This window comes from Lepidochelys kempii, chromosome 4, assembly GCF_965140265.1.
Source record: "Lepidochelys kempii isolate rLepKem1 chromosome 4, rLepKem1.hap2, whole genome shotgun sequence".
Lineage (NCBI taxonomy): Eukaryota > Metazoa > Chordata > Testudines > Cheloniidae > Lepidochelys > Lepidochelys kempii.
In genome coordinates, this window is record NC_133259.1 from 6,522,696 (window position 1) to 6,594,784 (window position 72,089).

Genomic DNA, 72,089 nt, shown 5'->3' on the forward strand with positions numbered 1-72,089 from the left:
ACATTAGCCTTTTTCTAGTCATCCGGGACTTCCCCGGTTCGCCACAAGTTTTCAAAGATAATGGCCAATGGCTCTGCAATCACAGCTGCCAATTCCTTCAGCACTCTCGGATGCAACTCGTCCGGCCCCATGGACTTGTGCACATCCAGCTTTTCTAAATAGTCCCTAACCACCTCTATCTCCACAGAGGGCTGGCCATCTATTCCCCATTTTGTGATGCCCAGCGCAGCAGTCTGGGAGCTGACCTTGTTAGTGAAAACAGAGGCAATTGAGCACATTAGCTTTTTCCACATCCTCTGTCACTAGGTTGCCTCCCTCATTCAGTAAGGGGCCCACACTTTCCTTGGCTTTCTTCTTGTTGCCAACATACCTGAAGAAACCCTTCTTGTTACTCTTAACATCTCTGGCTAGCTGCAGCTCCAGGTGCGATTTGGCCCTCCTGATATCATTCCTACATGCCCAAGCAATATTTTTATACTCTTCCCTGGTCATATGTCCAACCTTCCACTTCTTGTAAGCTTCTTTTTTATATTTAAGATCTGCTAGGATTTCACCATTAAGCCAAGCTGGTTGCCTGCCATATTTACTATTCTACTGATGAACAATATAGCATTGTTCATCAGTAGATCTCAAAGCACTTTCACAAGTGGGGCAGTATCTTTATCCCCATTCTACAGATGAGGGAAAATTACTTGCCCAAGGTCACCCAACAGCAGAACTAGGATAAGAATCTAGGTCTCCTGAATCCCAGTTCCACAACCTAAAACAAAAGGGCAAATACACAAGGATTAACTGGAGGTGTGGGGTAAAGCCAGGGGGTAAAACTGAAATCATTGCATGTCCACCTTCATTAGGAGTAGCCTCACTCCCACATGCAAATTGTAGTTGGGCAACCATTTTTACTGTGAGCAATTGTGTCTTCAGTCCCAATGTAAGTAAAGAGAGGAGGTAGCCATTGTTTAAAAGGGGCAAAAGGTCACAGGCAGCAGCAGATGAAGGGATGCTTGGGGGGAACCAAAAACAAAACAAAACAAAACAAAAAACAACAACCCACAAGTGCACTCAACCTGTGTGACTCATAATAGCAATGAGACACTTGGCAACTTTGCCTAAAACCTGCTTCCTCCTTGCAAATGACCAGCCACTGCCGTTCACTCAGTTTGGGAGTAGCACTAAGAAAAAGGAGAGAATGCAGCCAGTTAGCACAAAGACGGAGAAGCTTGCCTCACTGAGGGGGAAGCAGCTTCACCAGAGCAGGCCACAAAAATTAGGAAATTTTTGGATGAAAGAAAAACCACTGAATGCTGTTAGCTGAGCCTGGGGAGATTGTCATGAGTGCAAGGGCTGTTTGCTCCCCTTCCTGGCCGTGTATTGTGATAAGCATGAATGTGACTGTACAATGGGCCAAGTCCTCAAAACCTCACTTCTAGAGCAGGATGGGAATTTTTCACCAATGTTTTTGTTTGTTTGTTTGCTTGTTTTTTTTAATCAGAAAATGCTGATTTGTCAAAAACTAAATGTCACAGGAATAGGTTGGTTTTGAATTTCCCATTTTGAGAGAAAACAGAAAAATGTTTTTTCACAGTTTAAATATGGAACATTTTTATGTTTTCAAAAATGAAAAACAACCAGTTTTAGGCTAAAACAACTTTTGGTTTTGAATTTTAAGCTGATTTATAGTTTAAAAAAAAGTTTAAGATTATTTTTTAAATGTCAAAATCACAACTTCTTGAAATGATCAGAGTGAAATATTTATTTTATATTTGGCTTGTGCAAATTCCCAAGACTTTTCTCCCATTTCAGAATGGGAAATTTTTCTGAAATCTCGGGTTCTCACAGGATGAGAAAACCCTCTCCTGCCCAGCACTACTCAGCAATTCGGTGGCTCTTCTGAAAAATCCATCCATAAGTGTCAAAGGGTGAGCTGTTGGTTACTGAGTGCTTTTGAGAATCTGGCTCTCATTTGGAGCTGAGCTCTTTTCAAAATCCAGACCTAACTGTGGGTGCTGAAAATCTGGCCCAATGTGAATATTTAATGGTATTATCCATGACTCTATCTCTCAAAAACATTGTCAATACTGAATCACTTTAATTAAAAGAGTCTTTGCTTTCCTGGTGTAGGATTTTTTTAAGTGCACATGACCGAAATAGCATCTCCTCCAAGTAACATTAATCACCATATCTCTAAAATCTCTGGTGTAATTTTTTAATAGACAACTGCTTTATATGGCAGTAAAAGCTTCAGCATTAATTAGAAATTCAGTTCAGTAAATAAAGGTCAGAACTTTTAATGTATTACATGAGGCATAAGGAAAAGTTAATATCAGGGTCATAAACATTGTCTATATTTCACAGACAGGAAGCACTTCCAGCTGGAGTCTGTGAAATGCAAATTAGGTCATTTTATTCATTGATCCTCACAAATCTCTCACCATGTTGGCACTACAGAAAAGGGGAAAAAGAATTTGAGTGAACTGTTACCTCAAAAGATTGTGCGCTCATTGAGTTTGTGCTCAGTTGAAGAATCAACTGAGGTGCGGGCAAGATGTTTCGAGCAATTTGTGTCACCATAAATATCTATTGTAGCAAAATATAATGTATATATCATAAATCAGAGCACAAAGGGATGGTCATTGTTACTTTAATTAGGATCAATTTACCAAGTTGCAGCAACACAATCTCTAAATTCGCAGATGCATTTTGCACGGTTGGTGCCCCCCACATGGCAGAATCTGTTGATTCAAACAGCATTTGGATGTGCTCATCAGGTAGATATGAAAATAACTATGAGGTGATGCTATTGCAAATGTAGGGCCCAGCCCTGCTAGGTGCTGAGTACCCTCAAGTTCATTGAAATCAGTAAGACTTGAGACCTCTTAGCTCCTAACAGCATCATAGTATTGGAGTTAATGGCCACATGTTACTTTCAATTATACACATCAGCTATAATGTTATCAAATGGTGCAGAATTTGGGCCTTTGTATTAAATGGGGAAGAACAAACAAACAAAAAAAATCCCTAAGGTTATTTTTTTCTATATTTTAAATGGCTAAAGAAATACTGTGAAAACTCGGGGTGGAAGAATTGTAGGGAAAAGTGCACTGTACAGATGTGGCTATGCTTCCTAGGTTGGAAGAGCAAACCTAGAAGAAATGGTAGAATAATCAATGATGTTGCTCCTAAGGCCCATGCTAGTCTACCGAAGGTCTGTAGTTGATTGAAACTCAAAGAGGATTAGCTGGGGAAGTCAAGGAACAGCTATAGATGAAGGCAGCACTAGAACTTTCCTCCTTTCTCCAGTAGGAGCATCTTCTGAGGATTGCAGCAACGGGGACTCCTCACTCATGAACCTTTCATCTGATTCACGTCTAATGTGGTAGCTAGATCTGGGGCTGAGAGAGAATTTTAACCCCTACCAGCTTCCAGGTTAAATAAGATATTTGCTGGATTTTAGAATGGGGGCCAAAATAGGGTTGCAGATGGCAACTAAATTTCTTCCTTAACAATGGAGAAACACCCTGCTCCTTAATAGTAATAATTAGTTTGCACGATGGGGAATATTGATTGTACACTCATAGTTTGCCGTTCAACTTACACCTTTGGCTCATGCCTAAGGAAAGGGATAAGTGGCATAGCCCACTGTGCTCAGCATCATAAGGCTGAGGGAATTATTTCCAGTATTGCATGAGGCTCACCAATAGTTCCTGGAACTTCTCGAATAGGATCATGTCATAATAAATGTATTCAGGGCTTGCAGTTGAAAATATGCATTGTAAGCTTCTAACACAGATAAAAACCTCAAAGTCCAAATGCTTCTCCAAACCATCTCCAACTAATCTCAAATGCAAAACCAGCATAGAAATGTTGAGAGTCTGAAAAGCATCATTGTAAACACAGGGCTTAGTCTTGCAATGACTTTCCCCCTCACCCCAAATAGAGTTTATTGCAGGATTGAGGCCACAGGTTGCAAGCTGCTTGTATTGTACAGCAACTTGCTTATAAATTGCACTTCTCTCAATCTGTGCAGACACCAATAAAAAATAATGTCAGTAGTGTTGGAGATGGATCATGTTTTAAACTAATGGCTAAAGGATGTGTGCTATGCGGCACTCCCTTTAGAATTTCACTGGGGATGTGTGCCTCCTTAAACTGAAGGTGAAACTCAGGAGAAACACCAATTTAAATGTACCTTTTCTTGGGGAAAAGATACTTGATACACAACTATGCAAATGAGATGTAGCACAAAGGAACCCACATTCTTCCTACTAATCAATGCTGGGTTTTTGCACTGAAATCTGAACAATGCTTCTTCAGCGTTCTGATAATTCAGCAGATGCAACTTGGAATCATGCAGAATTACTCTACTTTAAACTCACTCACGATACCCATTGGCTTCTTGTGAATGGCCCAACATCATTCTGCCTGTTGCATTGGCCCAATTTTAATCAAATAGCAACATCTTGCCAGTAGTTCCACTGAGTTACTAGACTACTTTCATCAGTAAGGTGGGCAGAACTTGACACTGTAGAATGCTGATAATGCTAGGGACTGGTATATCAATTCAGTGCTTCTGGTACGAAACACCATGAATCCTTCTATGGGACTCTCTATCTTGAACTCAACACAAGGGAAATCACTGTAGTACTGGGGCGGCTCTTCCAACACTTTCCTGAGTGCCCTAGATAAGAAGGACAAAGATGTTCCCATACTGTGTCTCAACACCCACCAGCTCTCACTTAGGCTCCTAAATAAGAGATCAGAGTTTTGAGAGCTCAGTTCCTGTTTAGACAGAATGGCAGCTGCTGACTGGACACTGAGCCATTTTGAAAACCATATCTGACAGGATGTGGTTAGGAACTATAACTTGAGTCCTTTGAAAGCCAGCACCCTGATCACTTAGAATACCCAGGGCACAACGTATTGACTTAGGGACTTAGGTCGTTTGGGTTTGGAAGGGTAGAAGCATCACCTGTAGGGAGCTTGATGAGCTAATGAGGTAATTAGGTCTCCAGATAGCCAGCTCCAGACGAAGGCAAGCAGTAGAAAAGATTGAGCCAGAGAGCAGGAAGTGTGCTCCACATAACTCGCTGTGTTGTGATGTACCTGGAGCATTAACATCAGTACAGATCCTTGGTGGAGGTATATTGCTGGACTGTGTATTTTGCTTAATTTACAATGAGAGCTTCCCAGCTGGGGTTTCCATCAGCTGAAGGGAAAAGTTGTTCACACCGTATAGTCTTCCCACCATACCACTTAATAGGTGCTGAGAGCACATCTGAAAATCTGGCCCCACCTGTGGGATCTGAGCTCTTTTGAAAACCTGAGCCACACAGCAAAATAATGATTCATGTCCCCTGGTGCAAGCCAATCAATGGGGCTGTGCTGGCATAAAGGAGGGCAGGATCTGACCCAGAGTATTTGTTTTGCAGTATTTACAAAGCTAAAATCGTAGTGGTGAAACCGTAGAGGGCACACTCCAAACTAGGTAAAAGGCTTTGGCCATTCGGCAGTAGGCTGAGCTACAATGGAGGATGCTTGGCCGGGTATACTTCTTAAATCTCATTACACTGTCATTGGCCGGGAGATAAACTGAAAAGCAGGGGCTGGATGTTTGTCACACCTGCTTGGGAGAATCCCCATAAAAAGCTGCCTCAAAACCTCTCAGAAAGGATTGGGACATGGGTCCCTGTCCTGAAAGAGGTGAAGGCTAGGGGCCGGAGCAGGTAGGCAGGGTTGAAGGTGCAGCTACACTGAAACTCTGCCAGTGATGTCCTCAGGAATAGAGCTGGGTGGGGAATGGGTTTTCCTGTCCCGTGAAAAATGTCCCATTTTGCATCAGGGCAGAACCAAGACCTTTCAAAGATTTTAAACAAAAAACAGAGAGTCCCCCGCTACCCTCCGCCCAGTTCCCAAGAGCCTGGTAGTTTCTCCCTGGTTCAAACCATGGACTTGAACCTGGGATTCCCACACCCCATTGGCAGTGTTCTAGCTACTGGGTTATAGTAGCTGTCTTTGGCCCAATAAATATTTCATTATTTATTGCAAAGCAGAGAGAAACTGGTGCTATAGCCCTGTGGGTAGGGCACTCACCTGGATCTGTGAGACTCAGGTTCAGTTCCCTGCTCTGCCCGACTGGCACTCGTTTATTGGCAGTTCTGGGGTGTCTCACTTTCTTCTGATGTGTGATCAGAAATTCCCTCCTGGATCTGAGAAACCTTTCCCAAGAGAAGTTTTGTTGAAACTGGAATGTTCCCACAAAAAGTTTTGGTTTTGACAAACTGGCATTCTCTGAGAAAACTGTTTTGTCAAAACTTTCCTTCCCTGCTCTCCCCCAGAACAGATAGAATAGTTAGATTTCCTTTTCTCTACCCATTCCAAGATTTTATACTCTTCCCTCCCTTTTTTCAGCAATGGGCATCCTGGCTTAGGTTCCTGCTTTCTCTCTCATCCACCTGCTTTCAGGTTCACTTTTCCTGGGATGTTGTAATTTACTGCGTTGCAATAACTCTAGAACAAATAAAGTTCAAAGAAATAAATGTATGAATTAAAGACCACACTCTGCCCAGATATATGTCTTGTGCAACCCCTTAAACCTCAGTTTAGCTCTAATTCTTCCCAGGGCTGGGAAATGTACCAATAGGTTCAAGTATCTTGCAGCCCTTTTACATCACTGTTGTATCATGAAGGGCTCAACACTTGATCTTCCTAGCTGGGATTCCCCTGGTGCAGCAGGAGGTGGCAGATGGGTTCTTCAGGCCCAGTAGGGTCAGCACAATGACATTCTCTTGGCTCACCTCACAACCGCTGGCTTAAATGCCAGCCTAGAAGTGTGTGTGTGTGGCGGGGGGGGGGGGGGGGGGGGGCATGGCCAGAGTTCAGTGGACTTCAGCTCTTCTGGATAATCAAATTCTGGATAAGATAGCATAGCTGCTGGGACTGCTCTAGTTTGTGTTCTGGCATTCGGAAGCAATTTGCCCCTTAGGTGCAAAGGTGACATAGGCACTTCTGCCCTTAGCCCCCCAGGTCTTCAGGAGCGCACTGCTCAGAATTGATGCATCTGTGGTTTTACTCACTGCGTTTGATGAATACCTCTCTTCTCCCTATTTAGGAACTCAACCCTTAAAGAGACGGTAGCATTGAGCAGACTCTCTTCTTGCCAGTAAACAGACACTTTAAAAGCTCAGAATAAACATTCATAATAACTGTAAAACCATAATCCTACTGAATCCCCTTTCAAATAATTTAGTGTGTGAAGAAATCCCTGGTATATATCTAGGGCTCAATCCTAAACCCTTTCTAAGCTGAGGCAGCTGTATCATTTGTGACAAACACGGAACTTTTTGTGACAAGAGATAAAATCACCAGTAGGGGCTAGATAAAAACCATCAAACTCACTTTGAGTGTGATTCCAGTTAGATTGGAGACACTGAATTCTCCAGAGGCATGAATGTTGTTCCATTCACCTGACAGATTTATTTTCAGGGATGAAAACAAGAAGATTGTAATCCCCTAAACTTCTATTTTACTTTACTTTTAGTGGAAGAGACTTTTTGCCTCCAAATCTGCCTTTGCCTTCTCATGCCTAAAACTGATTAGAAGAAAAATCAGGATTTCAATTGGTTGTTTCTTTCTGAATCAGAAAGAGCCAACATTTTGAAATTTTTTAGAAAATTAAATTAAAAAAAAACCCTCATTTCAGGTATTTTACAAAGCCGAATCTTTTCAAATGGTTTTCAATTTAGCCTAATTTTTGTCTTGCCAGCCTGCTGTTGAAGAATGGCTTTTTAAACCATGCTTTGTTCATAGCAAAAGAGCATCTAATGTGAATAGAACATTTGGGCCTAGCAAATTGTACAGATCTTGGGAAGTGGTCCCTTCAGGACTTTTTACCTGACTTCTTAGTACTGTAGCTGGAACAAACACTTCAAAACACCTGGGTCTTGGGAACATAATATGTTAGACTTTGAAAGCCATCTTGTGAGGAGACCAAATTGATTCCCGATGCCAGTGGTCAGAAGTCAGGGCTTCTTTTCTTGCTCTGGTGTGTTTATGTGAGCTTTTTATGCATCTTTTGCTTTTCTTTTTTGAACTCTAGGCTTCCGATCTTGCTCTTGTTGGTGCCTTTTATTTATTTATTTACTTATTTATTTATTTTTGGAGACGGACTATAAAGAGGTTATGAAATGCAAAAAAGGTCTACTGGAAACCTGACTGCCTTCTTAATCAAGCCCAGCAACGGGAGAAATCTGAATTTTATCAGCGTTATTTACATCAGAAGGGATTCTATGAACACAGAATGTCCCTGGTCCATCACCCCAGGATGCTCTGTGAACCACTTACATATAACATTTTCATGTTCACATACTTTTTTGATGCTCACAACAAAATTTAATCCCTGCAACCCACCCATTTAAAGCTACTGGTCAATAAGGAGGGACAAAATTGGAGACCATTTCAATAAATATTCCTGGTCTATTATTTCTTGAGTATTCCACAAATCTGAAAGCCTATTGACAAGGTGGGGGAAAAAACCCCTCAAGATGAATTGGCAGTGACAGATGGATACCTGACACTGAGATAAATTGAAGTGGATGTGACAGTAGCTGACTTTACCTAAATTGCTCACACAGCAGTACGTGGACACACCAAATCAGAGAATGTTCGCCAAGGTTGAACTGCTTGACATACTTGGTTTGCTTCAGGTGACCTTACTGTGATAGTTGTTACACGAAAACATTTAAGAGCAAAACTGAAATTCCCATTACGTACCTTTTTCTCATGTCACCAGCTCCGATCAGAGGATGTTCTTGTTGTTTTTTTAAATTGCAGCAAGGGCTGTTTAGGTTGGACATTAGGAAAAACTTCCTAACTGTCAGAGTGGTTAAAATAAATGGAATAATTTGACTAGGGAGGTTGTGGAATCCCCATCATTGGGGATTTTTGAGAGCAGGTTGGACAAACACAAACAAAGGGATGGTCTAGAAAATACTTAGTCCTGCCTTGAGTGCAGGGGACTGGACTAGAATCATAGAATATCAGGGTTGGAAGGGACCTCAGGAGGTCATCTAGTCCAACCCCCTGCTCAAAGCAGGACCAATCCCCAACTAAATCAACCCAGCCAGGGTTTTGTCAAGCCTGACCTTAAAAACCTCAAAGGAAGGAGATTCCACCACCTCCCTAGGTAACGCATTCCAGTGCTTCACCTCCCTCCTAGTGAAAAAGTTTTTCCTAATATCCAACCTAAACCTCCCCCACTGCAACTTGAGACCATTACTCCTTGTTCTGTCATCTGCTACCACTGAGAACAGCCTAGATCCATCCTCTTTGGAACCCCCTTTCAGGTAGTTGAAAGCAGTTATCAAATCCCCCCCTCATTCTTCTCTTCTGCAGACTAAACAATCCCAGTTCCCTCAGCCTCTCCTCATAAGTCATGAGTCCCAGTCCCCTAATATTTTTTTTTAAAAAAGGAGTACTAGTGGCACCTTAGAGACTAAGCAATTTATTTGAGCATAAGCTTTCGTGAGCTACAGCTCACTTCATCGGATGCATTTGAAAGCTTTTGCTCAAATAAATTGCTTAGTCTCTAAGGTTCCACTAGTACTCCTTTTCTTTTTGCGAATACAGACTAACATGGCTGTTACTCTGAAACTAATCATTTTGTTGCCCTCTGCTGGACTCTCTCCAATTTTTCCACATCCTTCTTATAGTGTGGGGCTCAAAACTGGACACATTACTCCAGATGAGGCCTCACCAATGTGGAATAGAAGGGAACGATCACGTCCCTCGATCTGCTGGCAATGCCTTATACTTATACAGACCTGCATGAAAAACCTCCTAAGATTATCTTTACCAGCTTAGGTCAAAACTTCCCCAAGGTACAAAATATTCCACCCTTTGTCCTTGGATTGGCCGCTACCACCACCAAACAAATACTGGTTACTGGGGAAGAGCTGTTTGGACACGTCTTTCCCCCAAAAATACTTCCCAAAACCTTGTACCCCACTTCCTGGACAAGGTTTGGTAAAAATCCTCACCAATTTGCATAGGTGACCACAGACCCAAACCCTTGGATCTGAGAACAATGAAAAAGCATTTAGTTTTCTTACAAGAAGACTTTTAATAGAAATAGAAGTAAATAGAAATAAAGAAATCCCCCCTGTAAAATCAGGATGGTAGATACCTTACAGGGTAATTAGATTCAAAACATAGAGAACCCCTCTAGGCAAAACCTTAAGTTACAAAAAAGATACACAGACAGAAATAGTTATTCTATTCAGCACAATTCTTTTCTCAGCCATTTAAAGAAATCATAATCTAACAGGTACCTAGCTAGATTACTTACTAAAAGTTCTAAGACTCCATTCCTGGTCTATCCCTGGCAGAAACAGCATATAGAGAGACCCACAGACCCTTTGTTTCTCTCCCTCCTCCCAGCTTTTGAAAGTATCTTGTCTCCTCATTGGTCATTTTGGTCAGGTGCCAGCGAGGTTACCTTTAGCTTCTTAACCCTTTACAGGTGAGAGGAGCTTTCCCCTGGCCAGGAGGGATTTCAAAGGTGTTTACCCTTCCCTTTATATTTATGACAAGTGTCATCTGCAAACTTGCTGAGGGTGCAATCCACACCATCCTCCAGATCATTAATGAAGATATTGAACAAAACCGACCCCAGGACTGACCCTTGGGGCACTCTGCTTGATACCGGCTACCAACTAGACGTGGAGCCATTGATCACTACCTGTTGAGCCCAACGATCTAGCCAGCTTTCTATCCACCTTATAGTCCATTCATCCAGCCCATATGTCTTTAACTTGCTGGCAAGAATACTGTGGGATACTGTGTCAAAAGCTTTGATAAAGTTAAGGAATAACACGTCCACTGCTTTCCCCTCATCCACAGAGCCAGTTATCTCATCATAGAAGGCAATTAGATTAGTCAGGCATGACTTGCCCTTGATGAATCCAAGATGACCTCTCGAGGTCCCTTCCAGTTCTATGATTCTATGAAAGAAACCAAACATTCCTTATAATCTGTACATGGTAATTCAGAAAGGTAGCAGTCTTGTTTAGCTATCTGCTCCAAAAGTAACAGGGCATTATCGTATTATCAGTCTCAATGCCAATCAATATATTTATGTTCCAGTCCAATATCTGACACAGGGAGGGTCACATCATACTCTCGATTAAAACTAACATTGAGACTTCAGCTCTGATGCCAATTATAACTGCTTGTTCAAATTATTAGTAGTCAGATAATAGCCAATCTGATCCCCTTCCCAACATAGTATTCCATGAATATTTCCCATACAATTCAAGATGACACATCCTGCTACCTTTAAATATAAATGCCAAATTTAGGTGAAAATAATTGATTTTGCAGGACTAAACATGCAACTCTTAACCATTGGATTATATACAGAGACATCTTTTAGACAATAAGGTTATTTACTCTAGGGCTGTTTTATATACCTGAGGAGCTATTCTATAGGTACTATTCTGAGATAACTTTTGTAGGTTCTATCTACACACGTGCTCTTTAGCAGCCATCGGCTGGAGTTAAATGCAAGGGCAAGAATGCTGAGGTAGCATCATCTGCCTGCTAACAAAAATTAGGGGAATAAAACAAAAGCAGAATGGGTGATACATATGCAGGATGTTGCCACAATTCTTGTATTTTCAGTCACCTTCAGGAAGATGGTAAACGGCTGGAAAGATTAATGGGTGATCTTATCAGCTCTGGTGCTTAACATCGACTGATTTGTTGGCTGGCTAGAGGTTACTTCCTTGTAGATGCTTAGTCTTGGATATTGCATGTTCTTAGACTTCTACCCCTCAAAGATCAGCCAGGAGGGTGGAGGAATGACACGCCTCTGGCTTGTCTTCAGTGCAGAGTTAATTCGACTGTTGCCCTGAGCCAACTCCCATCCACATTCAAAACTTCCTAGCTCGAGTATAGTGGTGCTTTAATCTTGAGCTAGCTGACCCGTCAGAGGGCATAGGCTGAAGTGCTGCTGATGCTCAAGCTAGTAAGTGGAGTGAGGACACAGCCAGAGTCCACTTGAATCCTGACAGTCCCTCAGTGCCATCCCAAAATCCCCCCGGGAGCCCCTTATGCCTCTCTAACTACTCCCCGCTTCCATATGGGAAATTATCTCCAGTCAGTATAAAAAGCTTGCTTCAACATTTGGTCTCCAGCTTAGCACATGGCCCTGTGTACCTGTGGATGGGATTTCTAACACACTTGTTAGGCTCAGGTCTATGAGAAATCAAAGGCAGGTTTGCTGTCTGGTTTATCGCTTAGGTTATTGATTTAATATCCCTAATTAACACTCAGCACTTTGGTAGGTTCTCGTCCCAGGATCAGGCCCAGTATTATCAGAATTACTGGTTTGGGAGTCCTGCGGGGCACTGCCGCAGCACTCACACTAGGGGAAGACCTTCTGTCATCATAATTCTTTTACTATTAAAATAATTAATCTGATAAGCAAACCAACCCAGACAAGTAAAGTGACGTACTACAACAGTGGCAAGGTGGCCTGCACAATTACAGGTGCATACTCCATCCTTGGGGAGAGCTCTAGATGTTGAGACTCTGGCATGCTGTTGAAGAGCTCCCAACAGCTGTACCGGAGACCAGATGTTTTATAGCCCTTGATGGTACTCATGCATATATCTGCATAGCTCTTCCCTCCTTAACCGTAGTTAAATTTCCTCACCCTCATGATATGAGGTGCCCTTATTCTATAGGTTAGTATACTAATTAAGCAAAGCTCATTAACATACACATTAATTGAATTACTGTGGTTAAGCATCTGCATCCACAGCAAAAATACTCTAAAACTGGTACAAACGGCCTTCTTGTAACACTTGTGACCGCTACAAAACAATAAACAGAGTCTTATGCCACCTTGTGACTTAATGCCACTGTTAATTTACTTACTTATGCTAATTTATTTAGTAACTACCTCTACTTGGCTATAAGGCCTTATGCTTAAACTCTTCTTATGTGTCTAGGCCTATAGATCTCCTGCATTTCTGCTATCAATTCCTTATCCCTTTATCTTATGATTACTATTATAACTACTATATGGCTACTCTCCCAACAATAGGACAGAAAAAGAAAACTAAGGCAATTAGAGCCAAACTCAATTTGTGAAAATCATTAATTCCTCAGATTAAGAATTCCAGCCCTTTATATTTTAGCTGATCTGTATGAAAACACACACTCAGACTGGAAGAAACTGGGAACAACTGAATGAATTTATTGACAACTGTGTTATCAAAAAACGCTTTGACCTAGACATTTTCGGGTTTAGCTCTAATTGCTTTAGTTTCCTTTGTCTGTCTTCAGATCCCTTCTGCATCAAATGTTTAAAAACGAAAGGGGAAAAATCCCCACTCTTTCTTTGCCCAACTGAAATCTTCATTAAAAAGAAAAAAAATAGTTTTGGCTGGAGAGGAGGATGTTTGTTGATGTTTAAACATAAGTGTACTTAGAGAGTGTGGGGTTTGTCTTCCTCTAGAGGGGTTCTTTCCCTTGCCTGCAGGTGATGGGGGTTAAGCCCATTCCTACATAGCGTCTGAAGCAGACTAGTGGCCGATCTCTATGAGAGTTATGAGTCTGCTTCAGATGCCATGTAAGGAAGTGATGGGGCTTAACCTCATCATCGGCAAGGGAAAGAACTCCAATTAGTCATGCTCTGTACCTGGGAGGTAATTAACTAATTGTCTCCTGGATAGAGGAGGTGGAGTTAGGCTTTATAAGTAGATTATGGGAGACTGCAGAGGAGACAGGGCTGTCTGGCAAAAAGAAGCTCTGGGAATAGGGTTTAACAGACAGGAAAAAATGGAGGAAGAGCGCTACGGGAGCAGGTTGAGCACCTGTAGGGGAAGCCTTGAGGCAGAGCCACCAGGGGAACTACACTGAAGTTTGACAGGGGTGGAAGAGCTCTTAGGCTGAAGATTTGTTTGGGCTCCTATTTGGACTTGTTCGTGCTACCGCAGAAGGGGATTAGACTTTTGTGTGACTTGGCTGGAGGGCCAAGACACAGAACACCCAGAGGGGGAGATGGAGAAGATACAGGCTGAAAAAGGCCATTGAAAGTCCAAGGGAAGGGCCAGTAGGGGGTGCCAGAGACAAGGACCCAATGCTACGCTGTGGCCAGAGACAAGGGGGCACTCACAAGGCGAGAATCCATGCTTACAAGGGGAGCCAGTAGTAACAAAAGCTCATATCACTTGGGTGCATACTGTAACACTGCACCCCATATTCATCATAGTAATAGGTTGCGTTTTTGTTTATTTGCTAGGTAATCTGCTTTGATCTGTTTGCAATCACTTATCAGTTAAAATCTATCTTTTGTAGTTAATACATTTGTTTTATGTTTTAATCTAAACCAGTAAGTTTGGAGTGAAGCGCTTGGAGCTCAGAGAGGCTGTTGCATATTCCTCTCCACATTGAAGGGGAGGCAAACTGGATAATCAATTCATATTGGTTGGGGTACGGAGCAGGGCAGGACAGTATCATAGAATCATAGAATATCAGGGTTGGAAGGGACCTCAGGAGGTCATCTAGTCCAACCCCCTGCTCAAAAGAAAGACCCATACCCAATTAAATCATCCCAGCCAGGGTTTTGTCAAGCCTGACCTTAAAAACTTCTAAGGAAGGAGATTCCACCACCGCCCTAGGCAACGCATTCCAGTGTTTCACCACCCTACTAGTGAAAAAGTTTTTCCTAATATCCAACCTAAACCTCCCCCACTGCAACTTGAGACCATTACTCCTTGTCCTGTCCTCTTCCACCAATGAGAATAGTCTAGAACCATCCTCCCTAGAACTACCTCTCAGGTAGTTGAAAGCAGCCATCAAATCCCCCCTCATTCTTCTCTTCTGCAGACTAAACAATCCCAGTTCCCTCAGCCTCTCCTCATAACTCATGTGTTCCAGACCCCTAATCATTTGTGTTGCCCTTCGCTGGACTCTCTCCAATTTATCCACATCCTTCTTGTAGTGTGGGGCCCAAAACTGGACACATTACTCCAGATGAGGCCTAACCAATGTGGAATAGAGGGGGACGATCACGTCCCTCGATCTGCTCGCTATGCCCCTACTTATACATCCCAAAATGCCATTGGCCTTCTTGGCAACAAGGGCACACTGCTGGCTCATATCCAGCTTCTCGTCCACTGTCACCCCTAGGTCCTTTTCCGCAGAACTGCTGCCTAGCCATTCGGTCCCTAGTCTGTAGCTGTGCATTGGGTTCTTCCGTCCTAAGTGCAGGACCCTGCACTTATCCTTATTGAACCTCATCAGATTTCTTTTGGCCCAATCCTCCAATTTGTCTAGGTCCCTCTGTATCCTATCCCTGCCCTCCAGCGTATCTACCACTCCTCCCAGTTTAGTATCATCCGCAAATTTGCTGAGAGTGCAATCCACACCATCCTCCAGATCATTTATGAAGATATTGAACAAAACCGGCCCCAGGACCGACTCCTGGGGCACTCCACTTGACACCGGCTGCCAACTAGACATGGAGCCATTGATCACTACCTGTTGAGCCCGACAATCTAGCCAACTTTCTACCCACCTTATAGTGCATTCATCCAGCCCATACTTCTTTAACTTGCTGACAAGAATACTGTGGGAGACCGTGTCAAAAGCTTTGCTAAAGTCAAGAAACAATACATCCACTGCTTTCCCTTCATCCACAGAACCAGTAATCTCATCATAGAAGGTGATTAGATTAGTCAGGCATGACCTTCCCTTGGTGAATCCATGGTGACTGTTCCTGATCACTTTCCTTTCCTGTAAGTGCTTCAGGATTGATTCTTTGAGGACCTGCTCCATGATTTTTCTGGGGACTGAAGTGAGGCTGACTGGCCTGTAGTTCCCAGGATCCTCCTTCTTCCCTTTTTTAAAGATTGGCACTACATTAGCCTTTTTCCAGTCATCCGGGACTTCCCCCGTTCGCCACGAGTTTTCAAAGATAATGGCCAATGGCTCTGCAATCACAGCCGCCAGTTCCTTTAGCACTCTCGGATGCAACTCATCCGGCCCCATGGATTTGTGCACGTCCAGTTTTTCTAAATAGTCCCTAACCACCTCTTTCTCCGCAGAGGGCTGGCCATCTATTCCCCATGTTGTGATGCCCAGCGCAGCAGTCTGGGAGCTGACCTTGTTTGTGAAGACGGAGGCAAAAAAAGCATTGAGTACATTAGCTTTTTCCACATCCTCCATCACTAGGTTGCCTCCTTCATTCATTAAGGGGCCCACACTTTCCTTGGCTTTCTTCTTGTTGCCAACATACCTGAAGAAACCCTTCTTGTTACTCTTAACATCTCTCGCTAGCTGCAGCTCCAGGTGCGATTTGGCCCTCCTAATTTCATTCCTACATGCCCGAGCAATATTTTTATACTCTTCCCTGGTCATATGTCCAACCTTCCACTTCTTGTAAGCTTCTTTTTTATGTTTAAGATCTGCTAGGATTTCACCGTTAAGCCAAGCTGGTCGCCTGCCATACTTACTATTCTTTCGACACATCGGGATGGTTTGTCCCTGTAACCTCAACAGGGATTCCTTGAAATACAGCCGGCTCTCCTGGACTCCTTTCCCCTTCATGTTAGTCCCCCAGGGGATCCTACCCATCCGTTCCCTGGGGGAGTCGAAGTCTGCTTTCCTGAAGTCCAGGGTCCGTATCCTGCTGCTTACCTTTCTTCCCTGTGTCAGGACCCTGAACTCAACCAACTCATGGTCACTGCCTCCCAGATTCCCATCCACTTTTGCTTCCCCTACTAATTCTTCCCGGTTTGTGAGCAGCAGGTCAAGAAAAGCTCCCCCCCTAGTTGGCTCCTCTATCACTTGCACCAGGAAATTGTCCCCTACGCTTTCCAAAAACTTCCTGGATTGTCTATGCACCGCTTTACTGCTCTCCCAGCAGATATCAGGAAAATTAAAGTCACCCATGAGAACCAGGGCATGCGATCTAGTAGCTTCCGCGAGCTGCCGGAAGAAAGCCTCATCCACCTCATCCCCCTGGTCCGGTTGTCTATAGCAGACTCCCACCACTACATCACTCCTGTTGCTCACACTTCTAAACTTAATCCAGAGACACTCAGGTTTTTCTTCAGTATCGTACCGGAGCTCTGAGCAGTCATACTGCTCCCTTACATACAGTGGTACTCCCCCACCTTTTCTGCCCTGCCTGTCGTTCCTGAACAGTTTATAACCATCCATGACAGTACTCCAGTCATGTGAGTTATCCCACCAAGTCTCTGTTATTCCAATCACGTCATAATTCCTTGACATCACCAGGACCTCCAGTTCTCCCAGTACAGTTCTGGGGTCCTAGGCTGGAAAGCTGGGGGTTATTTTGGCTGTACCCTCTCTATTGTTGGTTCACATGCAGTGGCTGCTCAGAGATCCTGCATGTAACTACAGCTGAGTGTGTCCCTACCTGTGTGTATGCTGGTGGAAGTGTAGGACCAGGAGTGGGTCTGCAGCTTGTCACAGCAGCATGGTGTGAGAGGGAATGCAGGCTGATGGGTCAGAGGGGAAGGGCTCTCCTTGTTGTCAAGGGAAGCACATAGTGCACAAGCGAAGGCAGAATGCATCCCAAAATTTTGGGGAATGTACCCTTGTTAGTACTTGTTATTCAGTATCCTAATTTGGACCACATCAGTTGCTCCAGTGCACCCAAATCCCACAGGTATGGGTATAATAACCTAAGCAGAATAGAATGCTCTTCACTCCTGGTCACGTTGTGTTGTCCATCAGGTTCTGATGCACCTCAGTATAGTCATAAATTACCTTTTTCCTCAATATTTTTTAGAGACCAGTGCTATGGATATTGTCTCTTATTGGCTCCAAAATTAATTCAAAACTTTATAGGAAGCAAATCCAGTAGATGAAGAAAGAAGGAAATAGGATGGTGACAATTTTGCATTGGTGACTACCTGCTGAAAGATTTTGGACCAAGTGACATTTTCTGAAAGTGTTATCTGGGAGAGCTGCCAATATGGAATTACAACAGTCAGTCTGTGGACTGACAAGACAGTGTCATGGACAGGTGTTTGCAAGAGAGGGGCAAGATTTTGATGGTAGAGGGAAGCCTTTATCACCCAGTTCAGATGGGAGACAAAAGATAAAAGGCCTTTTCATGAAGACTTACAAGCTGCCTAGCACCTAGAGGAGGTACTATTACCATAAGTTTTACGAAAGAGATTACACCTCGAATCTTTCCGTTTTCTGGAAAGTGAGCCATTACCAGCAGCTCCTTTTGAGAATCAGATCTTGTAAGCATTGCAAATACAGATGCCATAGATGGAATCCACAACTTTAGTTCTGCAGGGAAAGAAAAAATCTCTCCATCATCTACATAGAAATAAGCACTTAGGTGACAGAGTCATAGGAGAACATAGAATGGTGGGAAATTTAAATTGAAAACTACAGAAAATTGAAAATTATAGAACTTCGGGGAGCATCACAGTGTCTCAGCAAGTCTGCACTCAACATAATTGAAGAGAAAATGGATACAGTCTGATGTGGTACAAGTGGTAAATGAGGAGCAATCAATGGGGAAAAACTGAGAATTAGTGGGAGAAAATTCTTGCACCTGCGATGTTGGTGGGAGTCCAATACTAGGTTCAGAATACCCTCTCGGGCTGCTACATGGCAGCATTGCAACTGACAATGAGAGCTCAAATAGCTGCCAAAAAAGCAGTACAAGGCTTCAGGCTAAGAATTGATTTTGTAGAGTTTGCTGCACCATTCTATATGTTGTAATACATAACAACAAGAAAATTATTTCAAATTATTTGCAGTTTTACACCAGGAATTATAATTATCCCCGTCAGTTTGTTGCCTCCTTACCAGTGTCTTGCTTGAATTCTGCAAGGGTAGGGGGATGCTATTCTGGTAATCCCTTCAACAGCTAGATTCACATAAGCTTAAACTCAGTGAAATGCAGGATTCAGGTGAGATTGCCCTAGCCTGCTGATGTGCACAGGTCCACAGGCAATAAGATGATCTCCTGGAGTCTGATCTAATGTCCATTTGAGGTCAGTGTGTTCCCCTCTATTGACTTTACTGGGCACTGAATTGGGCTGTTGGAGAGAATTTTCAGTAAAGGACCTCTGATGTTGCCAGTAGAAAGAGAAACTATGACAGGTAAAATGTAAGATGGAGATTTGGAAGGTTAAGAGGAAATCTGAGTAGAAAAAACTAAACACATGAGCTGGTCGAAAGATAAGGTTTTAATTCCCTGGAAACTTTTGACAAATAGTATTTGTTTCATTCTCGTCACATTTTCCAAGGAAAATTCTGACCTTTTCTTGAAATATTGAAAATGAGAGTGTTTCAGTTTTGGGGTATTCGTTTTTTTAAATTAAATATGGAAATTTTGCTTCAAAAAATATACTTTTGTGTAAAAAATGTGTTTAATTGAAAACTCAATTTTTCATCAAAACACAGTTTCAGTGGAAAATTTCCAACCAGCCCTAATAAACACAAATAACATTTTTTAAGTATATTAGAAGTAAGACGCCTGTAAGAAATCCAGTGGGTCAGCTAGACTTCAGAGTCATCAATCTTCACAGAGCTTAATGGGGACATATCTATCTCCAGAGCTGCTCTATGCAGCTAATAAAGTTGAGGTACTGTCAGATACTCAGGTGTCAAAAGAGGAAATGATAGAATGAATTGACAAATACGAGACTCATCCAAAGCCTATTGCAATCAGTGAAAACCTCTGAGGTATTTTCAATAATAAACTTTATTCCTAGCTGGCTTCAGAGTTTCTTGTCTAAAACAACTGACTGAAATACATTTTTGTGTCTGTGCAGGTTAATTTAATTGTCCCATGAACAGGACAGCATTATTCTACCTGCTTCCCAGTTACTGTCACTGACAGCACTCAGGCTTGTGGCAATGAGAATGCTATTAACCACATAGTGAAGTCTTAGTCCATGGAGAAGTTACTTCTTGGTTCAGCCTTGAATGTCAGTCAATCAGGATAGACTTTTGAAGGAGACCCAGGACAAAGTCACCTTAATGGAGCATTCCTTATTGTCTTGTTAGCCAAGGATTAAAAAAGGGCCCTTGTGACAAAGATTCCCAGCCCTTTTCTCCTTCAAAACCAACAGCTCATTGTGTGTGGGCTGGGGAGTTAAGTCAAACTCCAATTAGACTAGTAGGCTGATGAACCCCTCAGGGGACTGTGGGCAGTATATCTGGAATGCCTTTGTCTAATGACTGGGGGGAAGTGGGGAGAAACAAGAATATAGCCACTTGTCTCTTTCCTGCCAAAGTCCATTGAAGGTGATGGAAGTTTTTCCACTGACTTTAATGGGCACTGCATAAAGCTCTTTTAAGTACCCATGAATGTTGTTGAAACATTCAGCTACTGTACATCCTCTGCACTCGCTCTTGTAGAGATAGCAACATGGTCCTGCCATTTGTACCAGCATTGATTTACTCTTTAAACTACTATTACACCTTCTGACCTCCTGCAGTTTTCAAAGAGATTCAGGAAAACTTTATACTGAATATATCTTATCAACGTATGGCAGGTCTCATCTTACTTAGTTTGCTAACTTCTGCTAATACTATTTAATATAATCATGCCACAACAGATAAATAGGCATACAAAAAGCATATTTCCCTTAAACTTACCAGATACAAATTATGTTTTACAAGGCAAAGATGGGGGAAAGGCATTCTTATGGAATTATAGAAAAGTCCAGTTAAAGAAAGATTTTTGCAGACAGGCCATGTAGGTATTTTCTGTAAAATCTTATGAAGAACCCATTACAAATTCTATATATGTTTATTCCTCTAAAATCCTTTACTGACTATTTAGTTAGGGTCAGGATCTGGCTGCTGGTCTGTGATGTAAAGAGAGGTGACAGGAGGTCCTTCCCATAATGGACTTGTGAAGGAAGCATTTGGAATTCAGAAGCTTGGTGACCTTAGTTCAAGGGGCATGGGAGTTGTAGCAGTGCTGGAAGATCTAGGTATGATGAAATGGACGTGGCCGGGTGATGTGGGAGTAGCACCATGGTCCTTTGTCATTTCTCCAACCCTTTCAAACTGGCTGGTAGTCCCAGACTGGACTGGAGGGAACGCACACTACACTGTAGTCAAACATGTAGCTGTTGCCCCTCCTAAGTGCTCTCATCCAGCAGCTTTGAATGGTGAAAGGAGAAGTCAACTGTGCTAGCCGTATCTGTGGCCAAAAGTCTGCAGAGGACAGAAGGGGCCTGATTCTCCTCTCACTGACTTGGGTATAAATTGAAGTCAGAGAAGTTAACCCAGTGTAAATAGAAAGGAAAATCAAACCCTTTCTGTAAGCAGAATGCCTTTGGCTTCTGATACTGCAGCTCTTCCTGACTCCTACCCTTCTAATATGGCAGTGATTGGAAAGGCCAAACTTTAGCCTTTAGTTTCTTTGTAAGTACTTCTAACCCCCAACGGTGCAGGCGCTCCATTTTCCTAGTACCGGGAAAGTCATTTGCTTTCAAAAGAATTAAAAAAATAATGTAAGGAATAGTTAGGGTTCCAGCAAGAGGGCTCCTTTGAGTGGAAATAAAACCTCCTCCTAGCTTTGCAATTGAGACATGCAGAAGCAATATGAATGCTGAACTTTAAATATATTTAAAACATTCAATAGTTTAGGATTGCCAATTCCAGAGACAGGCAAAGCATGAACGATCTGTTGCCACAGCAACAAGGGTCTAATGCTTTTTGGGATTCAGCCAACCGTGTTTTGATACTATTTTCTGCTAAGTGCATGTAAAAAAACCACAATTTGTAAAAGTTATTATAACTACTTGAAATGCATTTATGCCCGAAGAGAATTTAAAAAAAAAAAAAACCTTAAATTGAGTTTTGGAGCTAAGAAAATTATTTTAAAATGCTTATTATTAACCTATCTGTACTACTTCCCTGGTTAAAGCATATTGAAATCAGTCTTTTAGTTCTGTGCAGTGCTTTTCGTGTATGTCCTAAACAAGTTCTTAAAAAGTAATTTTCATTCATTTTTAACTACTGATAAAAGATGGAAAAAAGCAGCTAAGTGTCACTCATGTTAAGTAATTTATAAAACTCACCTCAGTCATGTGTAAAAGAATAAATTATATATGTGTTATTTGCACAGTATAATTTGGGAACTGAGGACAGAAAACTAGATCAAGAACACCTGATCCTACATTTCTAATCCGACTGTTTATTCAAACACATTAATACACTGTCGAGCTGGTGAGCTCGCTTAAGATTTCCACAGCTACATTCTGTTACAAGTGGTGCAAATGCCTTTAAAGGGCTAGGTAAAAATGTCTCTTGAAGGGGAGGAAAAACATCTAATAATGTGATAGTAAAGAAACTGGGCTTTCTTCTTTGGCCTAAAAGGCTTGCTTCATTTCACATTTGCACTGAACCGAACAAAGGAGGAATTCAGCCCTTTGTAAAGGTCAGACCAAGATCTAGGCACCACTAATTTAGTGAAATCAAAAAGTATCAAATGTATGAAAATGATGATGGGTCAGATTATCCCTCCGGCACCTTACACAAAGGAGACTGAAACAGAAAGGATCTGGGTAGTGCAAGGGGATGGTGCTCCTTTGCTATCAGACACTGCCAATGCCTTGTCTCTGGAGCTCTCTGTGGTGGGTGTCCCTGTGCTGTTGGTGAGCAAGGGCAGGAAGGGAAGGCCTTCCAGCCCAATGCTTCCCTAGATAGTAGATATCTGGGCAGATACCTGCTCTAGATTTTGAAGTTCCCATAGAGATAGGAATTTAGCACAGCTATGGTGAGCCTGGTCTGCGGCAGGAGCTATGGTGCCAGAGTGTCGGGAGTAAAAAGAAGCAGTGACCTTCCGTGAAATCCTGGCTTCCCATCCCTAGTGATCTCAGGTTTGCACCCACCCCTGCCTCCCCAGCAACTTCCTAAATCCCTCCCCTCTGAGAAGATGTGATAGAAATTCCAGCCTCCATTTGTTGGGTCCCAAGAGTCCCCTCCTCAGGTGATTTGGCTCTTGGTTAACTCTGAAACAGAGGATGGTCCTATCTGTGGATGCAGAGACTTACTTCTAGCTGACCTGCTATTGGATGCTTAAGGTAGCTCTTGCTCTGGCAACATCCCCATTGCAAGGAACAGCGGATTCACTAGGCAAGAGGCCCTGGGTCCTTCGAGAGTGTCCCTTGATCTCAGGACGTTGTAATTTGTGATGGGCTGCCTGTAGTCCCTGGACATCGTTCGGACAGTTTGAGGTCAGTCAGAAATTGTGTCATTCCAGCCACTGCCTTCCCCCCGCACCCGTCACACCCTATGAAGAATTTATGGGTGGCATAGGAGCCACTATAGCAGTCTGACTCTAGAAGTGAAATATACCAACTTGTAGGAGAATCAGCCATTACCTGGATGTGCCAGAATAGTAGCAGCTTTGTGCTGGCAGACTGGACCAAGAGGGTTTATATCAGATGCAGGATTTAGCTATCATCTTTTATTGTTTCTGATACCATCTACACAAACCCATAGGACTTAATGAATTGATTGGCATTTTTGTGGCATCCAGTTCTCCAGCATCAAGGAGTTTAAGAGCGACAGTGTCCCTCTATCTGGGTCAACTATCGACAGCAAACAATCTTTTATTTCTGTTTGTAAATCGTTCATAGAAAAAAAATCTGATTTTTATAATTTATCATTTTTCAGAACGGTTTGATAAGTGGCTTATGCAAACGTGTTTCACGGGGGAGTGTTGCTTCAGGTAGCCACGAGGTGTAATTAACTAAGAGTGTGAGTGATCACTTAAGTCACATGATATTGTTTCTGCCTTTTGATTGGCTACCTCCCAAGCATGCCAAAGGCATCTACAAACACTTCTGAGGCAAATACACCCTTGCAAGAGCATCTACACCTACCAGGGTTCTGCACCTCTTTCCCCATTTCTGATCTCAGAGCACCCACATCAAGTGCTTAGTTTCTTGCCCGTGTCTGTCTTGAATGGCATCTCACAATTCTTCCAGTCTTGGAGCAGGCCTTGGGTACACTACCCCACGTGTACCACGCACCACAGATCACCCCGCACGTGTGACTAAGATTTAGGCGTCTCCTCCATTTGGGAACTTGGAACCACTGAGATAGTGACTGACAGCCTCTGTGACACACAGTATTCTTATTTTGTAGCTGGAACAAAGGGCTAGAGAAAAAAGTGATAGTAAAACAAGAGACTGAATATGCATATTTACTTGTGTTTCACTACAAACTAAGTTAGATAGGCTTTCCTCTTCCTGTACATGAACAGGAATGAACCAGCTAACATTCTGCTACGGAGCCCAGCTCCTCCTGTGTGTTTTGTGGGACCCGCAAAGCTGGCTCTCTCCCACTCCCTCAGGAAAGCTGAATTTAAAAAGTCCCCACCTTCCCTGTGGGTATCTGGGCCCAATTACCATATTGCTCAACAGTTTTCAGGCCCCAGGTGTGCAGCCTCCTGGTGCCGGAGACTAGGGGCTAGTCTACACTAAACGTGTTACAGTGGCAGAGCTGCACTGATGAAGGTGCACTCCCGTAGGTCAACTGGTGAAGACCAACTGGTGAAGTGCTCTACGCTGAGGGGAGAGCACTCTCCCATTGACATAAGAACGCCTCCTCTGTGAGCGGCGGTAGCTATGTCAGCAGGAGAAGCACTCCTGTCAACAGAGAGCTTGTAGCAGGGCAGTTACCCTGCACCTGTGAAAGGCTAGGCTGATTGGGGAAGCAGCCACAGCTGGGGCCATGCCCCAATCAGGCCACAGCTGGTCCTATAAAAGGGCTGTGAGCCAGGAGCTGAGTTAGTCTCTCTCTCGCTCTGGAGAGAGAAGGACTTGGCTGCCTAGGAGCAGGGCACCAGAGGTAGCCTAGTGCTGGGGAAAGGCAAGAGAAGCTGGGGAGCTCCAGCCTGGCAACTCCCCAGGCTGCAGGCCTTGTGCAAGGCCTAAAGATAGTACTGGGGCTGCAGAGGTACTGTCTGGGGTTAGGCAGAGGCAGCTGGTCCTAACCCCTTGCCAATGATGAGTGGACATTACAGACTGCAGTCTGCCCCAGTGAGCGGGGGTTAGATGATGACTGGCAGTAGCCACTGAAGGAAAGTGGGCTTAGAGGGTTGGGGGTTCCCCTGGGAGGGGAAACCCAGAGTAAGGGGGTACTGCTGGGCCACAACCCCAAAGTAAAGGGCACTGATCTGGAAGGGACACGGGGCCTGAGGCAGGTGAGACAATGGCCAGCAGAGGGTGCTCTGGGCAAGAGCTAATTCCCAGGTTAACCAGCAGGAGGCGCTACACTGGTGAGTCTTGCTTTGCTACAGAGCTGTCCACACCAGCGCTTAGGTCAGTATAACTTACGTTGCTCAGTGGGGTGACTTATTCACACTCCTGAGTGATATAAGTTATATTGACTTAAGTGGTAACGTGTACAAGCCCTAGGTTTATATAACTGGCCAAAGCATCCAGCAGGGTCTTCACAGGAGAATGCCTAAATGATGGCTGCTCCATTGTAAGGGCAGTTGGCCCATTCAGGCTCAGTGGCTTGATGGTTGTCTTCCCTGTGGACAAGGATGTTAAAACTGCCTGAATAGGTGGGCCCCTTTAACCCACTTTGTTAGGGCCTGTCTACATGCAAAAGTTAATCTGAAATAAGGTAGGGTGTGAACTATTCCCGATTAGCTCCATGTATGAATGCTATTACTCCAGGATAAGTGCCTTACTCTAGCTAAACTAATTTGGAATAAAGCACTCCTATTCTGGATTAATAGTGTGCACACATGAAGCTAATCAGGAATAACTCCCTTTGTAGACAAGCCCTCAGTCTAACAGTCTTAGAAGTCAAGCAGATAGCTCACAGTTTGAGATACAGATTGAAATGTGCAATTAGTACAGGTAATTATGGTCACATTTCATCACATCACTTTCTCTTCCTGTGGAAGATTTTGGCAAGCAAAATGTTACTGCCATGAATGTCTATGGAAAGGGAATACAAAATGGTGAAGATACCATCAAAGGGAATTCATGGTTTTCTTTTCTTTGGAATGAGGGCTTTTGAATATTTCTTCTGCAGTATTTTCCCAGTTCTAAAGCACAGTGTCTGCTGTGTGTCATGTTAGGATGTAGTCGTGTCTTCAGTGATGACCATGCTTGAGTTGCTCCTGAAGTGCAATATCTAAACAAATAGCCTTAGATGTGTCACACTGGACGAAGGAGGGCCATGTCTACATTTAAAACACTACCATGGCACAGCTGTAGCTCTTCAGTGTTGACACTCACTACAGCAGCAGTAGGAGTTCGCCCATCATGGTAGTTATTCCACCTCACTGAGAGGCGGTAACTAGGTTGATGTCTACAAGGGGAGTTAGACTGGCATAGCTATGTCTCTATGGGTTGTGGTTGTTTCACGCCCCGAGAGATGTAGCTATACCGATATAAGTTTTTGGTTTAGACCAGCCCTAAGATTAATTATAAAGCGTAATGCACTAAAGATTCTAACAGGTTTCAGAGTAGCAGCCGTGTTAGTTTGTATTCGCAAAAAGACGACTTGTGGCACCTTAGAGACTAATGAATTTATTTGAGCATAAGCTTTCGTGAGCTACAGCTCACTTCATCGGGTGCATAAAACTGGAAAATGCAGTGAGGATGTTTTTATAATCAATGACTTAGGCTTGAATAGAGACTGGAAGTGGCTAAGTCATTATGCAAGGTAACCTATTTCCCCTTGTTTTTTCCTACCCCCTTCTCCCCCGCCCCATTCCTCAGACGTTCTTGTTAAACCCTAGATTTGTGCTGGAAATGGCCCACCTTGATTATCATACACACTGTAAGGAGAGTGATCACTTTAGATAAGCTATTACCAGCAGGAAAGTGGGGTGGGGGGGAGAAAACCTTTTGAAGTGATAAACACCCATTTTTTCACGGTCTGTGTGTATAAAAACATCCTCACTGCATTTTCCACTTTTATGCACCCGATGAAGTGAGCTGTAGCTCACGAAAGCTTATGCTCAAATAAATTCGTTAGTCTCTAAGGTGCCACAAATACTCCTTTTCTTTTTAAAGATTCTAAATTGCTGTGGGGGCAATTCACCCCTGTGCAGAGGGCCAACTCAAAGACCCATGCATTATTTATGCCCCACTTAAATCCATCGTGGATAAGCTCCCACTTTAAGTTGCACATAGGGTTCAGGCTGGTGCTGTGAATTTTACCCTGTTTGAGTACCAAGAGATTGAGTCTCCTTTGCTTTGCTCCAGTTTTAGACAGATGTAGCTCTGCTGACAACTATGGATTGACACTGGCATCAAACTGGAGTGATGCAGAGGTGAACCAGGTCCTTGCAAGTATTCATTTATGCATACACCATCCCATGGCATCATTTATCACACCACAGAATTTTCGTTGTCCTTTGTCTCTATAGTTTAGTGACTAACATTTTTTTTAAAAATAAAAATAAAACAAAACAAAAAATCTTGAAGAAAGTTACTCTTCAAAAGGATGGAAACATTTTCTTCTGTTTTTTAGCATAGAAATGCCCAGTTGAAACATCAAAGGGATAATTCCACAGAATAGATCATTTTCTAATGCTTGCAAATACATCAAAGACTTTGAATTTAAAATCTTCATATTTTATTTATGAGCCCCTTAGAAGGCGATGCCTCATTAGCAGTAAATTTACAAACAAAGGAAGTGCTCGTTGAAAGGAACACACGTGGAAGACCCATATTTTTAACAAGGATTGGGGAAATCTGTCGCAAGACAACACAATGACAAGTATTGGGGGATAGTAGAATAGTGGATTTCCAATGAATTTAGCCTTTAACCACTGAATCATAGAAAGGTAGGGCTGGAAGAGAGGATGGGAGGGCATCTGTTCTAGTCCCCTGCAATGAGGGGGAAAGTAAACCTAAACCATCCTTGACGCGTGTTTATCTAACCTGTTCTTTAAAACTTACTATGACAGGGATTCCACAACACACCTTGGAAGCTTATTGCAAAACATAACTATCCTTATAGTTAGAAAGTTTTTCCTAATATCTAACTTAAAATCTCCCTTGTGCAGATTAAGCCCATTACTACTTTTGCTATTTCCGGTGCACACAGAGAAGAATTTATCACAGTCCTCCTTATAACAGCTCTTAGCATATTTGAAGATGGATATCAGGTTCCCCCCCTCAGTTTTCCTTTCTTGAGGCTAAACGTTCCCAGGTTTTTTTTAACTTCTCCTCATAGGTCAGGTTTTCTAAATCTTTTATCATTTTTGTTGCTCTCCTCTGGATTCTGTCCAATTTGTCCACAGCTTTCATGAAGAGTGGTGCCCAGAACTGGACACAGTAGTCCAGCTGAGGCTTTCCTAATGCTGAGTACAGAGAGATACGGGAGGTAATTGTCCTACATACGACAGTCCTGTTAATACACCCCGGAATATTAGCCTTTTTCACAACTTCATCACATTGTTAACTCCTATCAGTTTGTGATCCACTATAACCCCCAAGTCCTTTTTGGCAGTACTACCACTTGGCCAGTTATTTCTTATTTTGTAATTGCACATTCGATCTTAGCTTCCTAGCTGAAGTACTTTCTACTTGTCTTTAATTAATTTCCTCTTGTTAATTTCAGACCCATTCTCCAATTTGTCAAGGTCAATTTGAATTCCAATCCTGTCCTCCAAAGTGCATGTAACCCTTCCATCCCCAGCGTGGTGTCATCTTCAAAATTGATGAGCATACTCTTGACTCCATTATACAAGTCACTAATGAAAATATTGACTAGTAATGGATCCAGGACTGAGGCCTGTGGGACCCCATTAGATATGCCCTCCCAATCTGACAGAGAATCACTGATAACTACTCTGAGTACAGTCTTTCAAAAAGGTTTGCACCCAATTTACATAATTTCATCTAGGCCATGTTTCCCTAGTTTGCTTATGAGTGATGTGGGACTATGTCAAAAGCCTTATTAAAATCAAGATATATCATCTGTATGGCTTCCCCCATCCATTAGGCCAGTAACTCTGTCAAAGAAGGAAATTAGGTTTATTTGGCATGATTTGTTCTTGACAAATCCATATTGGCTATTCCTTATGCCATAAATTAAAAAAAAAAAAAAAAAAAAAAAAAAAGGAAAAGAATCACCTTTGTAAAATCACGATGGTAAATACCTTACAGGGTAACAGATTCAAAACTTAGAGAATCCCTCTAGGCAAACTTAAGTTACAAAAAGACACAAAAACAGGAATATACATTCCATTCAGCACAACTTATTTTATCAGCCTTTTAAACAAACCAGAATCTAACACATATCTAACTAGATTGCTTACTAACTCTTTACAGGAGTTCTGACCTGCATTCCTGCTCTGGTCCAGGTAAAAGCACCACACAAACAGAGAGGACACTTTGTTCCCCCACCCTCCGCTCCAGCTTTGAAAGTATCTTGTCTCTTCATTGGTCATTTTGGTCAGGTGCCAGTGAGGTTATCTTTAGCTTCTTAACCCTTTACAGGTGAAAGGGTTTTTCCTCTGGCCAGGAGGGATTTAAAGATGGTTAGCTTTCCTTTTATATTTATGACACCTTATAACTCTATTATTTTCTAGGTGCTTATGAACTGATCGTCTTAACAATAATTTGTTCCAGGATCTTTCCAGGCATTAAAGTTAATTCTCCGGGTCCTCTTTGTTCCCCTTTTTAAATATATGTACTATATTTATTCTTGTCCTGTCCTCTGGGATCTCACCTGTCCTTCATGTGTTCTTGAAGATAATCGCTAACTGTTATGAGATTCTTCGGCTAGTTCCCTAAGTACCCTAGGATGAATTTCATCAGTCATTATTTGTTGAGCAGTAATCGTGTCCATTTGATGGTTGGATGAATGTCATAGATTTAAGCAGTTTGTCACTGAAGGAAGGTTCAGATCACAAAAATGCTTCATTGTAGCTGGCACTGACTAGCACTGTTACCTGAAGCCCTAGTGGCACTCAAGTTCTGAATGAGCATGGCGGCTGAATTACTCTCTCAACCATCAGAGAGGTAGTCTTTCAACCAGCTCTCTGGCCAAACTTTACAAGTCGTTCTAGCCTTTCTGGTTTTGAAAGGAAAATTCATCTCATCTGACTGGCTAAGTGGCAGTTCTTCAGAAAAGGACCTGGGGATTACAGTGGATGAGAAGCTGGATATGAGTCAGCAGTTTGCCCTTGTTGCCAAGAAGGCTAACAGCATATTGGGCTGCGTTAGTATGCATTGGGAGCATTGCCAGCAGATTGAGGGAAGTGATTATTCCCCTCTGTTCAACACTGGTGAGACCATATCTGGAGTACTGCATCCAGTTTTGGGGCCCCCATTACAGAAGGGATGTGGAAAAATTGGAGAGAGTCCAGTGGAGGGCAACAAAAATGATCAAGGGGTTGGGACACATGACTTACGAAGAGCGGCTGAGAGAACTGTGTTTGTTTAGTCTGCCGAAGAGAAGAATGAGGGGGGATTTGATAGCAGCCTTCAACTACCTGAAGGGGGGTTCCAAAGAGGATGGAGCTCAGCTGTTCTCAGTGTTGGCAGATGACAGAACAAGGAGCAATGGTCTCAAATTGCAGTGGGAGAGGTCTAGGTTGGATATTAGGAAACACTATTTCACTAGGAGGGTGGCGAAGCAATGGAATGGGTTACTTAGGGAGGTGGTGGGATCTCCATCCTCAGAGGTTTTTAAAGCCCAGCTTGACAAAGCCCTGACTGGGATGATTTAGTTGGTGTTGGTCCTGCTTTGAGCAGGGGGTTGGACTAGATGACCTCCTGAGGTCCCTTCCAACTCTGGTATTCTATGATTCTATAATTCACATATATGCTAATATCCACTTTCTTGGATCTTGGGTGCTTGCAACACTGAGGGAGTCAACTTCTGAGTCTTTAAAGACCAGCGTTGTAATGTTTATAACATCAGTCAGTACCAGTGGCTGGAAAAAAGATGAAAAAAATTCTCTTTAATTCCCGTTATTCCCAAATTTTGACAACTGAAAATTTCATCAAAATTGGTGCTGGATTCCCAGGTAGCAGAGACTGCTGAGTGCTTTTCTATCTTCTGTGTTTAGCAAAAAGTGTGTGCTCTCTTCTTTAAGACATGGCTCTTGCCAGAGTATTCATGCCTTTCTCTGAGGGTTCATGAGTACAATGAGCCCACAGCTTCACACCATTTGATATTGCGCCTCGTGCAGAATAGACCTGTGCTTTGTTAAGTGATGTGACAATAAGCGCAGTAAATCATTTACTTTGTCTAAAACACGTATTTCTTTTGATCTGTTTTATCCACTCGGCTGACTGGGCTGCAAAACCTTTGCAAAGAAATTGCTCTCTTGCCTCAGGAGGACATTCACATCATGCCTTTTTGGATGAGTAGCTTGCAAAGTGTCTCCTGTTAACTCTTCCTTCCAACAGTCCTCATTTAAACTAACCAGTTGTAACTAATTGCTCTCCCTATATCATAAGACCCAATTTCAAAACATTTGATACATTATTTTGATGTCTGAGCTATGCAAACTGATCACAGGTGCATGCAGCTACTGCTAATTTGATAGTTCACTGGCACGCACCTAGGCGCTGTTCAGTTTCATGCTTATAAGCAGCATGATTGGACAGATTTGAGATCATCTGGTAAAGCAGGATTGTAGGCTTATTTTTATATGCATAAACTTGGAACAGCGAACTAAGGGTCAGACTTTTGAAAGGGCTCCTCACCCCCACAGAGCCCACTTTGCTACCCCAATGAAGTGGACAAGTTTTCACAAGAGCAAGATGCCCAGCAACCCTCAACAGACTCTCAGCTGAGAACCTAGCAGCTTCCTTTAGATGTCTAAGTGAATGCTGAAGGATTTTGAAAATTCAGCCCTAGAATATTAGCAGTTCCTTTGTGAGAAGAGCCAAGTGCCAAAACATTGAGATTAAAATTGTAATCTAATGAGAGAATATTTCCAGTGATAAAAATTAGTGGACTGAACAAACTCGAAATGTTTTGAGAACATAATATCACATCATGGCAGAAATGATCTTGCCATGGCTCAGTGAATATCACAGATATGGGGGTGGGGGGAGAGGAAGTAAGTTTTTAATTAATAATGGATTTAATGTGCACCTATTTAAGTCACCTAAAGTTGTTGTTATAGGTAGGGTGGTAGCACCATCTATAATTCAGGTTGCCTGGCACCTTTAGAAGAAACTGTTTTTTTTTCAGCTGCTTGTAACAAGAACTGGCTGAAACATGATTTCTATACATTTTCACTCTTTCAAAATTTGCTTTTGCTCAAATCAGAACAAAACTTTTTTTTTTTTTAATTTCCCATGAACTGAAAATCCTGAAAATGTTCATTTTGGAACATTTTAGGCTTCACAGGATGCACAGCTCCCGGACTGCCCATGGAGAGACGGTTGGGCTGCCTGGCTCCCACCTCTGACAACTATTCAGGCTACACTTGAAAATTGCTGTCTTTTCAAATCTTCAATCTCATGAAAATGTTCTAGATGTATTCCCACTACAGGTGGTCTTATGCTTCTCTGCATATCTACAAGCAAGAAGAAAATGAGTTGTGAAAAATTAGATGAAGATCTTTCTCTCCAGTTTTCCTAGCAGTACATGATTCAATTCAATCGATAATTTGGGCCTATGTGTGCTAGAGACTAGAAAAATCTAGGTGTGAAGAAGGCAGAGGGCATTTTCCAGGGGGCACAGCTCAGTAACAGAACATTTGTTTCCAGATTGAGAGGTTCCCCTGTCAAATTTGAGTATGCCCTCCTTACCTTTCTATAAAGCATACCACTTCCATATTTGTTAACTTGGGATGGCCGCCATCCTGTTTGCGTACCTTTTCATTATCTTGGCTCTTCTTTCCTCAGATAGTGCAAAGTTCTGTCACTAGACAGTTCTCTTTGCCCAGTGGCAAGCTACCCCCAATGCTTTCTCCAAAGGGGTATAATTAGGTTCCCAGTGACTGTTGTAACTAAATCTTTTCTTCTCCTATGTTTGTCTTTGTGCCTTCATCCATGCTTCTCCCATGCTTGGAACACACCCTTCCTATCAGGACACAGCCGCCATTCCCCCCTCTTCCCTCAACACACAATCCTTATATTTTCTAGGGGAAATTGGCCCTAAGCAGATGTTTGATGGTTAGAGACATTTTTAAATGAATGGGACACATGCCAGTTGGAATTTGCGCCTATATGAACATCAGAAAAGCCCAGGCCAGGGAAATAGGTTATCCCCTTCTAGCACCTCCGTGGGGAGAGAAGGGGCACGTCTTCTGTCTGAGAGCCCAGGGCACAGTCATCCAGCTGTGTGTCCAAGGCATTGCCTCCCATTCTGGAGGAAAGTTAAAGTAGTCCAACCAAAAAGTCTGATGATGGTGCTTCTGCAGCCCACAGAGCAGAGTCCTGGGCCTTTGGGAAGCCAAGGAGGAAAAGGAAATAAAAGAAGAGAGACGGACTCGGCATTCTACTTGCTGAGAATATTGACAGGCTCTAACTGACAGTTTGCAAGTAATAATCACAGCTTCACTTATAGCTGAAACTCAGGGACAGAGCTAGTCCAAAACTCTCACAGATATGGATTATAAATTCTTTTTCTTTAATTTGATTTCAAATTTTCAGTGCCATGCTGGCAAAAAGCAGTGCCTCAGAATGCTGCTATTCTGTAGGCCTTGGCATGAGAAACTGCTGATTATAATAATGGAAATTAGTATTTTGCTGGAAAGGCTCCAGGAACCTTTAAAATATTTGTCAAAATTGTCTGGCAGAATCACTTTGCATGAAGCTCCAGTGGAATATTTTGCTTTCAGTCTCTTGGTAACAGGATTTTCTTTCCACAAAAGCAGTTTCTTTCTCTCCTTCTTTATCTTTCATAACAGTTGCAGCTGGTCCTGGGTAATAGTTTTTCACTTAAGTAGACTAACTGGATATACTTCCACTTATTTAGTCAAGATAGGATATGGAGTTAGAGTCTCAGGAATATTCTCTGCCTTGGATTTTTTCCCTTTTAATTAAATGTGCAAAGTTCCCTTCAAATATGAAATCCTTTGTAAAAGTGTTAGAATTTCAGATTAGTGCAAAGAGTGTGTTCCTTGATACAGTCAGTTTTTTAAAGAAATACCTTTAAAGCAGCCAGATGACTAGGTTAGTATGTAGCATACGGCACTGATAGATTCTTAATGCCTAATTGTACAGAATTTCTAAATGTCTGCTTAACTGTGGGTAATAAATCTGTACATGATAGTAATATTTATAGACAAAGCGATAAAACAAAATCCTTGAAGACTGATTGACTGTTAAGAAACTGGGGTGACTAAATTGACTACAAATGAGGGCAGGCTATGACTGGCAATATTGCCTGTGTAAACTTCTTATAAAGGACTTAACAATACTGTGTGAAAACAAAGAGTCAAGTGTTTGCCTTCAGTTTTTGTTTGTTTTATGAAAACTATCACCAGTTCAGCAGCATGAAGGAATCTGCTAGTCAGGAATCTGGAGCAAACAGGCCTGCATGATCAGGCAGTAATTGTTTGCAGAATCAGACTGTAAAATAGGTGGAGAAACCAGAGCTAAATTTTAAACACTATGTCAGAACAGAGATCTAAAAGATGTGTACTTTTACAGTTGGCACAGTAATTCATTCCTTAACCATACCTTCGAGGTGGGATTTTATATGTGCCCCTGGGTGTTGCAGTATTGCTGTGTGTGTGTGTGTTTGTGTGTGGGAGTGTGTGTGTGTATATTCTTCCTGAGAAAGTGATATTTTTAACACAGGTAATTCTTCAATCAAGGTTCCTCTCTGAAAAATATCAGATAGAGATAACAAATTTATTTAGGGTGCCTAACTTGAGACATCTAAAAAGGTTTTCATTTTAAAAAGGTGCTGAATACCCGCACTCTGAAAGTTAAGCCTCTTTAGCGTGTCTCGGAGTAAAGAACCAAAAAATGGAGACACCCAAGATCAGCATTCGCTTTTGGAAATTTTACTCAGGGATGTAGATTCTCTCTCATACAACGATCAGACAGAATTTATCTATCTGTTCTCTTGGGAGTAGACATACTGCATGCATATGTGTGTGTATTGCTTCAGCTCAGTGGTTTGAGCATTGGCCTGCTAAACCCAGGGTTGTGAGTTCAATCCTTGAGGGGGCCATTTAGGGATCTGGGGCAAAAATTGGGGATTGGTCCTGCTTTGAGCAGGGGGTTGGACTAGATGACCTCCTGAGGTCCCTTCCAACCCTGATATTCTATGATTCCACTGTCCCCACTTTCCTCCTTGATATATGTCCACTCCTAAAAGAATAACTATTGTAAAACTCTGCCGAAGTGAATAAGAGTGATCTTTTCCCATCACATGAATTCAGTCAACAGGTACTTCACAGATGCTTGCATTATTTTTGTTGTACTTACAAGAAAAAAACTCTTCTGAACTTGAATTTCTACTTTTTGTTAGTCATTATTGCCAGTTTAAGATGTGCAGAATTCAGCCTACAGAAAGCGACTAGGTTTACCGAGGAATGAATTAAATGAAGTATTTATTAAGCAATTTATAGACAGTAATGGTTTTAATTACTGCACATGGTGCAACGTGATTGAAAATTATCGGTGTAGTCCATATATTAACAAGGTTGTGAATTTGTATGGGATCAGGTTCTAGGCATGTGTGAAGCAATTTAGAATTGCTGAGGCATTTCAGATTGAAATATCATAGGTGTTACTAACTGTGATATTGATCAGATTTGGAGTTTGTTTAAAAACCCTTGATCTTCCAAATTAAAGTATATTTGAACTGGATGCATCAGTGACTATTGAGCAGACATGGAGATATGCTCCCTTGGGAAACTGATGCCAATGCCACCGAAGCTGATAGTGGCTGAAAAATCAGTGCAAACTGATGGCCGTTTGGCCTTTTTGAAATGACCCAGGGTTCTCTGTGCAATCCCTAGAGGTTTTGTAGCCTTCACCTAGTAGTATGGTATTCTTTCATACAGCTGTGCTCCTTTGCAAACCACGATACCAATATCCTACATAAAAGAAGGAAAAGATCTTGTGGGTATGGGACTTGGGAGATGAAAGTTACTATCTGACCTAGGACAAGTCGCTTAGGTCTAGATCCTCAAAAGTATTTTGGTGCAAAACTCTCGTTCATGCCAATAGGAGTTAGGTGTCTAAATACCTTTTGAGGATCTGGGCCTTAATCTTTGTTTTAGGCTCGCCATCTCCAAAATGGGGGTAAGACTGCTACTTTTGTCTGGTTTGGATTATAAACACTTTGAGCCAAGGACTGTCTCTTATTCTGTATATGTACAGAAGCCAGCACAATGGGGCCCTGACCATGGTTGGGTCCTCTTGGATCTACTGAAATGGAAATGATGAATAATAGTAAAAGGGTGGAGTGACACAGATATGCCTTAGGAATCTAGAAGAGTAGAGGTTCAATAATGTCAGGGGATATGGAACCCAATTACTTCCCAAATCCCAACCAGTTTGGGCACAAGGAGATACAGTCCATTTGAGATCTTTTGAAGAGTCCTAGCAAGGACCTTTAAGTGTAGTCAACACTCATGGTGCTCATGAGGCTACGGAAACTCCCAGCATGGTGTCTCCACTTCTTTGTCCACCTATGAAGGAACAACAGAGTATTTATGCTGCTTTGGGGCATTACAAATAGTGTCAGATAAGGAGAATTGCAGAGCTGTTTTGCTGAATCAGGCTGGCAGCCAGAGAAGGTGGGTTTCTTTAGTTCTGACTCAGGGATATAATAGGTGGAATGGATCTTTGCTGAGTGATGCTAGAGGGAAGGCAAGAAATCTGTCTCAGAAAATCACCTTTGTAAGTACCTGTTTATAGATTACAATGAAACTCTGAGTGGGCCAAAAATGGTTGTGCCTAAAGCCAGTATCACCATTACAGTACAGTTCATGGCATGGCCATGTTACAAAGAGAACAGAAACCTATAAAGAAAACAAAATAATGACAAATCCATGTAGAGAAGCAAAACCTACTCTGCAAATATACAAGAAGAGCACACTGTTGCTCTCCATATTTTACAGCCAAAAATCAAATAGCAAACTAAAATCCTTTGAAACTAAGCAAAGATCTCCCCAGAGGCCTTCATTACTGGCTCAGCATGGCATCTTTTCATGGTGTCCTAATGGGGCACTGCCTAAATCAGACATGTACTATCTGAATGACTAGGAGAGAATGGAGGTTTTGCTATAACAGCAATGGGAAACTCTCAGAGGTTTGGGGTTTGTTTTATAGCCTGTCTTTACCAATTTTTGCACTTCCTTCTAAAAGGACTAGAGGGTAGATCGTGAGTTCTGGCACAGCTCTGAGCAAGGGGTAAAGTGCACCACCTCAGAACTGGAGCCAGAAAGCAGTGCAGCTCGAGATGCCCTTGGGGCTTTGTCTACACTAAGAGCTAAAGGTGGGATTCCCCTGCTCATGCACACATATCCCACTCGCTCTCACTGAGAGCTAGCGTGAATATGAACAGCAGTGTAGCCACAGGAGCATGGATACCAAAGGTACAACTGAGCAGTGCCAAGTATAAACCTGCCTGGAACTGGTGGGTATTTGGCACGTCTCAGCTGTGACTCCGCTGCGGCTACACTTCTATGCATACTCATGCTAGCCCAGTGAGAGCTAGGGCATATGTGCACACAAGCAGGGGAATCCCACCCTTAGCTCCTAGTATGCATAACCTGAGGCACGATTTGCTGATGCCCAGGTTCTAGCCACTCTCTGCCCACCTGCTTCCAGGCAGGGATTAACAGGTATGCCATGCCTATCTATCCCTGAGCACCTGAGTCCATAGCTCTGGTAGCCCTGGGAAAGGTGGAAGAGGGCCTTGATTCACTTTCCCACTCCTAGGTGGGTGCCTAGCCCAAAGCATAATCTAGGCCTAACAACACAATAGAGACCAGCAGCAGAACCATTACCCCAAGGCGGCAAAGTGTATAATGCTGTGCAAAATGTTCTTATTCTCTTGAAGTCTGCACTGCAACTTACTGCAGACATCATGTTGCATGGAGAGAGGAAAGAAATACTACAGTTTACTAGCATATTTTGCTGCTTCTTATCTAGTGCCCAGATACCCAAATTCCGGCACATTCCTCCTAAAAATGTCAAACAATGAACTGAATGAGAAGTTCCCATCATTCAGGCTTGTAAAGAAGTTGGAGATAAGTCATGAGGTCAACTTTATGCCTTGGCAAAGAGAAGCATTTCCACTTCAGTCCTGTGTGTGAAATAACTGCATCTGCTCCGTCTCCTCCTCTACCTCTTCCCAGAAACACCTTCATCGTCTTCTCCCACTTTCCCAGATACTGAGTTGCGGGAAAGGACTTAAGTGGTGCACAGGGATGATTGTCTCCCTATCTGAATAAAATGGGGATGTTTTATCCGATTTATTTGTTATGCTGTAATGTGCCTATGCGGTATGGGAACCCCTATAAAGGAAATGAGAGAAACAGAATTCCCCATTTCACAGGCGATAAAGTTGTGGATTTCATCAGCTTTTGGATGGATTTATTTCTGCTGCTTTAGGGGACAATGGACTTCTGGGTCTCACCCTGGCACTCCCTAAGCTAATACTTATAACTCCTCTGCCTCCCATTTAATATGGAGAGACCCACCCATTCTACATAGGAATTTAAATTCTACTATTCCCATTGTACTGGTGGGGAAAGTGAGGCACCGACTGGCACAGAGACTTACTTCAATAATGTAGCAGAGCAGTTGCACAGCCAAAAATATATCATTGCCTCCCGGCTCCTAGGCCACTGCTTTAGCAAGAGCCAAGGCTACCTCCTATATACTTCTCTCCAGACCGGTTGCTTTTTGTCCTCTTCAAAACCTGGGGAAAGAGATGATGAGATCTGACGTAGAGGCAGCTGACCATGTCACCTGGACGGCTTGCTCTGATATGTAAGCAGACCTACCACACACAGATTACAGGGGTCTGATTCTCCCACCCAGAGTTGGCATTAGTAATGAGCAGTCTCAAATATGATTGATTTTTGTCTGACCTCAAGTCCTGTTTGTTTGAGATTGCACACAAATCACACCAAAAGCTGTTCTGGTATTATTTTATAATGGTTACCCAGAATGCACAGAAGTTTCATAGAATCATAGGGTTGGAAGGGACCTCAGGAGGTCATCTAGTCCAACCCCCTACTCAAAGCAGGACCAATCCCCAATTTTTGCCCCAGAACCCTAAATGGCCCCCTCAAGAATTGAGCTCACAACCCTGGGTTTAGCAGGCCAATGCTCAAACCACTAAGCTATCCCTCCCTCCTTAAGTTCCAAGCATTTCTCCACACAGCATTGCCCATCAAAGCACCCTGCATCATAAAAAGATCCTATTATTATTATTAAGTGAACTCAGTGGCTGCAAAAAAAGCAATAGCAGACCAGGTCAGGTTTCAGCTCAAGTTCCCACTGGTTTTAAAAGAAACTCCTCCAAAACTCCTCTTTCAAAGCCATAATGCATGCAAAAGCAGATGTAAGTTTCTTAGAGCTCTTGCCATGCTGTACAGTTTCATCTCCATTTGCAGATCTCTCCGTAGTTATAATTCCAGCTTCTCATTAAAGTGTCATTTTAAATCTGTTCTTGAACTGCTAATAATACAAAAATAACTCAACACTAACCTTGTCATCTCGATCTGTTTGCACTTTGTCTCATTTTAAGCTTTTCTTCTCTGAAAATTAACTACAATGTCTGATGCGGAGGAAGGTTTGCGAGGCACCAATATATCCACTCACCCAATGCCAACATGAAAAATGTGTGCAACAGATAGGATAGCTGGGTTTATGAGAGTCAGTGAGGCCCCACTGATAAGAGCAATCAGCTGGGATGCAGTCAAGCTAACTTATTCTCTTGGCTCTTACCTGCTGTGTGCTAGACCTGGGGCAAGTCACTTTAATTGCTCTGGGCCTGAGTTTCCTTTCCCACCATTTATAAGTAAGCCCCTTCATTTTCAGTTTTTACTGTTTTTTTTTTTTTTTACTTGACCATGAAAATACAGTGTTAAGAAAATGTAATGTATGATAGTAGGTAGATGTGTTTATGTTAATAAATTAGTCTAAGTGTAAATGTGAAGCTGTCTGTTAAAGTAAGGCACTGTAATGGAAGATAAACACACATGTGCATATGTATACATATTATTACAATTCATGACATAAACCACAGTATTAATCTGCTTTTACTTTCAATACTTTCTTTTCTCTAGTTGGCACTTTTTCTGTTCTCCTGATCCCCATTAGTAACCCCAATATTTACTCAGAAAACTAAGTTATTGCACTGATTGTTTTACCTTTTGCAATACGCTGTTCAATTCCCAGGAAATTTTAAACAAAATAAAAACTGCAAATGAACAACCTTAATTATAAGATTTTTAAAACTAGAAGAGACCACTGTGCTCATCTGGTCTTATCTATTTAGACCATAAGCTCACTTATAGCACCTGTCATTGGAAATGCCAAAGTGCTTTACTCACTTTTAGGGCCAGGTTTTGCCTCTACCTCAGCAGGACCATACGTTCAGCCTCCCCAGAGTCTCACCCACATGCCACAAAGCAAACAGCCCTTCCCTCATTATCTTTCCCACCTTCCATCCATACAGACCCCCCTTTGGCTCTTCCAAAGCTCACAGGCAGGGGAAAAGAAGCTGGGACTCGCACACGAAAGCGTCTTTCTGGATAACATTCCCCTTTATAGTGTGGGCCCCTGTCCCCACCTCATGCAGCAATTGCTCCATGTCAGTTTAGCCATCTACTTCAAGTGAACCCTGATGCCCCACAGGATGGGTTCTGCTCTCAGCTCTGGACCTCACCTGATGGTGATGGGGCCCTGCCCATCATTCTACTACCATCCCCCACTTCATGGCTTCATCACTGCCTCTCTGCTGATACCTCACACTGGGAACATCATCAGACTGCCACCCCTGTCGCCCCCCGCCCCCCACACACATATTTGGGGCAGAGCCTTGAAGGGCTGCTCATATAACTCCGGTGATAGGAGTCCTCCGAGGCAGCATTGCAGCCTAGGACCTTCCCTGGGGGAATTCAACCCAATTCAGGGAGCCAAGAGAAGGAACAGTGACCCGTGGGTCAGAACAGGGAAGTGCAAAACTGATAGCTGGTGTCTGAGATGTTATATGGGTAACAAGATGTCCCCCAGCTCCTTCTCTCTGTGGCAGAGAGGCCTTAAACAATCCACGCCAGATTAAAAAAGGAAGGTTTGTGTATCCCCTGACTTTTCCTTTCCATTCCCCCTCTGACAGCAGAACAGACACAGGCTTATCCACTTACTCTTGCTATGCTCTTCTTTGGCCTCAGTTCTTTAGGTGGTTTATATATTTAACAGATTCTTGTTGCTCCCTGACCCAAAAGGCTGGATCTGTTTGTAGAAAGAAGGCAAGCTGGGAAGCAGGCTATTTATAGGAGAAGGGGTGGGGTTACATGAATAGCATAGACCAGATGGGGCTTTATAGATCAAGTGGCGGGCAAGGGAAGTGAGTAGTCCCTGGGTTTGTACTGAAGAAGGAGGAAACAACCTAGCTGCTGCGTGTTTAATGCGTCTCTCACCCTGGAATGGCAAGAGTGACTCCCCTGAAGTTGGTGGGAACGCACCACTGTAGAGTCAGCACAAATGTGAGGAGAACCGGGGTCTGCATTTCAGGCTGATTAAAGCCCTTTGTTTTTTTGTAGTTCTGTCATGGCAAAACAGTATGTCCAATGGGGGATATGCCCCCTCACAGAGAATTCCTGCTGAGTCAAGTTATCATAATCAGGACCTCTGGGTGGGGCAGAGGGAACAAGCAGTCTATAGGCCCTGGCTGGGGCAACAATATCTGTTTGGGGGCTCTGACCCCCTGAGTGGGGCAAACAAGTAGTCTATATCAAGAGTCCCTAGTGGCAAGTTTCTCTACAGGAGCCTGCAGCACACATCCATCCATCCATCCATCCATCCATCCATCCTTCCTTCTCAGCCAGCCCCAACTGGCCTGGGCTTCCTCCTTTTATCTGTTCCCTCCACCTGGCACACAGCTGGGGCGAGAGGGCAAGGACTCCTGGGCCACTGATTGGTCAGCCCCCATTGGCCAGGGGAGGGGAAGACCCTAATACATCCATCACAGGTTCCTTATCTAGAGAGATTCCACTTCATTGTCCTGTTTATTTCTTTTGTTTCCTGTTCCTGTGAATCACCTTGTCTAATAATAAAGTTCAAATGAATCCTCTATGTGTCTCCCCTCCCCACACATCCAGCCAGTGGGTTGTAATTTAACTCAGTCCTCATCATATACCACCAGCAGCAGAAGCAAGGAAGACTGTGCTTGCTGCTGGGAAGGAAAGCTTAGTGTGGGGGATAAGCTGAGAAACACAGGTGCGGAGACCAAGGATGTTCCAGTGATTAGGGTACTAAACTGGGATTCAGGATAATTGGGCTTAATTCGCTGCTGCACCATAAACTTCTGTGTGACTTTGGGGAAATTACTTAGGGCTAGATTCACAAAAAGGTTTTAGGGGGTCTAAATCCCAGAATCAGGCCCCACTGGAATTCACAGAACCCCTCCTCGGTTACCCCTGAACCCTGTAGGCATCTATAGTTTTGCAGTAAAAGTAAAGACTCTGGGGAGGCTGAACGTATGGTCCTGCTGAGGTAGAGGAAGGCCTGGAGCAGGGTTTGGGTGAGCACATCTAGGACACAAGGGAGGGAGCAGCTTGCAGAACAGCTGCTTGTCTTGTAACTCAACCACAGTCCTTTGCTGCTGGCTTATGAGGGACCTGATGTCATGAGTAACCTGTACCTTCCTGTTATCCCTGCGTCTCTGGATCAGGCACACTGGGTGTGGTGGGAGACCTGTTAGGAGAGGAATTGGTCATTATGCTGATCTGGGAGCCAGAGTTAAATCCTCTCCATTTTTAAGACATGGCCCTTTCCAATTCAAGGGGAACTGGATCATTATATGAGGAAGACAGAATGGAGACAAATGAGCGGAACAAGACCTTTGAAGAAGCTGGGGAACCAGAAGGAGGGTGAGTTTTGGGGCTAGTGAGTCTGGCTAACTGTTCCTTTAAAGGAGATTGGGGAAGAAGGAAGTGCCGAGTGGGGTCCAGCTGATTGCAACATGCCTTGGTGGGAGTTAGAGCAAAAGAGCAGACAGGTAGGAGTTCTGGGTGCATCAAAAAGGCTGTTGAGAGGAGCATATCAAGAATCTAGGATGGTTTTAGAAAGAGCCCTGGTGAATTCTTGCGATGGGAGGGTGAAGGGGCTGAGACTTCTAACATCTGGAGTCCAAATCTGCTCTCTAAAGGGGCTCAGTTCCTTAGTGTCAGCGCAGCGCTTGGTGAATGCAATATTTATACTGCCCTGTTGTGCCTGGCTCTGCCTCTTGGCACGTAACTGGGTGGGTGGATTGTCACCCAACCAGCAGACACTGAACAAGGATGTGTTGCTTCAGCGGAGATTCCCAAGGATCTCACTGCAGCAAAATAGGCTCTGCTGACCGAGTCAGAGGGAGCTCTTCAAGTTCACTTTGCAGGAACCTTAGTCCCTTGGGGGAAGGTTTCATTCTTTCTTGTCCCACAGAGGTCTTGAGATTTCTGGGTCAGGCTTGGCTCAGGGCTTCTTTGTGATCTATGGCTTGCTAGGAATGAGCTCCTGAAGTAGTGAGCCTGAGGGGGATATGCCCTCCGCACCTCTGAATGTAAAGGAGATAGAGAGACAGAATGATAATCTAACCTTTATCTTTGAGAGGTAGAGGGTATTTCTGAATACCAGGCCCTAATGGTTCAAGGAACCTAAAGTGTCCAGCTTTCAAATACAGAAGGTGCCACTTGGCTATTTAATTTTGGACCATTCCTTGAAATTTTGAGAGTTCCTTCCAGCTGGTTCAGTGCTAGCTAACCTATCTAGAAACATGGCTTCAATGCAGGACATCTGTCAAGGTTCCCTCCCCACTCTGAACTCTAGGGTACAGATGTGGGGACCCACATGAAAGCCCCCCTAAGCTTATTTCTACCAGCTTAGGTTAAAAACTTCCCCAAGGCACAAATCCTTCCTTGTCCTTGAACAGGTTCTGGTGCCACCACCAAGTGAATTAGACAAAGATTCAGGAAAAGGACCATCTGGAGTTCCTGTTTCCCCAAAATATCCCCGCAAGTCCCTTCACCCCCTTTCCTGGGGAGGCTTGAGAATAATATACCAACCAAACTGGTAAACAAGGAGAGTACAGACCAGCCCCTTGGGTTTTTAGGACACTAAAAAACAATCAGGTTCTTAAAAGCAGAACTTTATTATAAAGAAAAAAGTAAAAGAACTACCTCTGTAAAATCAGGATGGAAGGTAATTTTACAGGGTAATAAGATTTAAAACACACAGGATTCCCCTCTAGGCAAAACTTCGAAGTTACAAAAAACAGGAATAAACCTCCCTCTTAGCATAGGGAAAATTCCTAAGCTAAAACAAAAGACAAGCTAACACATTTCCTTGCTATTACTTACAATTTTTGTAATCTTGGATGCTTATTTCAAATAGGGTTTTAAAAAACAAATAGAGATTTTTTTTTTCCTGCCCTGGTCCATCTCTGTCCCGAGAGAACAAAAAGAGCACAAACAAAAACTTCCTCCCCTCAGATTTGAAAGTATCTTCTTTCCCCATTGGTCCTTCTGGTCAGGTGCCAACCAGGGTATTTGAGTTTCTTAACTCCTTACAGGTAAAGGAGAGATTTTATGCTACTCTTCGCTGCATGTTTATGACAGCATCGGTGAAAGCTAGATAATTGTATGTTTGAGCTTTGTGTAGAGTTAAATTACAAACAACAATAAATCTGAGCTGCTAAAACTGAATAGAGCAGCCTCTCTCCAGGTGCCTTAAGATCTACTGCTGTTTTGTGTGAAAATGCATAACTCTTCTAGCCAGGAGTGTATATATCCAGAGAGAAACCTAAATCTTGGTTCTGCCTTGTGTACAAGGGCCAGCTGCTCAGAGTAAGATTATAATCAAGATCGGATTTAAAACCAATGGTCACTTCACTCCTTTCATTTTCTGGTCTTGGACACAGAACTACCAACAAAACTGGAGGGCCCAGATCCTCTAATCTATGGCCTGCAGTATCATCCAGCCATATGTCAGGAATGCATGTGAAATCTATTTCTTTATCAGAGACCCCATGCTGAACAGCAACCAGTTTATTAACCATAGGTATGGCATTTAACAGCAGTGCCTCTTAATTGTTCCTTAGTGCATCCTGAGACCTTATGTGGAATGGCCCAGACTGTACTCTTCTGCAGGTTGTCCCCATTGAAGGGTGACTAGGGTTTCATATGAAACAGCCTTTCATGACAGATATAGGCTACTTTCTGGTTGCTCTGACAACAGCTTTCTGGAGCCCACATGTAGCCCAGTGATCAGTGTGTAGTATATATCCTTCTCCGGGCCTTTTCCACAGAGTCCGTGAGTCCGTTATAGCCCTATTGCCTGGTCCTCTTGCTCCAACCGTAACAACTTGTGTTTCAGCTCCTAAGGTTCCCGCTTCTATCCGTGGTGTCAGCCAGCTTTTGGAACCCAAACTGGAGAATGTTGGCATTGGGTAGGTCTGACTCCCAAGGGGTTAAAAGCCCGTTAGTCACATCAGTTACATCTGCTCTGTCATGAATTAGCTGCTTCTCAGAAAGAGAAGCTGGGACGAAGGTGTCAGGTGATAACTCAGTGGGCACGTGGGATTCATAACAAGGAGCAAGTTCATTCTGCATGGAGGACCTGCAGAGAGATGAGGGATTCCGGTGAAGGGACGTGAGCCAGACTCTGCAGGAGAACAGACACCCTAGGGACCAGTGCTCAGTGCTGGAGCTGGAGAGAAGACCCCAGAGTTGTCACAAGGGTCATGCAGAGAGGGAGGGCTCATTTGCTAAGATACTTGAGGCATCAGGGCGAACATTTGACCCTGAAAGGGATCTGAATTAGATGGTACTCAGCCAGATGGCCTGCAGGAGCTGTCTGGGCAAGAATCCCTGCAATCCCATACAGTGTCTTTGAGGACCATTGTGTTAAATCTGTGAATGATTTATGTATGACTGTACTCTGCTCCGTGGGGGGAGATTATCACTCTTCCTCAAAGAACTAAAAACAGGTGGCAGGTGATTAAGGTGAGGCAAGGAGACTCAACAACTGTAGAGACGTACTGCCCCCTGGTGAGGCTTGTATATACTGCTTCCAGCTGATTTTTTCAAGAGACTCAAACAAAAACAGGGCTTTGGGTATAAAAAGGCTAAGTTTAAACTGACACCAGACCTTCTTTTGATTCAGCAAATGGACGTGAGCTTTTGCCCGCTGCTGCTGAAGGTTTGCAAGGAATTTGGCTTAACAAAGTCTCATAAGACCAGTGTGAGACTCCTGGCATGTTTTAAATCTGTTTGCTGTTTTTATTATATTTTCTCTGTAATGCTTTTACCTTGGGAATAAATGTGTTTGCTTAGAAATTGCTGAATGGTAACATCACTGCTGACAATACACTGTTCGTAGCCCCCACAGAAAGCAAAGTACAGGTGCTGGCTATTAGGCAAACTAGCTAACAGTGTGTAAAGCCACACGTGTCTTAAAACCCCCGTCAGAAGCGAGTGGGGCAAGCATCCTCGCAGTTACCCTGAAACAATGAGGTTGCTCAAGCAGTGAGTGCAACTGGTCATACTGATGCTTTCTGAACATTGCTTTTATCATATTAAAAATAACCTGGCCATGTGTCTGCTTTGAGTGTGCTTGGTCAAGCAGCTGTGATTGCTACGCCCCAAAAACATACACAGGAATGTGAGAAAGTGAGCATGTGGAATGCGTTCACTGTACTCATTATGGCAGGAGTTGGGTGTATTCCGAGCTTGAATAAACAGTGTCTGCTTTCTTCCCGGCGGAGCGCTCTCCTACCATAGCCTGTCTTCCTAAGTAAAAGGGCTTGCATTTCATCTCATCATTGCATTTTTTAGATCATCAATGGAATTTATAGACTGTATGTCTTGATACCACTGAACAGACAAATCATAGCACTATAGTTGTAGTGCATCAAAGTAGAGTAGCAGTTCTCCAAGTCTGGTTTGTGGGCCACTTGGTGGTCTGCAGAGAGGTGGTTGGTTAGATGGAGGCTTGTTTTTAAGAGGCGATGAGCCCCTATAGCTACAATTGACTTCAACTGGGATTGTGGATTCTGCTCCTTCTCTTATTTCCAGCTGCTACATTATATTAAACGGCCAACTTTTTTAAAAGATTTTTTCCAACCACAAAAAAACCTGTTTAAAAGAAAAACAAAGTTCATCGCGTTCAAACTTTTCTAAGTTTTTCTACCAAAAGACTTGAAACAAATTCCCTTTGAATCTGTTTTAAATGAAAAGTTTCATTTCCCCCTACTTTTTCCCTTCCCTTCTTTAAACTCAGAATATTCCATGAAAAATTTCAAATGCAATGAAAGTTTTCAATTTTGTTGGGGAATCTTTCACTGAAAATAACCGGCCTTAAAAATACGCTACTTTTTTCCTTGTTTAAACTCACTGTTGTTGCTACAGAGACACCGTGATTTCTGAACGGGGGGCGGGGAAGGGTTTGACCTCTGTAATTCGGAATGACCCATATGCTCACCAAAAGGGTCCATGACCTAATGTCTCTCTCTTCCAAAGTTAGAGCATCCCTGGCTTTGCTTAGAAAATGATTTCAAATAGAAGCTTTAAATGGCTGCCTACAGGTATTGTATGTTAACAATTTACATCAGCGCGGTCTTTTGTGCCACAATTGTTGGTAATGGTGGCAACAGAATAAAAATGTGATTACAGTACTTTAATATAATCATCTGTATCAATTCCACCTGCCATCCATTTCTTAGAAGTTTAAACAAAATATTTCCCTGTAGGAATCTCTAAACTGGATATGTAACTGCACACACATGCGGGCATTACTCCTGTGAATTAATTTAAGGACCTTCTTTTTAATGCACATACAAAAGTCTAAGCTTTTCAGCTTTATCCTGAAAGATCTATCTATCATCATGCTGATTCTATGAGATACTCTTTTCTCATGTGTAATTTTAATTAAGAAATGCACGCAACTTAAGCTCCAAACTTCGACATTGTGCAGTGATATTTCTTTCTTAAATTGCATTTCAGTGAAGTTTGTTTTGGTACTGGTAGAAGTTGTAATGGCATAAATGTTCTCACAAAAATAATGTCTCATGGTTACTAACATCATTTATTCCCCCAAAAGAGACACTGTGGTTTTCATTAGTGGAACAGCATCTGTTCTTTCACAATTAAAGGAGTTCCCTAAAGGACAATTAATAAAAATATTGCCACTAAATACAGCTGGCATATTGTTTATAACAATAAAAACTCCTTTGCAATTGATGGAAACAACAAAAATGCAGCTAGCATGGTCTTTAAATATAACAATGACTTGGAAACTGTACATCAGCAAATGGCTTTAACAAAGAGTCAAACTGCTGTTTTGAATGCTTCCACATAGTTATATAGCTCATTTTGCTTTAGCTACAATTCAGTACTTCAGCCCATGAAATGTCAACATCCTCTTTGTAATAGTAATTTTACATGGGATTCCAGTTTTCATGATATACTACACTGCTGACTTTATCATTCAACGTTGTCATAATAAGACCTTCAAAACACTCAAACTATACAACATAATCATACTGAATTTGATTATGTATTTTCCCCAATAGATATCACTAATCTGGAGAGGTGGTCATTTGACCATGCACTTTTTAGCAGATAGCTACTTCTCCCTTTATGGCTTTTGATGATTGTTCACATAATTTGCATAATGACAGGTTTCAGAGTAGCAGCTGTGTTAGTCTGTATCCGCAAAAAGAAAAGGAGGACTTGTGGCACCTTAGAGACTAACCAATTTATTTAAAGCATAGTCTCTAAGGTGCCACAAGTCCTCCTTTTCTGTTCACATAATAGAAAAGGAGTACTTGTGGCACCTTAGAGACTAACCAATTTATTTGAGCATAAGCTTTCGTGAGCTACAGCTCACTTCATCGGATACAAGCTTATGCTCAAATAAATTGGTTAGTCTCTAAGGTGCCACAAGTACTCCTTTTCTTTTTGCGAATACAGACTAACACGGCTGCTACTCTGAAACCTGTTCACATAATGTAATTCCTGGAAGACAACTTAACAATCCACCACATTCACAGAAAGAGAATGGTAAGTGTATTCACTTAGTTTTAACAATGAGGAATCCTTGTGGCTCCTTAGAGACTAACACATTTATTTGGGCATAAGCTTTCATGGGCTAAAACCCACTTCATCAGATGCATGGAGTGAACAATACAGTAGGTAGATATATATATTACAGCACATGAAAAGATGGGAGTTGCCTTACCAAGTGGGCGGGGGGGGGGGGGAGGTCAGTGCTAACGAGGCCAATTCAGTCAAGGTGGAAGTGGCCTGTTCTCAACAGTTGACAAGAAGGTGTGAGTATCAACAGAGGGAAAATTACTTTTTGTAGTGACCCAGCCACTAGCACTCTTTATTCAAGCCTAATTTGTTGGTGTCGAGTTTGCAAATTAATTCCAGTTCTGCAGTTTCTCATTGAAGTCTGTTTTTGAAGTATTTTTGTTGAAGAATGACCACTTTTAAGTCTGTTATTGAGGGTCCAGGGAGGTTGAAGTGTTCTCCTACTGGTTTTTGAATGTTATAATTCTTGATGTCTGATTTGTGTCCATTTATTCTTTTGCGTAGAGACAGTCCAGTTTGGCCAATGTACATGGAAATTGAACCAGAGTCTCTTAGGCCAGCTACCAAACTATTGAGCCATCCTTCCGCTCTGATGACTTCATATTTATTGCTCAGTATTTTAATTATTTCCTTACCTTGGCTAGCTTGTGCACATCAGTGAATTGCTATTGAAGTGACTACTCCTTTCCTGGAGCCAAATCCTGATACCTGTATTCACACTGAAGAGTCCAGCACCTCACTCCTTGAATAACCTCATTGACTTCAGCGGGATTGTTTGCAGTTTACAGTGCTATCAGACTATGTCTTCACAGTGTTCTGGAGGAGAGCAGGGGCTCTGAAGCCTTGGGAGGGGGTGAACTTCAGACCCTGAGCTCCAGCCTGAGCCTTGACTCCAAAGCCCTGTCTACACAACTGGTTTTGGAGTTCTAGCCCAAACCTCTCAACCTGGACTGAAAGGCTCCCTCCCACGGGCCCCAAAACACTGTATAGACATATTCCAAAATTATGGGGTCCTGGAGGCTTGCTGTTGGTAGATATTTTAATATATAGCTCACTGCATACCCTTTGTCTATAGCAAATAACATAGGGTTCCCTGAATAACTGAGCAAACATAAAACCAGCCATACTGGGTCAGACCAATGGTCCATCTAGCCCAGTATTCTGTGTTCTGACAGTGGTCAATGCCAGGTGCCCCAGAGGGAATGAACAGAACAGGTAATCATCAAGTGATCTATCCCATCGCCCATTCCGAGCTTCTGGCAAACAGAGGCTAGGGCCACCATCCCTGCCCATCCTGGCTAATAGCCATTGATGGACCTATCCTCCATGATCTTATCTAGTTCTTTTTTTGAACCCTGTTATAGTTTTGGCCTTCACAACATCCTCTGGCAAAGAGTTCCACAGGTTGACTATGCGTTGTGTGAAGAAATACTTCCTTTTGTTCATTTTAAACCTGCTGCCTATTAAGAACTATCTAATCCAAGTGCATCCTAGTGCTTCTCATTTTGAAACTCATAGAAAACGGTGTGGCTTCACATTTCATACTGCAGAAAAATAATAGTAATTCCAAGTATCTTGTAATGTTCACTGTTTAAAAATTGTAATCAATACCTCCTTAACACATTGTTTGTCTCGAGGCCTATACCTAATGGAAAGATCTGAGCAATGGTATTGGTTTGTTCCACTTTAATGGTTCTACATCAGAAATCATAGCTCTAAGAGCCTGTGGTCTAGAAGGTGACAGTAGTAGTTGGAATTCAATTCACCAACAGTAGGGGATAGAATTCATGCCAGCAATTACTGTAGAAAAAGTGTCTTCCCTAAAGGATGAATGCATCACTTTCTGCTTTTGAATGGGAAAGTTCAGTGGAAGATTGCTGAGGGGGATACTTTTGCAAAAACTTTTTGATAAAAGTCAGGTCCTTACTCTTTTTAAAAAGGGTCTGTCACCTTGTCTATGTTCTATTTATCACAATAGAGTAGAAGACACGTCTCTTAAAATGTATGGCCTTGTCAGCTTTTGAACATAGAAACCAACTGAAATAGAAGTGTGTTACCATTATTTTATACACTGATGACTTTTCCACTGAGGGTCTTCATCACTGTGTTTGTCTCATTACAGAGACAGCACTTTCTTGATAGGAAACGGTCGCAGGCTCTAGCCGGGGTGAATGTCTTTGTGTGAGTTCTTATGGTATGGCTGTTGATACATGATCTGTATGTGCTTTGCCCTCTGCCTCTCTTAACTTCCCGATCTACTGCTATGACTGCAAAGTGGAACCATTTTGGTACCAGAGTTGAGAAAGACACTCTGTTTGTCCTCTTCCCATGGTTCCCAACTTACAGCTGCACTATGACCTTCATGTACCCTACAGGAATATATTTATTATTCTCTCGAAGACCTGAATCCTGCAAAGCATTATGCCCAGGTAAGACTTCTGAAAGATCACCGTTCCCACTTATGCACCCAAAGAAGGACTAGATTTTTCAGAAGAGGTCAGCAGTACAAAAACAGATGCAAGACACGAGACACCGCTGCATGGACACATCCCACCACCCAACAGGCTGCAGTCCAGAAAGAGCTTTGCCTTTGAAAATCCCTTACCTCAAAATACCACCGTGGAAGGTTACAGGGAAACAAAACATGGGAAATGCCTTATGATTAACTTGGAGAGCCTGGTTCCTTCAGAATAACTCCATGCAGGCACTGACCTCAAACCAAGTAAGAGCTGGGATCTCAAAGACTGGTGACAATATGACCAAGTGGAAACTGATGAATGACTTCAAATGTAAATGTGCAGAACCTAGGCAAACACTCACCGATGCAGTGCCCCCCACCCCCATCAATTTCCAGACTCCCAAGGAAGTATGCAATGTAAGTGGCAACAGCAGATCGTACCAGTGCAGTTTTGGCACAACAAGCTATGATGATGTGCCGCACCCCAGCAGCAGCCCCTTGTTCTCCATGGAAACTGATGGGTGCTGAGCACTTCAGAAAATCCGGCCCTTAGCTTGGTGCATACAGAGAAAAGTTAATCAAAACCGGAATTTGTGTCTTATAGGAAATGGGAATATTTTGATCCCAAATGGAACTGAAAAGTTGAAATGTTGCATGGAACAAAAAGTTTCGGGAAAAATTCAGGTCACCAATGCAAAAACCTTTCTGTGACAGGGAGAGCTGTCAGCCGCAGCTGGGCAAAGCAAAAGCACTTTGGCCATGCATGTAGCACAGAATAATGACACTATCTCTGCCGTACTAGGACTCTGCTTTATAGGGGGAATATCCTGGTGGCTGTATATGCAGGACTTACAGCCCATTGTAGCATATTGTGACAAAGTCCCTGCTCTACCTTGGTGGGTCTTGTGCTTATTGGTGGATTTGCTCGCCTTGGAGCTTCACAGCAGCCCTCAGCTTGGCCGTTTTTCTGAACCCACAGTCCAGGTTGACTCCTCCTGTGTCTGACCAGGAGTTGGGAGGATTTGGGGGGAACCCGGGCCCGCCCTCTACTCCGGGTTCCAGCCCAGGGCCCTGTGAAATGCAGCTGTCTAGAGTGCCTCCTGGAACCACTGTGAGACAGCTACAACTCCCTAGGCTACTTCCCCATGGCCTCCTCCCAACACCTTCTTTATCGTCACCATAGGACCTTCCTCCTGGTGTCTGATAATGCTTGTAGTCCTCAGTCCTCCAACAGTCCACGTTTTCACTCTCAGCTCCTCACACGCACACCACAAACTGAAGTGAGCTCCTTTTTAAAACTCAGGTGCCCTGATTAGCTTGCCTTAATTGATTCTAGCAGCTTCTTGATTGACTGCAGGTGTTCTAATCAGCCTGTCTTAATTGTCTCCAGAAGGTTCCTGATTGTTCTGGAACCTTCCCTGTTACCTTACCCAGGGAAAAGGGACCTACTTAGCCTGGGGCTAATATATCTGCCTTCTGTTACTCTCCTATAGCCATCTGGCCCGACCCTGTCACAATATATAATAGGACCATAGTGCAATAATCATTCCGGTCCATTGCTTACACAGGAAAGGATGGTGGTAACAAAAAGTGGTGACAGTTGGATAGTGTGCTTTGTTTCTTGTCACTGACGTTTGTCTTTGGCTCTGGAAAAAAGCATGATCACTTTATCCTGCATTTCGTTTTCATAATACAGAAACCAAGTACAATAACACCAGTGTTTGTCATTGGGTAGCTCAGCTGCAACAAATGTGTTTAGATTGCATTATTTCATCTTGCTTATTAAAAATACAGGGCAGCTGTTTCCTTTCGGTGGTTTTTCACAGTAATGGATTGATTCCTTTGCTTTCATAAGGCTCTCTTTGTGTTTCTTTGGGCATTAATAAAAAGTTGATTGTTTAAGCACTAAATTAATAATCTATGAGGACAATCCAATAAGAAAGGAATAGAGACATGGTACACCATATCAAAATAGGAGTCATATATTTTGAAACAGTTTTGAGAGTGGCAAATTATATGTATTTTTCCCTCATAGTAGCCAAAATATTATTCTAAACCATATTAATAATTTTAGTACAGTACAGGCAAGGGGCCCCAACCAGCACAGGAACCCTACTGTGCTAGGTACGGTACAATCACAAAGCAAGAGACAATCCTTGACTAAGAGCTTACAGTCTAAATAGGCCAGGTGGGGCAAAGGGTTGAAGGTGAAACCGAGACATGAAGGGACTTGCCCAAGGTCACACAGCAGATCAGTGGCAAAGGCAGGAAAAGAACCCTGGTTTCGTGGCTCCCTGTACATTGCCCCTGCCCGCTGCAGGACAATGCCTCTTATTGAATAATCACTAGCAATAGCTACAATAGATGAGTAGCATGCAACAAACACCAACCCAACAAATACAAAGGCAGAAGGTGCATCTTTGCTTTAGAAGGTTTCTCTTGGGGGGCATCAGGTGCATTTTATTTGCCTCTAACAAACTCTTCTTTACATTGTCTCAGCGTTGTAGTCTAGATGTTTCAGAGTTTGGATGAATGTGCAAAATCAGTTATAAGCTAGCAGGAAAGAGTGCTTTGGTTTCTCTTGTCTGCTGATGTAACTGGATTATTTTTCTAATAGGCATTCTTGCTAATGACTGTTTAATGGATGTTTAATGACACTTACTCTCTTCTCCATGGGGACCCTAGAAAATGTGTTACCAGAGTAAATAAATAAACTCAGAGAAAAGAGTATTGAACTGGGCAGCAAAATATTCCGCCTTTAACAGCATGGATCATGGTGGTTACAATTCTGTGCCAACCATTATGTTAGTGGAGTTGAAGAGCCACCATATTGTCCTCTGCAGAGAGAAGGCAGACTCGTGCTGCTCTACACAAATACAGCTGGCCCTGCAGTAAGCATCCACAAGGCATCCTAGTACAGTGTGACAGTAATAGATGTCTTCTAGAGCCTTTCCACCATCTAATCCCATCGATCTGCAAAAATATCACATGAAGGTAAATGAAGGTAGAGTTTGGCCCAGTGTAAGGTTATGAGAATGAGGGGGAAAAGAACTAGAAAATCCTGGGAGCGTCAAACCTTCATAGACTGTACTCTCTTTGGCCCCAATTCACAGAGTTTCTCAAACATGTGCCTAACTTTCAGCACACGAGCAGTCTCGTTGAAGTCAAGGGGGTTACTCCTTGTTTAAAGGGCCTTATCCAGAGTCCACTGAAGTTGATAGGAATCTCCCCATAGACTTCAATGGATGCTGGATAATACCTAAGGTTAGACATGAGCTTAAATACTACCGTGTGTTTGGGCCTTTGTGTAGAAAAGGGAAAAACTTAAGCCAAATTAGGTGACAGTGATGGGCCATAAGCTATTTGCAGGACCATTGGGGGCACATTTAATAGAACAGCATTTGTTGCAAATTATGCTGTGTTGTAGAGTACTTTCATAGGCCCAGATTTTCAGAAAAGTTCTTCATTCAGCAGATCCCATTGACAGACTAAAATGAAGTGGCCAGATTTTCAAAAGTGTCCAATGGCTCCCACCACCTGGCAGTTGTCTGATCCTGTATACATTGGGGAGCTGAAAAAGATGGTGAAAACTGATCACTAAAGCATAGCAATATGCAGAAAAATCAGGAGGAAGTAGGACAAAGGAGATGCTGGTCTAAAAGAAAGATCAATGGGCAGTGCTAGTTGGAGTCAGACAGTACATGGAAAACAAGATGATCAGTGAGGGTGGGAAGTTTTCTAAGTGTTGCAATCAATTAAGGTAACTCAGACTGAGCTTATTCTCACTATGGGAAAGCTTACAGGAAAAACACGTGATGGATAAAAAGAGAATATTTAAAGTAATATTTTATTTGAAGCACTTAAAAGAATTCACAGTGCAACAGCCCAGACAAGGGAGCAATTTTAAAATTTTAAATGCTAGAGAGTGGAGCAGGATATAGATAAAAGAGGAGGCGAGGGAACTGAATTGCTGCATTTGATATCACAGGTGTAAAGGAATTTTGTCGAGATGCAGTGCAGTCTGATTTAGTTTGGGGGATGGATAACAATAGTATTTAATGTTATAATAGGCTGGCGAAGACTTTACATACATACCTAGTCAGGAGACCATTTCTGTGGTTCTGGTAATGATACATGTTGTCAACCAGTTATTACACAAGTTCATGCACTTTGACTAGATGAGAATTTGAATACCAGTGTCAAATTACCTGCAGAGTCCTAAGCTTTTCAGAGTACAAGGCAGGACAGATCATGGGGTGGATGTGGGGGGTGGACAATGGAGATTTCAGAATCTCTAGCACATTCAGACGAAGAATGCTGTCCAGTATCAATAACCCTTATGTTTAAATAACCCCTCCCTATTTGCAGCTCAGATCCTCAGTGCAACAAAGTAAAACTCAATTAAATCTTGGGTGGTTTATTACTAGGCTTTTTTACTGTATTTTATTGTGTCTTGATCCTGAAACTTTTGTAACCAGCTTCTAGTACTTGGAAAATGAATCAAAGACAGAACCAATCCTCCCCAAAGACTGAGACCTTTCTCAATAGCTCCTTAATTCGTGCTTTTCAGTTCCTCAGACAGTTGCTGTTTCTGTTTTTTCTTCAACATAAGTCTGAATGCCTGGAGGTTGAGTGGAATGTGGAGTCCAATAAAATGACTTTTGAAAAATTAAAATCCGCTGTAGCTTTTCAGCTCCAAATAAACTTTTTTTATCCACATTCCGACTGCATACATGTGACTGTTGGTCATAAAGCAGAAGTGGATTGTTGCTGCGCAGAAGGTTTCCCATCAGCCTGTGGATGCTACTGAAAAGTTGAACGGGGAACATGAGAGCTTGCTCAGGTTATGTGGCAAACAGCAGTTACTGACACTGCAGGATAGCAGCAAAAGCTGGTGTCTGGAATCTGGAACAACAAAGCGACAAACAGGAGCAGAAATGAAAAAAGATGCTACATGCAGAGCTAGTAGAAAGCTCCAAGGGAATCACCTAGACCTGAACTGGGGACTTCTTAAGCTGCAGGCAAATGCTCTACTGCTGAGCTATGCCCCCAGCAAGGACTCTTTGCCTTTTTCACATATCATAGTTCAACCCAGGAAAAAAACTAGACATTTCTAGTCTCCTTTCCAGAGAATATGGGGTCACATCTTTTATTGTATTGACACGTGTACTGCATAAAGCACTACAGGTCCTAAATGACATTGGATTGGTAGGAAAAATTGAGAGAAAAGTCTTGGTTTGCCTTTTCATATCAGATTCGCTTCTTCCATATAGACAATGGACAGGCATAAGACCACCAGTCAGTGGGAGTATACCGAGAATGATTTCACAAGCCTAAAGGCCTGCAACTCTAGTGTGTACAACATAGCCAGGGTAAGGGGTGGACAAACATTACATAAAGGCAAGGCACTCTCTACATGGCACTGGCAGAGAAAGAATGGAAATGGAGAATTGACTTTTTCCTTAAGAAGCAGCTGTCGCTTGCAGGTGAAGGGAAGCATTCAGGAGGGCACCCAGAATTAACAGTCAGATGTGCCACCACTGAGCTATGCCTCTTTCCTACTCCCTTCCTCAAGCCTCTAATTCTTGCTTAGTTGTCCAGTGTTAACACACACATTGGATTGAGACCTCAAACACAAGGGAAGTTGGTGTCAGCCCATGGGCTTTCTGTCCGCTTTCTGTGCTTTAGCAGCCTTCAGTCTACGCTCTTGTGCCTGGCAGATAATGTCTTTCCGGCTGGTGAGATCCCAACATTTGCAATGTCCCATCTTTGAAATTCTAAAGGGAACAGCAAATTAAATAGCGAGCACTGCACTAGAGGCAGGGAGTTAAATGGAACTCAGCCAGGGCCACCCCGCCTCCCCACTTACTCTGGTCCCAGGACTGTTCAGGGGAGATCCCTCTTCCTCCACTCTGGGATCACTGTCTCTTTTGCGGCAGGGAATCTTTCCACCCAATTGAAAGGAAATAGCTTTTTTTTTTAGACTCCCCTCAGTGCATGCTGTTGTTTTATAGGCACTTTTGTAAGCAGAGCTCCCTCTTACCACCTGCTTCATCTCTCACCAGCTTAGCTGAACAGGGGAGTGTTAGACTATTGGTTGGAAGACTGGAGGAGTTTAAAGCTGGGGGGAGAGGTAGATACACTGGAGGGTAGGGATAGGGTCCAGAGCGACCTAGAAAAATTGAAGGACTGGGCCAAAAGAAATCTGATGAGGTTCAGCAAGGACAAGTGCAGAATCCTGCACTTAGGAAGGAAGAATCCCATGCACCGCTACAGGCTAAGCAGCAGTTCTGCAGAAAAGGACCTGGGGATTACAGAGGACGAGAAGCTGGATATGAGTCAGCAGTGTGCCCTTGTTGCCAAGAAGGCCAATGGCATATTGGGCTGTATTAGTAGGAGCATTGCCAGCAGATTGAGGGAAGTGATTATTCCTCTCTATTCAGCACTGATAAGGCCACACCTGGAGTATTGCATCTGGTTTTGGGCCCCCCCACTACAGAACGGATGTGGACAAATTGGAGAGAGTCCAGCGGAGGGCAACAAAAATGATTAGGGGGCTGAGGCACATGACTTAGAGGAGAGGCCGAGGGAACTGGAGTTATTTAGTCTGCAGAAGAGAAGAGTGAGGGGGGATTTGCTAGCAGCCTTCAACTATCTGAAGGGGGGGTTCCAAAGAGGACGGAGCTCGGCTGTTCTCAGTGTTGGCAGATGACAAAACAAGGAGCAATGATCTCAAGTTGCAGTGGGGGAGGTCTAGGTTGGATATTAGGAAACACTATTTCACTAGGAGGTGGTGAAGCACTGGAAGGTGGTGGAATCTCCATCCTTAGAGGTTTTTAAGGCCTGGCTTGACAAATCCCTGGTTGGGATAATTTAGTTGGTGTTGGTCCTACTTTGAGCAGGGGATTGGCCTAGATGACCACCTGGGGTCTCTTCCAACCCTAATATTCTATGATTCTATGAAAGTCACTCCTCCATTGGTCAAACCTTTTGGGGAGGGCAGTAGTGGTTGTGGTGTCTGCTCTGCCTTGGACGTGAACGTCTCCTCTGGTGCAGCCGCTGAGGTGGATGCATGGGGTTGAACATGCACCCTGCTTTGCCACGGGAGTGAAACAAGTTCCATTGTGTATCCAGGAGTGATATCCCACATCACTGATAATACATCCAACTCTGGATGGAAGAGCAGGAGCTCTTTGAAAGTGCAGAGCAATGCTATAGAGGAGGAAGGGACGGGAATTGGAGAGGAGAGCCCTATCTAGTCAAAACTGCATGGTCAGAGCCAGTCAGAATGAGGATATGCAAATGGCAGAGTCAGCGCTTTACAAAAAAGCCCCGTGAAATCTTTCTTTATGGAACCTTTAGGCCAAGATTTCAAAAGTTGGGCCCCTAAATTAATCACATTACTTACATAGGAACCCGATTTTTCAATAGCTGATCAGCACCCGCTTCTGATAATCTAGCCGGTTAGCTGCTGAGCGCTTCTGAAAAATCTGTTCTACAGAAGATAGTCATTGGTGCAAAGGGGCTGTCTGTCTTACTATGTGTATGTATGGTGCACCGCACAATTGTGTCCTGTGTCCTATGTAGTTGTGGTTAGGTACTTCTGGAATAGTATGTTCAATAACCTGGTCATTCATATTTTACACACCATGAAATCTGCGGTGACTTCTCCTTTTCCACCTGATGGGGAACAAGAAATCTGCTTTTCAGCCCCAGTCCTGCAATTCACTCCATCTGGGTTCAGGAGCCGGTTCACCGAGACTCATTTGCAGACTCAAGGTCATAGGAGCTAAGCATCCTCTCATCAGCATTGTGTGGCATACTTTCCCAAGTCTGGATTTCAGCTAAATGTGTAGGAATCTCTCTTTTTGTCTGATTAGCCAAGAATAGAAATGGACAGGGCTAAAAGACCAGCTGGATCTGATTTCCCTAAGGTAATATGTTAACCTGAACTGAATGGCACTCATAAAAGTTGGATCCCGGTTTGATTCCCAAGCCTAAATACTGCAAATTATATGAAAAGCTAATTGATTTTACCATGCTTACAATGCAACTGGCATAAAAATAAATGAAGAAGGGGGAGAAAAAAATTAGGCAATAAAAAGAGCAATTTTGGGCCTCATAAACTTGTGTTTAAAAAATCAATTGGTTGTGTGCTTTGCCTTGTAAATATTCCATCACTCTGCCCCTGAATGCCATCTTCCTTTTCATCCATCTTGCTTTTTTATTTTATTTTATTTTATTTTATTTTATTTTACTTTTTGTTGGGGGCAGGAGGGGAAATACTTACAAGTGCTTTGAGGAATTAATTGCAGTGTATTCTTTCTTCTGGGCATCTCAGTTTCTTGTAAATTGGCCTTGGTAGGAAGAGATCATTTCAGAGTTTCTGCTTCTGCTCCATCTCCCTCTTATCTGGAACAGGCAGAGATTGATTTTGTTCCAATTCAGAGGAGACAATCATCTTAATTATCATCTGAAAATAATCTAGCACAGCCATCACTTCTCATTATGCTAGTCATAACTGTCAAGCTGATAAACTTGTGCTCCCCTTGTCTGTCTGTCTCTTTATCATCTGTTCTCTTATGCTGCTTGGAGTTCTTGCTTTTTGCCTCTACCGCTCTCTCTCTGTTCTTGTCTGGTCTCCATTTCTGTGTGATCTCTCACATGCCCAGACACAGACCTGGTCACAATATACAGTAGACCCATCCCACCCACTTGGTGCTAGTTTCTGGGCAGACACTATCTAGGCACAGGATCTGGTCCAAGAGGTAAATATAGCTGGGCCACTTGGTAATAGTGACCATAATATAATTAAATTTAACATCCCAGTGTCAGGGAAAACACCATAGCAGCCCAACACTGCAGTATTTAGTTTCAGAACAAATGAGGTTAGTTAAACAGAAATTAAAAGGTACAGCACCAAAAGTGAAATGCATGGAAACTTTTTAAAGACACCATAATAGAGGCTCAACTTAAATCTAGACCCCAAGTTAAAAAGCATAGTAAGAGAACTAAAAAAGTGCCACCATGGCTAAACAACAAAGTAAAAGAAGCAGTGAGAGGCAAAAAGTCATCCTTTAAAAAGTGGAAGTTAAATCCTAGTGAGGAAAATAGAAGGGAGCATAAACTCTGGCAACTCAAGTATTAAAGTATAATTAGGAAGGTCAAAAAAGTATATGAAGAACAGCTAGCCAAAGACTAGCTTTTTTTTTTTTTTTAAAGTACACCAGAAGCAGAAACCCTCCTAAACAACCAGTGGGGCCACTGGATGATCGAGATGCTAAAGGATCACTCAAGGATGATAAGGCCATTGAAGAGAAACTAAATGAATTCTTCGCATTGCTCTTCACGGCTGAGGATGTGAGGGAGATTCCCAAACCTTAGCCCACGGATTGGCAGCCTTTGACACTTGGCTTGTCAGGGAAATCCACTGGCAGGCCAGGGCAGTTTGTTTACTTGCAGCGTTCGCAGGTTCGGCTGATCGCAGCTCCCATTGGCTGCGGTTCACCGTTCCAGGCCAGTGGGGCTGTGGGAAGCAGCAGCCAGTACATCCCTCAGCCCACGCCACTTCCCGCATCCTCCATTGGCCTGGAACAGCAAACCTCAGCCAGTGGGAGCTGCGATCAGCCGAACTTGTGGACACTGCAGGTAAACAAACCATCCCAGCTCGCCAGCGCATTTCCCTGGTGGGCCGCATGCCAAAGGTTGCTGATCCCTGCCTTAGCGATTCTTTTTAGGTGACAAATCTGAGGAACTGTCCCAGACTGAGGTGTCATTTGGGAGGTTTTGGAACAAATTGATAAATTAAACAGTAATAAGTTACTACGACAAGATGGTATTCACCCAAGAGTTCTGAAGGAACTCAAATGTGAAATGGCAGAACTACTAACTATAATCTGTAACCTATCATTTAAATCAGCTTCTGTAGCAAATGACTGGAGGATAGCTAATGTGACACCAATTTTTAAAAAGGGCTCCAGAGGTGAACCTGGCAATTACAGGCCTATAAGCCTGACTTCAGTACTGCGCAAACTGGTTAAAACTATAGTAAAGAACAAAATTACCAGACACATAAATGAACATAATTTGTTGGGAAAGAGTCAATATGGTTTTTGTAAAGGGAAATCATGCCTCACTAATCTACTAGAATTCTTTGAGGGGGTCAACAAGCATGTGGAGAAGGGGGATCCAGTGGATGTAGCGTACTTAGATTTTTAGAAAGCGTTTGACAAGGTCCCTCACCAAAGGTTCTTGGGCAAAGTAAACTGTCATGGGATAAGAGGGAAGGCCCTCTCATGGATAGGTAACTGGTTAAAAGATAGGGGGGAAAAGATAGGAATAAATGGGTCAGTTTTCAGAATGGAGAGAGGTAAATAGTGGTGTCCCCAGAGGTCTGTACTGGGACCAGTCCTATTCAACATATTCATAAATGATCTGGAAAAAGGGGGAAACAGTGAGGTAACAAAATCTGCAGATGATACAAAATTGCTCAAGATAGTTAAGTCCCAGGCAGACTGTGAAGAGCTACAAAAGGATCTCTCAAAACTGGGTGACTGGGAAACAAAATGGGAGAGGAAATTCTATGTTAATAAATGCAAAGTAATGTACATTGGAAAACATAATGCCAACTATACATATAAAATGATGGGGTCTAAATTAGCTGTTACCACTCAAGAAAGAGATCTTGGAGTCATTGTTGATAGTTTTCTGAAAATGTCCACTCAATGTACAGCAGCAGTCAAAAAAGTGAACAGAATGCTGGGAATCATTAAGAAAGAGATAGATAATAAAAGAGAAAATATCATATTGCCTCTACATCAATCCATGATATGCCCACACCTTGAATACTGCGTGCAGATGTGGTCGCCCCATCTCAAAAAATATATTGGAATGGAAAAAGGTCAGAAAAGGGCAACAAAAATTATTAGGGGTATGGGACGGCTTCCATATGAAGAGAGATTAATAAGACTGGGACTTTTCAACTTGGAAAAGAGACAACTAAGGGGAGATATTATTGAGGTTTATAAAATCATGACTGGTGTAGAGAAAGTAAATAAGGAAGTGTTATTTTCTCCTTCTCATAACACAAGAACTAGGGGTCACCACATGAAATTAATAGGCATCAGGTTTAAAACAAACAAAAGGAAGTATTTTTTCACTCAACGCACAGTCTACCTGTGGAACTCCTTGCCAGAGGATGTTATGAAGACCAAGACTATAAAAGCGTTCGAAAAAAGAACTAGATAAATGCATGGAGGATAGATCCATCAATGGCTATTAGCCAGGATGGAAAGGGATGGTGTTGTCCCTAGCCTCTGTTTGCCAGAAGCTGGGAATGAGCAACAGGGGATGGATCACTTGATGATTACCTGTTCTGTTCATTCCCTCCTGGGCACCTAGCATTGGTCACTGGATACTGGGCTAGATGGACCTTTGGTCTGACCCTGTATGACTGTTCTTATGTGCTTTGTTTTAGTTGTGGCCCCTTACGTGTGTCTTACAACTACCTTAAATGAAGGGTGCATTCACACATCACTTTGAACAAGGTTTTATCACACCCCATAGCAAAGTTTCATCTCTTCATACTAATATGTATATACAGTCCCAAATTCCCAGGCTCTGAATCTGCGGGGGGCAGGTGGTCACAATCCACTGGGAGGTTGTAGGGAAGTTTCAGAAGCTTGTCGTCGTTCTACCCTTGCTTGTGGCTTGATTGTAGGGGACTCCCGAAACTTTATTCTGTTGTAACACTGGGTCACAATATGGGGAAGGGTGGGAATTGCTGGCCTAGCCCAATGGGACCTTGATCTCTGATTGATGTCTTCAGGTGTGAGTAGAATGTTAGTAGTAATAGGAGATAGAAACTGATCCATCATTCTTCCTGTGCCTAAAGCCGCAGCATACCTTTTCTCACTCAGAATCAGAGGTGACACATGGGTGGGATGTAGGGTCATATGCACCCCCCAGATTGCTCAGTCACATGGTGCTGCCAGGCCCCCTCCCTGAACAGCAGCTGAGCCAATGAGCTGCGTCAGGCAAGGACAGGCAAAGGCAGGCGCGGAGGAAAAGCTGGGAGCTGCTCAGAGCTGCTGCTGGTTTTCCAGAGTTGCGGGGCTGCTTTCTGGAAGTTGGGAGGCTACCTGAAGGGTGGGGGCGGGGCTGACTCAAGCTGCTCACAATTATACGTAATTGTGGAAGAATTAAATTTTTATGAGTCAATGCTGATAAATACCGATTTCACCATATACACACAAACTGACAAAATATTTCCATAGATAATCATCTAAAGTTACAGATTTTTCTTACTTTGTCTGATTGAGAACTTACAAGAGTTGGATTTGAGGACATTTACTTTGTGTATATTGACATGTGATGTTGAGAATTTGTGCTTTAACACTTTGTATCTAAGCATTTATTGTCATTATCTGATCCCTCATTGTCTCTTATTCATATTTCAAATTGTGAAAATTCAAATTGAAAAAATGCAAATGCTTAAGTATTAATATTATCCATTGAAATTTATAATAAAATAAAATAGAAATTAAATTCTGCCAAGTCTAATTATGTGATGAGAGTCACAAGAAAAAGCCAGGAATAGGAGGAAAATGGTTAACCCATCTTCTCAGAATGCAATATATGGACACTAAAATATCCAGGACACAACCAACTTTCTCGAGAAACTCTGCAACATTAAAAACCAATTTGAGAGCAGCATTCTTGCCACCATGGATGTCACCTCCCTATACACCAGCATCCCTCACAATGATGGCATCTCTGCCTGCCTCAAATATCTACAAGACAATGGGCAACCCTCAGATATCCACCCCAAACACATCACCAAACTCTTCTATTTCATTCTTACCTGTGACAATTTTACATTTAACAATAAACCCTTTGCCAAACTCTGGGTACAGCTGTGAGTAGTAGGATGGCTCCCCAATATGCTAACATCTTCATGGGCCACCGTGAGGAAGAATTTCTGTGCAAATGCACCACAAAACCAATGGTCTACCTGAGATAGATTTCTGTTTCATCGTCTGGACAGACTACCTAAACCACCTCCTCCTCAACCACCCATCTAGTAAAGTCTCTCTAGAACACTCCTGCACCAGCATCAACTTCCTGGACACCACAATTAGCTTCAACAATGGAACCCTATTGTCAACTTTGTACCAGGAAAGCCATGGATCACCACACCTACCTTCATAGATCCAGTAACCACCCCCAAACACAGCAAGAAATATGTTATCTACACCCAGGCACTCAGATACCACAGACTATGCTCCAAAGAGAAAGTCTGGGTTATGTAACTTAACACACTTAAAGCCTCCTTCACCAAACAAGGACACTCCACCAGAGAAATAGATTGCATTATGTAATGGGCCATCCAAAAACCCAGAGAGAACCTGCTTCAATACAGAAACAAAATTTCCTCCAAATGCACACCCCAATCTGGCAGCTACCATCCCACATTGAAGCCAATATAGGGTATCCTCAAACAACTACAACCCATATCTGTTAGGGACTACTTCCTGAAAGAAATCTTTCCTGGGACTACATCCTGAAAGAAATCTTTCCTGAACCCTCCCTCTTCTGGCCTGTAAAGGACCCCCCAACCTCTCCAAGCTCATCATCAGAAGAAAACTCCCCACAGACCAGGACACACCATCTGAAAGTGGCACCAGACACTGCTAGAACAATAGATTCAAAACCTTTAGACATTTTCCCACTGCTATGATGATCAATGCCCCCAATCACACACTTTTCAAGATCCAGAGGTCCTACACGTGCCTATCACAACATGTGATATACGTCATCCAGCACACTAAATGCCCCAATAACATCTATGATAGTGAAACCAGACAATCACTATGCTCTCAAATGAACTCACCTATAAAAACAAGACAAAAACACCCGATCAGCCATGGGTGAACACTTTTTACAAAACAATCCCTCTACATCTGACTTCTCAGTCCTTGTCTTCAAAGGAAACCTGCACAACACCTTCAAAAGATGATCCTGGGAGCTTAGATTCATAACTTTGCTAGACACTAAAAATCATGGATTGAACAGAGACACTGGATATACGTCTTATTACAATAATCTGTAACCCACTAACTCCCCCCTTCCATGACTGGAGAGAAGTTAATGGGCCACTTCACCTTGAATGGTCCCTTGAAATATGTGTTGACTATTCAAGCTAAACCATCTCTTGCATCTTGTATTTAGCCGTGACACTCTGAGTGTGTTTTCCAGACCTGAAAAAGAGCTCTGGGTAAGCTGAAAAGCTTGTGTCTCTCTCACTGACAGAAGTTGGTCCAATAAAAGATATTCTTTCACCCACTTTATCTCACTAATTAAAGTGAACACTTGTACTACTGTATTCTACAAAAGACTTCAAGAGATCTTGTACATGGGAACTGAGGCACAGCTAGTGAACAGGGGACCGCAAACAGGGGAGTTTGAGAGAGGTCAAAGGAGATCCCCCTGCTGAATGAACAAGGTGCAAGTACTAACTTGGGGTGAGTGAGTTTGTTTGGCTTGTAAGCAGTGTCAGGATGAGCTCCACCCTGACATCTGGTGGTGAGGTGTGGCAAGTTGTGGAAAAGAACTTCAGGGGCCAATCTCATTTGCATAGGCACACCCACCCCGCCTAGAATGAGGCCATAGCTGCCCAAATAGTCACTTTGGCTGCTGTGGGATCCCCAGTGTCTCTGTTATTGGGGCAGGAAGAATAAATTGTTATTACCCTGATTATGGGAACTGTGCTTGGAACTGTACTTGGCCTTTTGTTATGGTGGAGGGACTCACCATCAACTAAGTAGCAGTCGCTAGGCAAGGGTCATGGGTTTTAAAACTCTGTGAATTGAGAGAGGCTGGGAACAAGTATTAATACTTGGTGGCATGGCCCCTTGGTGAGGGCCTCATATGCTAATTGCACGTCCTCCTCTCTCCACTGTGGCATATCAGAGCTAATTTTGATTCCATTAGGAGTCTAGTTACAGGTGCTGAGCTCACTTTGGGCTAATGGTGCACCAGCACTGAGGCTCCCCTACTACAAGCTGAATTCACCAAAGAGCTGAACTGACTAAGAGCTGAAATCACTGAGCGTTGTGCTAAGTAGTGTGGGAGCCTGAAGATATATTGTGGAGCAGTTTGCGGGACGGCTGGAGTGCCTTGTGGACAGGCTGGTGGAGCAGTTCGTAGGATGCTGGGAGCTGCTTGTGGGCCGCGGAGCTGAGCGAAGGAGTTTGTGAGGCAGCGGCGGAGCAGAGCAAAGTGAAGGCCTATGGAGCTGTGGGGCAGGCAGCTTCAGATCATGTAAGGTGCCTCTTACCCCCGTCCCATCTCCACCCAGGTTGGGAGGTAAAGCTCTGCAGATAAACTTTCGAACTCTGGGGCTGCCCTGACCGGGGACAGAGACTTTTGGGTCATTGGACTTTTGGGACTTTGAGTGATTTGAGGTTGCTGGACTCAAGAACCAAAGGGAAAGGACACGCCCCAATTTGCTTGGGGGGGGTTGCTCATGGGTTGTGTTATGAATCCAGTTGATGGAATTTTCCCCAACATAACGCCACATTGTTTCTCTCTGTTATTAAAAGGCTTTTTGCTACACTCAGACTCTGTGCTTGCGAGAGGGGAAGTATTGCCTCTTGGAGGCGCCCAGCGGGGCTGGTATATATTTGTCCCAGCTCACTGGGTGGGGGCTCGAGCCGGTTTGCATTGTGTTATTGGAATGGATCCCCTAGATATTGAACCCGGCCCTTGTTGCTGCCAACTCTGACGGGCAGAAGAGTTACAGGCTGTTTGTGTTTTTCTTTTTCTTTCAGTTTATTTAACTTATAGAGTCAATTGGGTCAGTTGGGATTGTGTGTTTGAGGACTGTTTGAGCCTTTGTTCCCTTGATCATCCTTGATCAGCCTCCATCAGCCTTGTGATCACCCTCCCCCTGTGATTAACACGGGGGTAGGGCTTAAAAGCCAGAGGCTAAGTGACCAAGGGGAGCTAGCAAACAGGGGAGTTTGTGGGAGGGAGATGTAATAAAATCGCTATGGTTAGGAAGGGCTGCATCGCCAGTGCTAACAGTGCTCCTGTCTCCTCCACCTGCACCTGTATCCAGCCAGAGAACCTAACCATGGAGGCCTCTACCCAGATCCTGGTGTGGATTTGCAGACACTGTGGCCTGCATTTCCCACTCACAGAAACCAGGCTGTGGGGACCATCCAGTGTGAGAGGTGCCTGCTGGTGGAGTCTCTCAGGAAGCAGGTGAGAGAGCTACAGGAGGAGGTGGCTAGGCTGAGGAGCATCCGTGCACATGAGAAATTCATAGACAGTATTCATATGGAGACTTCGAAGGCTGAGGGTGCTATCAAGCTAGAGAAGACTGCTCTCATGCCACCGGGGGAGGAGGATAAGGCTCTGGTACAGGAAGGAGACTGACTGCTGGTTACTTCTGGCAGCAGGCAGTGCTCCACCCCTACTCCCAACCCACCCACCATGGTGATGGAGAACCGTTATGCTGCCCTGGCAACGAGTGATGAGGAATCACCCTCAAAGGTTGAAGAGGAGAAGCCATGTACCCCTAAGGCTGGGAGGATCACAGCCACCACTCCCAGGAGGAAGTGTAAGGTAGTGGTGGTTGGAGACTCTCTTCTGAGGGGGATGGAGGCACCCATCTGGCACCCTGACATGGCATCCCGTGAGGTATGCTGCCTGCCAGGGGCCTGTATCTGAGATGTTACAGAGGGATTGTCGAGGATCATCTGGCCCTCTCACTACTACCCCATGCTACTCATCCATGTGGGCACTAATGATACCCTCAGCAGATCAGAAGTAGCTACAGGGCTCTGGGAGTAAGGGTGAAGGAGTTGGGAGTGCAGGTGGTGTTCTCTTCAGTCCTTCCTGTCAAGGCCCAGGCAGAGACAGATGCATCCTGGAGGTGAATGCCTGGCTGCAAGGAAGGTGTTGCCAGGAGGGCTTCGGCTTCCTTGACCACGGGATGCTGTTCCAGGAACACAGGGATGCTAAACAGAGATGGGGTCCACCTGCCAAGGAAAGGGAAGAGCATATTTGGCTACAGACTGGCTAACCTAGTGAGGAGGGCTTTAAGCTATGTTCGATGGGGGCAGGTGACCAAAGCCCACAGGTAAGTCAAAAACATGGAGAGCTGGGAGAAGGGTCAGAATCTGGGGGGAGCATGGGCTGTTATAGCAGAAATAAGGGAGAAACAAGACAGAACTGAGGTGGAGGGATCAAATTAGTATCTTAGATGTCTGTATACTAATGCGAGAAGTATGGGGAATAAGCAGGAAGAACTCAAAATGCTAGTAAATAAACACAGCTGTAACACAGTTGGCATCGCAGAGACCTGGTGGGATAATACACATGACTGGAATATTGGTATAGAAGGGTACAGCTCACTCAGGAAGGACAGACAGGGAAAAAAGGGAGGAGGTGTTGCCTTATATATTAAAAATGTATACCCTTGGACTTAGGTTGAGATAGAAATATGAGACAGACTTGTTGAAAGTCTCTGGGTAAGGATAAAAGGGGTAAAAAAACAAGGGTGATGTCATGGTAGGGGTCTACTACAGACCACCAAACCAGGAAGAAGAGGTGTATGAAGCTCTTTTTAAACAACTAACAAAATCATCCAAAGCACAGGACTTGGTGGTGATGGGGGACCCAGACATCTGTTGGGGAAAATAACACAGCATGGCACAAGATTATTCAACAAGTTCTTGGAATGTACTGGAGACCATGTTTTATTTCACAAGGTGGAGAAAGCTACTAGGGGGAGGCTGTTCTAGATTTGATTTTGACAAATAGGTAGAAACTGGTTGAGAATTTGAAATTGGAAGGCAGCTTGCGTGAAAGTGATCATGAAATGATAGAGTTCATAATTCAAAGGAATGGTAGGAGGGAGAACAGCACAATGAAGACAATGGATTTCAAGAAGGCAGACTTTAGCAAACTCAGGGAGCTGGTAGGTAAAATCCCATGGGAAGCAAGTCTAAAGGGAAAAACAATTGAAAACAGTTGGCAGTTTTTCAAAGAGACATTATTAAGGGCACAAGAGCAAACTATCCCACCGCATAGGAAAGATAGGAAGTAGGGCAAGAGACCACCCTGGCTTAACAAGGAGATCTTCAATGATTTAAAACTCAAAAATAGAGTCCTACAAAAAATGAAAACTGAGTCAAATTACAAAGAATGAATATAAACAAATAACACAAGTATATAGGGACAAAATTAGAAAGGCCAAGGCACAAAACGAGATCAAACTAGCTAGGGACATAAAAGGTAACAAGAAAACATTCTACAAATACATTAGAGGCAAGAGGAAGACCAAGGACAGAGTAGGCCCATTACTCAATGAGCGGGGAAAGACAATAACAGAAAATGTGGAAATAGCAGAGGTGCTTAATGACTTCTTTGTTTCAATTTCTGCCAAGAATGTTGGTGGCAATTGGATGTCAAACATAGTGAATGCCAGTGAAAATGAGGTAGGATCAGAGTCTAAAATAGGAAAAGAACAAGTCAAAAATTACTTAGACAAGTTAGATGTCTTCAAACCACCAGGGCCTGCTGAAATGCATCCTAGAATCCTCAAGGAGCTGACTGAGGAGATATCTGAGCCATTAGCAATTATCTTTGAAAAGTCGTGGAAGGTGGGAGGCACTCCAGAAGACTGGAAAAGGGCAAATATAGTACCCATCTCTAAAAAGGGAAATAACGACAGCCTGGAGAATTACAGACCAGTCAGCTTAACTTCTGTACTTAGAAAGATAATGGAGCAAATAATTAAGAAATCAATTTCCAAACACCCAGAAGATAATGAAGCGATAAGTAACAGTCAGCATGGATTTGTCAAGAACAAATCCTGTCAAACCAATTTGATAGCTTTCTTTGACAGTGTAACAAGCCTTGTGGATGGGGGGAAGATATACATGTGGTATATCTTGAATTTAGTAAGGTATTTGATACTTTTCAGAGTAACAGCCGTGTTAGTCTGTATTCGCAAAAAGAAAAGGAGTACTTGTGGCACCTTAGAGACTAACCAATTTATTTGAGCATGAGCTTTCGTGAGCTACAGCTCACTTCATCGGATGCATGCCGTGGAAACTGCAGCAGACTTTATATATACACAGAGAATATGAAAAAATACCTCCTCCCACCCCACTGTCCAGCTGGTAATAGCTTATCTAAAGTGATCATCAGGTGGGCCATTTCCAGCACAAATCCAGGTTTTCTCACCCTCCACCCCCCCACACAAATTCACTCTTCTGCTGGTGATAGCCCATCCAAAGTGACAACTCTTTACACAATGTGCATGATAATAAAGTTGGGCCATTTCCTGCACAAATCCAGGTTCTCTCACCCCCTCACCCCCCTCCCAAAAACCACACATTTATTATCATGCACATTGTGTAAAGAGTTGTCACTTTGGATGGGCTATCACCAGCAGGAGAGTGAATTTGTGTGGGGGGGTGGAGGGTGAGAAAACCTGGATTTGTGCTGGAAATGGCCCACCTGATGATCACTTTAGATAAGCTATTACCAGCTGGACAGTGGGGTGGGAGGAGGTATTTTTTCATATTCTCTGTGTATATATAAAGTCTGCTGCAGTTTCCACGGCATGCATCCGATGAAGTGAGCTGTAGCTCACGAAAGCTCATGCTCAAATAAATTGGTTAGTCTCTAAGGTGCCACAAGTATTTGATACTGTCTCGCATGACCTTCTCAGAAACAAACTAGGGAAATACAACCTAGATGGAGCTACCATAAAGGTGGGTGCATAACTGTTTGGAAAATCGTTCCCAGAGAGTAGTTATCAGTGGTTCACAGTCAAGCTGGAAGGGCATAATGAGTGGCGTCCCGCAGGGATCAGTTCTGTTCAATATTTTCATCAATGATTTAAGATAATGGCATAGAGAGTACACTTTTAAAGTTTACAGACGATACCAAGCTGGGAGGGGTTGCAAGTACTTTGGAGGATAGGATTAGAATTGAAAATGATCTGGACAAACTGGAGAAATGGGCTGAAGTAAATAGGATGAAATTCAATAAGGACAAATGCAAAGTACTCCACTTAGGAAAGAACAATCAGTTGCACACATACAAAATGGAAAATGACTGCCTAGGAAGGAGTACTTCAGAAAGGGATCTGGGGGTCATAGTGGATCACAAGCTAAATATGAGTCAACAATGTAACACTGTTGTAAAAAAAGGAAACATCATTCTGGGATGTGTTAGCAGGAGTGTTGTAAGCAAGACCCGAGAAGTAATTCTGCTCTACTCTACGCTGATTAAGCCTCAGCTGGAGTATTGTGTCCAGTTCTGGACACTCCATTTCGGGAAAGATGTGGACAAATTGGAGAA